The sequence below is a fragment of the Nicotiana tomentosiformis genome, chromosome 9 (assembly GCF_000390325.3).
Source record: "Nicotiana tomentosiformis chromosome 9, ASM39032v3, whole genome shotgun sequence".
In the NCBI taxonomy this organism is placed as follows: Eukaryota; Viridiplantae; Streptophyta; class Magnoliopsida; order Solanales; family Solanaceae; genus Nicotiana; species Nicotiana tomentosiformis.
Window position 1 is genome coordinate 108,320,573 of NC_090820.1, and position 72,089 is coordinate 108,392,661.

Genomic DNA, 72,089 nt, shown 5'->3' on the forward strand with positions numbered 1-72,089 from the left:
GCACGAGTTGTGGCTCTGAGTTATATTGGTGAGGCATGTCTATGGAATAGTTGTGTTAAGTAATATAAGGTCATTGGACTTAGAATGGGTACTATGAGGTTTGAATTCGGTATATTCGGGAGTATAATATTGAAAGTCGACTCAGAAAGGGATTATGGTTCTGGTTGGGGCGAGAGGGCTCCGTGAATTGTTGATCTGGTAAGTGATCATAAAATTTCACGTGTTTCTTTTATTATCAATAGTGTACAAAGGTTTTGGGATGAGGTTTGTTTCGATATGTGTTTAATACTAGTATGCGGTTGGTTTTGGAGTAGTCACTGCTATCAGGAATGGTGCTACGAGCATGCAAGTTGTGTAATATGTTGGTTGGTTATATCTGCGATTATAGTTATAGCTCGATACAACTTGTTCGGACTTATACGGTGTGTAAATGTAAGATTTGTATCTTAAAAGAAATTCTAAAGGTTGGAAATTAAACTCCAAGGTTTATGAGTTAAGGTTAAATTAATGATTTTTAGTTGTATTGTGTGGTCAAGACTATGTGGAATAGGGTGACGTGGGTTCACCCTCGGGTACGTGGGTTCACCCTCGGGTACGTGTGTGGTAAGATGGAACAGTGATTTGATGGCTTGCAAACAACTCTTGGCACGTTCGAGGATGAACATATGTTTAAGTGGGGGAGAATGTAACAACCCGGCCGGTCGTTTTGAGTATTACAACCCTGTTTCCCCATTTACTTCTCAAATTTTACTTTACAGTTGTTGTGTGAATTGTCGGGGTAATTGGTTCGGATCCAGTGAGGTTTTTGCAGGAATTGGAACACTTAGTTCCAAGGTTTAAAGCTTAAGTTAAAATAGTGACCGGATGCGGACTTATGTGTAAACGACCTCAGATTCGAATTTTAATGATTCCAATAGCTCCGTATAGTGATTTTGGACTTAGGAGCGTGTCCGAAAAATTATTTGGAGGTCCGTAGTGAAATTTGGCTTGAATTGCCGAAAGTTGAATTTTTGAAAAGTTTGGCTGGGGGGGTTGACTTTTTGATATCGGGGTCGGAATCCGATTCCGGAAACTGGAATAGGTTCGTAATGTGAAATGTGACTTGTGTACAAAATTTGAGGTCAATCGGACGTGATTTGATGTGTTTCGCCGCAAGTTATAGAATTTGAAGTTTCAAAGTTCAATAATTTCGAATTGAGGTGTAATTCGTCGTTTTGATGTTGTTAGGTGTGATTTGAGGCCTCGAGTAGGTCTGTGTTATATTATGGGACTTGTTGATACAATTGGTTGAGGTCCCGGGGGCCTCGGGTCAGTTTCGGACGGTTAACGGATCAAATCTGGACTTAAGGAAATGCTGGAACTGCTGCCTACCGGTGTGATCGCACCTGCGAAGATTTTGATCGCATGTGCAAAGCCGCATGTGCACAAGATTAGGCACAGAAGCGGCCAAGAGTAGGACTGGGCAGTGCTCGCAGGTGCGAGGAATTTACCGCATCTGCGAGGCCGCAGGTGCGAAGGTGTTATGCAGATGCAGATTGGGGCTGGCGTGAGGCGACCGCAGGTGCGAAGGGGAATGCGCAGGTGCGAGCCCAGGCACCGCAGGTTCGAAAATGCCTGGGCAGTGCTTAAAACGAGGGTTCCGAGATTTTTTCTCATTTTGGACATTTTGGAGCTCGGTTTGGGCAATTTTAGAGAGGAAATTTTCCACACAACTTGGGGTAAGTGTTCTTAACTCCCTTGTGATTATATTCCATGAATTCATCTTCATTTTTAGTATAAGGTTATTGAATCTTCAAGAGAAATAGAAGGAAATTTCTATAATGTCACAAAATAAAATTTTCAAGTTTGAATACCGATTTGGAGTCGGATTTGAGTGAAATTAGTATGGTTGAACTTATAATTGGATGGGTTATTATATTTTGTGAGTTTCATTGGATTTCGAAACATGCCCCCCACAGGTGAGTTAGGAGCGCAATTTTGAATTTTTAGAAAATATTAGTATTTTGATATGGAATTAATTCCTATAATTTTGTGGGCTGAATTAAATTACTTGTGACTAGATTCGAGCCGTTTGGAAGTTGATACGCGTAGAATGGAATTTCTGGAGCATTTCTTAGCTTGCTCGACATTGGATTTGGCATGTTCGAGGTAAATAACTCTTCTAATCTTGGAGTTGAGGGTATGAACCCTGAATATATGTATTTCGTGAATTGTTGGGAGGTGACGCACATGTTAGGTGACATGCGCGTGGGCGTGCACTATAGAAATTGTGACATAATTGTTTTTGTAGAATTTTGTAGTTAAATGATCTTGGCATTTTCCATGCGGTTTTATGAGTTAAAGAAATTGAGGTGAAAAGCATATTAAAAATCATGTTGAGGCTATGTGCCAGTATTATTGGGACCCGCAGATGTCATATTATTGTGAATTATTTATTTTAAATTAAAAATTTATACTCATTCATATTCATGTCATTACATATCATATCTCAGTCTCTGTTATTATTTATTGATATATCATATCATCAATTTGGGCTGTTCTCATGACATTGTGAGCCCATGAGAGAGAGATTGATGACTGAGGGAGGCCGATGGCCTGATTGTGAGGATATTTTGGGATTGGGTTGCACGTCGCAGTAGGCCATGTTGGCTTTATATATATATATATATATATATATATATATATATTATACTATTGCAAGTGAGTTGGCAGTGCGGATCTATATATTATACTATTGCACGTGAGTTGGCCGTGCAGATCTAGATATTATTATAGCACGTGAGTTGGCCGTGCGGATCCAGATATTATTATAGCACGTGAGTTGACCATGCGGATCCAGATATTATTATAGCACGTGAGTTGTCCCTGCAGCACGTGAGTTATCCGTGCGGATCCAAATATGATATTATAGCACGTGAGTTGTCTGTGCTTATAGCGCTTGGGCTGTAGGAGCCCCTCATGAGTCTGTACACCCCTAGTGAGCGCAGTCGATTATAAACAGGGATCGGGCTGTACGCCGCAACATATATTGTATAGCGCTGAGTGATTGAGTGTGCTGAGCACAGTGAGAGAGAATGTGAGACGATGAGATTGAGTACTCTGAGAGAGTGTGAGTACATGAGTGAAATCTCTGAGATACATTGCATTGACATGCACATATGACATATATGCATAGAGATGTGTTTTCCTCATGCTAAACAGTATCACATTATTCATGATTTCTCTCACATATTGACAGATGGGCATAGTGATGCATTTGTTTTATACTGATTATCTGGGAAAGAAAATGAGATATTTTATTTATTATTGAAAGAATTTTGGAAAAATTACTGTTTTCAAACTTATTCATATTTTTGGTAACTTAGGTATACGATTCCGGTTTTCATTGATGTACTTGAAAGGCAGAACTATTTTCAGAAATCATGATTTAGCTGAGTATTTATTCTTGAGTTACTTCTGGTATTACTTGTTTAATATTGTTATAAACTATTGTTGGTTATGGAAGTTGGACTCTGACCTTGGTAGAAGCTCGTCACTACTTTCAACCTCGGCTAGGTGTGTTACTTACTCAGTACATGGGATCGGTTATACTGATAATACACTTTTGCATATTTCGTGTACATGTTGACTGATATTGTTGTTGTGCTCGATGGTTGCGGGATCTGAAGATGTACCTGCGTTCCTGTTGTAGCTGCCTCTTGTTGAGGGTAGCTTTAGATTTATAAAAGCTCTGTTTATGTATTATTCAAACAGACTATGTATTTATTTTATTTTCGCTTTGTACACTCTATTATTAGAAACTCATGATTTGTACTACCAGTTCTTGGGGAGATGTATTGGTTTTAGATATTTTCTTTTAATTAATTTCATTGGAATTGGATTGTTAGAAATTGGCTTACCTCACGGGTTGGGTTGGGTGCCATCACGACTAGTGGGATTTTGGGTCGTGACAAAAACTATCAAGCCTTTTGAGTTAATGGATGAGAAAAAGAATTAAAGGATATTTTTCTTTGGATTTAATTTTTTTTTTTAAGATTGTAATATCCAATATATTTGAAATGAAATATACAAGTATAATTTAAAATATATTTTTCTTGTCTTTATTATTTTCGCACCTAAAATTTGACTCACATAATACTGACATAGAGTAATACGGAGTATAATAAACATTCTACAACATAGGTAATACTCGCTCTGTATCAATTTATGTGAACTTATTTGACTGAACACGGAGTTTAAAGAAAAGGAGAAATATTTTTCTAATGACCCAACCGGTCGTTTTGACTTTTAGAACCCCGTTCCCCTAAAATAAAACTTTTCGTATGTACTTTAAATGATTTATGACTCGTGGGGATGGTTGGTTCGGGATTTGGAAGTGTTTGGGTTGAAGTTGACTTTAAAAGGCCAAGTTTGACTTTGGTCAACTTTTTGAGCAAACAGACTCAGATAAGTGTTTTGACAGTTTCGGTAGGTCCGTATCGTGATTTGGGACTTGGGCGTATGCCCTGAATCAAATTCTGAGGTCCCTAGCCCGAGATATGGAATTTTGATTAAAAATAAAAAATTTAAGTTCAAATAGTGACCGGATGTCGAATTATGTGAAAACAATCCCGGAATAGAATTTTGATGATTCTAACAGCTCCGTAAGGTGATTTTGGACTTAGGAGCGTGATCGGAATTTTATTTGGAAGTCCGTAGTGAAATTAGGCTTGAAATGGCTAAAACAAGAATTTAAGTTTGGAAGTTTGATCGGGGAGTTGACTTTTTGATACCGCAGTCGGAATACAGTTTCGAAAATTTTTATAGCTCTGTTATATCATTTATAACTTGTGTGCAAAATTTGAGGTCAATCAGAGTTGATTTGATAGGTTTCGACATCGAATGTAGAAGTTAAAAATTCTTAGTTTTATTAAGCTTGAATTGGGGTATGATTCGTGGTTTTAGCGTTGTTTGATGTGATTTAGGGGTTCGACTAAGTTCGTATGATATTTTAGGACTTATTGGTATATTTGGTTGAGGTCCCGAGGACCTCGGGTGAGTTTCGGATGGTTAACAGATCACAAATTGGACTTAAACAGCTGCTGCAATTTTTCTCTTCTGCTGAACATTCTGGGCTATGATCGAGCTCCCGAGATCGAGCTCCCAAGATCGAGATCTCGAGATCGAGCTCCCGAGATCGAGCTCCCGAGATCGAACTGGGTAGATTTGTAAGTTATAAAAGCCGAGGCAATCGACCCATTTACCATTTTTGACAAACTTGAGCTTGAGCAGAAGCGACGTTTGGCAGATTTTTCAAGGAAAGACATTTAAGGTAAGTGATTCCAACTCGGATTTGGTCTATATACAAAAATATATCATTATTTTCACCATTTAATTAGTGTTTTGAGATTGAAATTTGGAAAATTTTAGAAATCTCATATAAAAGAATTTTTGAGATTTCGGTATCGACTCGGAATCGAATTTGAGTGAAACTGGTATGGTTGGACTCGTAATTGAATGGGTTGTCAGATTTCATAACTTTCGCCGGATTTCGAGATGTGGGCTCCACGGATGAATTTTAATTAATTTCTGAATTTTTATTAAAAATATAGTATTTTCTTATAGAATTGATCCCTATAATTTTTAGTGATTATATCAAATTATTTTGGCTAGATTCGAGCCAGGCAGAGTTGGATTATCGTGAAAAAGGCCTTATAGTGGATTAAATTGGAGCAAGACGAAGTAAGTCTCTTGTCTAATCTTGTGAGGGGAAAATTACCTCCTAGGTGATTAAAAATTAAATAATTATTGCTAAATGTGGGGGCTACGTACGCACGAGGTGACGAGAGTCCGTGCGTAGTTACTATTAAATGCTAAAGTCCGGGTAATTTAGGACTCAAAGCATGCCTTACTTGTGTAGATTGTATTCTTTGATTTATTTATATTAATTGATATCTATATGAATATATTGTGAATTGTTAGATAAAGATATTAAAGGATGGAAATCTCATATGCTTAATTTTTGTTTAAATCAATTAATTGTTAAAAAGAAATTATTCTCCTCCCAAATTTATCTTATAATAAACATACTGTCCTTCCGGAGGCACATAAGAAAATGTCCTCCTTTCTTGTGGAGCGGGCCGAATGCCTCGGCAGGATAGATGCATCTATGGATCGCGCCGCACGTCCCTCGGCAGTGTACACGACACTCTGGATCGGGCCGTACGTCCTCGACAGAAATCGTACTTAATAATAATAATAATTACACGATACATGGACAGTTTATTACAACTTGTAAAGTTATTTGATAAATTAAAAATTTATTGAAATTAAATTGTAGCTTGTAAAGCTATTTGATAAACTGAAATTTTTATTGAAATTGAAGGATTTACTTAATAGATTAGAAATTATTTGAATTGAAGGAATTTAATTATTATATTGAGAATTATTAGAATTGAAGGAATTTAATTACTTCTGCTGGTTCAATAAATTATTGTTAATTATGTGAATCATCGTTGGTATAAATATTTCTATTTTCATGATTATTTAATATTATTGACCCATAGTGAGTGTCATAGTCGGTCATCTCGTCTCTACCTCTTCGAGATTAGGCTTGATACTTACTGGGTATACGTTGTTTTCGTACTCATACTGCACTTGCTGCATATTTTATTGTGCAGGTGCATATATGTATAGCGGCCTTGTGGGCGCAGAGGTGTTATAAAAATTGTGGGGACATAGGTGAGCTGCATTCTATATTACGATCCGCAGCTAACAGAATCTCCTTCACAGTTATTATATTTTCCTGTCTAATTTGTATTCTGGACAGATGCTGTATTTTATTTTAATTCCCTAGTAAATGCTCATGCACTTGTGACACCGGATTTTGGGAATGGTTGTGAATTGTTTAGAAATTTAGCTGCAAAAATATTTACCATTTACTCAATGAGTTTTATCTCTACAATTTTATTAAAGAAATTTTTATTTCAAAAATACTAAAATGGCTAATTAAGTTAATTGATTATGGTTGGCTTGCCTGACAGTGGTGTCCGGCGTCATCATGACCTTTTGGATTTTAGGTCGTGATAATTTTGAACTTGTAGTGAAAAATGAGATATATATATTTTGTGTGGTTATAATAAATTATTTTTAAATATAGAAGGTGATATATTTTTGGACGGACCAAAAAAAGGAAATCTTTCTACGTTCGTATAAATTGAAAGGGAGGAGTATATAAATTGAAAGACCTAACATTTTCTTCGTAGAAGTGGATCTACCTTTTGCTACAGTATACATCAGCTAGCTTAAGGTACCTTCCACACTGCAGCCCCAAAGAAACAGTCTCTCTCTAAACAGGTGAGTCCCATTCTTCTCAACGTACTTGTCTGTTAGTATTTTTTTCCAGTTTTCCGTTTTCTGTGGGGTGGAGGGGGGGGGGGGTTTCTTTCCGTTTTTGTAAGTATGGTAATATTCTGTAATTAATTAACCTAGTTTTTGGGTATTTAGGGTTGCTTCTTAATTCTCTGTATATGGCATACTATCAATGAAAAAGACAAATCGTTTTTTTCTCCACTAGCCATGCCTCTTTAATTTAGCAGGATTTGAACTCAATTCTATAACAACTTCAATCGCTAATAGTTAGATTCTAAATTTATTACCCTCTCCGTCTCAATTTGTATGGCACCTTTTTACTTGACACGCAGTTTAAGAAAGAAAGAAAAAAAACTTTTGAAATTTTTGTGGAAAAACCTTTAACATTTATGTGGATAGAAATCATCTCATTAATGTTAAAATAGAGATTTTAATGTTAATTTGTTTCTAAAATATAAAAATGTAACATTCTTTTTGGAACAGATTAAAAAGGAAAGAGTTCCACATAAATTGGGACAAATGGAGTACATATTTATTGGATTTCATAATACCATGTATGACAATCCCACTGGTTCTATGGAATCTGTATATTGCCTTCTAGCTCTGCCGTGCTAGGCCATGGCAAAAGTCGCCCTCCTCCTCGCTATCAAAAAGCTTAGGCAGTTGATTTTGGCTGAAGAAACCGAAAGAATCGGAGCGGACAGAGAAGTCAGCGATGTAGTTCAATTTCTGGAGATTTTCTTACAAGATTTAACAGCAGATGATCAAATGCCCAGCGACAGCGCGAGGGAAATTGAAGAACTTGTTTATCGCGTGGAATATATGGTCGAAAATTTGGCATCCAGGTCTGGCAGATCTTTTGTGAAGCAATTTCCTCTGTGTAGCGGACATGGTGCCGCTGTCAAGAAGCAAGACAGGTCAGAGTTTACGAAATTGTGTACCACGATCAAGCGTCTTCTTTCAGAGAATGTCTTGCAGCTCTCCTCCAATGTTAATGTCGATAGCAGCAGCAGCAGCTGGGACAATTGTTGTAAAAAATGGAAGCAAATCTTTGTAAATGAGCTTGGTGGCGAAGCAGTTGGGATTGAGGAAGAGAAGGAGCTGATTTTACGAGCTTTGTTTGATAAATCAGAGGGCTACGAACACAGGTTCGAAGTAATTCCCATATGGGGCCCTAGTGGCACAGGAAAGAGTACTCTTGCTCATGCAATATACAATGACCCTAGGGTTGTCCAAGAGTTTCGCAAGCACCGCATCATTATTACTGTATCTGAAAGCTTCAATTTCAAACGTGAATTTTCGTCTGTCCTCACACGCTTTGTGGGTTCTACAATGGATTACGAGGATTCGACAACAGATACTCTTGCAGAAAAGATCCGCGAACAACTGGAGGAGAAGGAATCCAGGAAGGAGTTCAGGAAGGAGTCCAGGAGTTTGATTCTTCTGGAAGATGTACGCTCAATTGAGGATTGGCAGAGGCTACGTCCGGCTGTGGGAGCTAAAGGTAGCAGAATACTTGTGACAACTCGAGCAAAAGAAGCAGCGGAGGGTATGAATCAGGCGCCTTACGTACATAGAAAGAGGCCTTTAACAGATGAATACAGCTTGGAGTTGCTTAAAAGGACAGCATGGCCGAAAATGAATCCAGGTAAAATATGCTACATAACGAAAAGAGTTGAAAGCACGATAAGCAATAATGTTCCAAATTTTTTAAGTAATGCGCTTGTTCTATTAAATTTATGGTGGAGGATAACTATATAACTCAATTACAATTAGTATAAGTGGAAAAAAAGGGTATTCTATTACAGATCCAAGATTTAAACTTTATAGGTTCATCTTAAGGTTCTTAGCAATGAACTTATTGTATTTTTAAAAAATTATCAGTTTGTATCTGCTATTTGTTGTAATAATAGTAGATTTTTACACATAAATATATGCTACGTGCAGAATGTACCGGGGTCAAATGGAACCCCGTACTGCAACGCTGTATCCGCCCTTGTAACATATCCGCTTTATTTATTACAGGAGCTGAAATCGGAAAAGAGGTGGGGACAAAAGGTTTGGAAATGGTAAAAAAGTGTGAAGGTTTTCCAGGGGCAGTTATAGAACTTGCAAAATTAGTAGCTGGTAAGGATGTGAGTGAGTGGGAGATTGTGCTGAAAAATGCGAGATCAGATCTATCACAAGTTATGACTCCAAGTTATGATGAGTTGTCAGATCATTTGAAACTTTGTTTTCTCTATTTGGGCCATTTTAGGGAAGATCCAGAGGTAGAACCAGAGAAGTTATGTCATTTGTGGACAATTGAAAGCTTGATATCGTCACAAGAATGTGGAAGAACAATGACACTCTTGGACTTGACAGAGGAGAATTTGAAGGTTCTAGCGCAGAAGGGAATGATAGACGTGGAAAAGAGAATAGAGCTCAAGTCTTGCCGCGTAGTTGGATTAATGGGAGATATGTGCCTCTCAAAAGCAGAAGAGAGAGACCTTTTGAAAGTCATGGATTTACGAACTGAAGATAATCCGCCTTCATTTTACTTTAGCAGAACACGGAGTCTTGTCATTTATCTAGGGAAGTATAAATCTCAAGTCAATCCACAATACAGAAACCTTCGGAGTCTTCGAATTATTGAGACAAATGAGCATCAACGATTAGAGGAGCTTGTATGGCCGCCTGTATTATCAGATGTTAAGCAACTCCGCGCGCTCAGAATTCTTGATTTCGACAGGATAGACTTTCGAGAGAGAGGGAGGGAACTACCCGAAGGTATTTTTGCTCTACCTTTGTTAAGATATTTAAGTTTCAAAGGATGTTTCCTAGAGGTGTTGCCATCATCTATAAGCAGCTTGTCACATCTGCAAGTCCTTGATTTGAGAATTCATGATTTATGCAAGATTATCATCCCGAATGTGTTGCGGAAGATGAGAAGATTGCAACATCTCTATCTTCCGAAAACATTTCAAATGATAATTAAGGGAGAAAAACTTCGATTGGATGGATTGACAGAGCTTCAGACACTAAAGAACTTCACCTCCAAAGTATGTGAAATCGCAGATCTTTTCAAATTGACCAAACTCCGGTACCTAGATGTGAAAGTTGAAGGGAATCTTGACGACCTTAAGTCAATAACCGGTCCCATGGAAACTGCTCCAGAAAGATGGTCTCATTCCTCCATCGAGATAAAAAAGTTCGACTGTTATACAGAAAAAAGGCATAAAGTTTTTAGGCAGCTAATGGAGTCGGGGATTCCACCTAAATTTTCCTTCGAGGGTCACCTTTACCAGCTGCCACCATACAATCTGATCTCCGAAAGATTCACAGAGATGGTCCTTATTAACACTCAACTTTGCGAAGATCCAATGGCAACTTTAGAGAAGCTTCCCAATCTAAGGCTTCTAGTACTCAAAGATGATGCTTTTCTAGTTAAAGAGATTATATGTTCTGCTGAAGGTTTCCCTCAACTCGAACTTTTAGAACTCTCTGGTTTGTTCGTCTTGGAGAAATGTAGGGCGGGAGATAAGGCGATGCCCAGGCTTTCTCATCTCAATATTGAAAACTGCGAGAAAGTAGAATTGCTCCCAGATGGTTCAGAATTTCATCCTATCTTCAAAGATTTCTTGAGCAGAAATAACCCTTGAACGTTAACACAACTGTGTTAGTTCATGAATTAAATTTGAATTCTGTAAGAATTTGAATTGAACCGAGGGTCTATTGGAAACAACATCTCTATCTCCACAAGTTAGTAGTAAGGTTGCGTACACACAACCTTCCATAGACCCCACTATGTCAGGTTGTACTTTTTTTTTTTTTGTTGTTGTAAGAATTTGAATTATTGAAATTTAAAATGGTATAGTCATGATCTATCCAATGGTTGAAACATCAAGTTTTCCTAAGTTTGTGAATTCATTTATATTAAATATTCTGTTCCAGTGGCAAGATAATGTTTAGTAACTTTAGGAACAATGCATATACGAAATGGTAAATTTTTAAAGCCATCTATCTATACAAGGTTTAAATTTTCAAAAGGCATTTCTAAAAACTTCACCTCCATAGAAGTTTCCTTTGAAATGGTAAGTATTGTTGATTTCGGTGCGGAGACTTGGAGCAATGGTAAAGTCGTTTCCGTGTGACCGATAGGTCATGGGTTCCACTGAAACGGCCGAACTTTATAAAAAATTTATATGTTTAGTCACTTCAAAATAACTCTAGTCATATATGATTAAAGTTAATAAATTTTGCGTCTAAAATTATAAAATTTTATCTAAAATTTAGCATATTGTTTGTGCAAGCCAACTTAAGAGATTTATGGTTTAACTCCATATATTTATGCTTGAAATTCATATATTTAAATGAAAGATTTATGCTTTTTTTTATTTTCTAAATCCCACTAGCAGATGGTGAAATACTCGGAAGAGACTATGGAGGCAATTAAACTACAATATACGAGTATGCATTCGTTGATATTGCCTTCCTAACAATATAACTTGATTGAACTTTATATATAGTACGCATTTTACATGTAGGTCAGGATTATCTAAAGAATCTTTATGCAAACAACCGACTGGATTTAGTGTTTATTTTTTCCTAATCGGTATACATAGATTATACATTAATTATAGACGTATTATATATGCATTATACATTTATTATACATCTACCGACTATTTTTAGTTTAAGTGGTTGGGTAATAGGTTGTTTGATTTAGTTCTTCTTTATCTAAACGGAAAAGGGCCAAAAATGTCCTTGAACTATTTGAAATAGCTCAAAAATGCCATCCGTTTGTTTTTGGTACCAAATATATCCTTGCCGTCTATATTTTGGACCACAAATGCCCTTAATCCGTTAGTCTTGCTATTGAAGGTGACATGGCAGTCCAACTGGGTTAGATTTGTTTACATGGCCATCCACTTAAGCAATCCAACATGGCAAAATTATTTTTTCAGAAAAAATATTTTTTCGGATTTTAAAAAAAATACAAAATCAACACTTATTCCGAAAAAAGTAAAAAAAAAATCCGGAAAAATTATTTGTTTCGGAAATTTTTATTAAAATACAAAATCAACTCTTATTCCGAAAAAAGTAAAAAAATTCCGAAAAAGTAAATATTTATTTTTCTGGAATGTTTTTTACTTTTTTCGGAATAAGTATTGATTTTGTATTTTAATAAAAATTTCCGAATAAATAATTTTTCTGAATTTTTTTTACTTTTTTCAGAATAAGTGTTGATTTTGTATTCTAATAAAAAATTCCGAAATAAATAATTTTTTCGGAAATTTCGTTTACTTTTTTTGGAATAAGTGTTGATTTTGTATTTTAGTATAAATTTCCGAAACAAATAATTTTCCGGAATGTTTGTACTTTTTTCGGAATAAGTGTTGATTTTTTTATTTTTGCAAAGAGAAATATAAGTGTATGTTGACTATTTGTGCTTGAGGTAAGGCATTTCATTTATCTTTCATTCTTGCGAAGAGAAAATATTTGAGATTGTGAGATAAATACCTATATATTAGACTTTGTATATGATTATACTGGTATGCCATATAATTGTTTTGATTAGTAATTGGCATGGCTTAAGCTTAAAATCTTCTTTATTATTCCACACTTTTACTTTCTCGGCGCCCAATTTGCTTTTATAAAATATCATCTATTTATTTGTGTGATGTTATTTATGATTCTTGTAATCTAGTCGCTGTGAAATTGTGCTTCCCTTTTTAATCTTGTCTTTCTGATTCAGCTCCATGCAAATTGTAATTTTGAGCTCAGATAATCTTTCTTTATGTGAAAACTTAATTTTATGATTTTGGATTTCACCTTATTAGACACTACTAAATACTAACCATTATTGGTGAAAGTTCTTGGTAAGACACTACTAAATACTACCTACAACATATTTTCTTAAGTATCAATAATGAACTTTCATTCAGTTGCATATAACTTCTGTGATAAAATCTTTGTCTCGACTGTTAGCGAGTTTCCTAATCAAGCAAGTTTGTAGCCAACATATATTTACATGACAGATAAATATTTTTTTCAGAGACGAAATTAAAAAAAAAGGTGAATGAGCCTACTCCAATTTGGCTCCAATTTTAAAAGCTAAATGAATATATGCATATATCTCTTTCTGTCATTATTTTTACTTTCACTCTCATAATTATGTCTTTACTAATAAATAATTTTAGTTATTTCAATAAATAAATAGTTGTTAATTGTATTTTAATATTTTTCAAATTTTATAAAACAAAAATAATTCCTATTTGAGTTCCATACTAATAAAATCATTTTGACTTGGAGATATAAGTTTAAGCTGTTAATCAACTGTATTTGTAAAATAATTATGGAGAAGATAAAATAGCATAAATGTAAAAGAAACAGAATTTAATCCGAGCCCACTGAATTCACTGTGTTTCCTTAAGGAATTTAATCTCCTCCTAGTACCCAAGGTTGTGGATTATTTCCTCCCAGGATAGAACGAATTACACACTGGTGTAGCGATACTTCAAACACCAATGTTTCAGCGAACACAAAGATCGGTAGCAAATCACACTTACTGATGCTTTGTTTGTAAAACAATGCAGAAGAAAGGAGGAGAAGTCAGAAATTCGTATAGAAAATCTGAGAGAATTGACTGGTATTTATAGCCAATGTTGAGCTCAAACTGAAGAGGTGCAACTCTTCAAATCCGAAGAGGTGCAAACTGTTCTTCAACTCTTCAGATTTGAAGAGGTGCAAACTGTTTTGTAAATGTCTTTTACAAAAAGCGAAGGGCATATACTATTACGTTTGAATTTAATATTAATATTCCGTTTACAAAAAACCGGATATTTAATAATAATTCTGTTAATATTTACTATTAACAAATAAATTTGGTCCAAAAAATTAATCAATCAATCGTTTGACCAAAGCCGAAGCCGAGCGAGCGACGACGACGACGCGAGGCTTGCCTTCTTCTTAACTCTTTAAGAGGTAGAAGAAGTGCAATTGTATATATATACCCATCAAAATCTTTCCTCTTCCAATATGGGACAATATCCCTTTGTCAAGGAGGGAAACTCAAATATTTTTTAATTTTCCTCCATTTCCCATTCACCCTCTTTTAAGCTACATTTAAGCTTAAAAAACCCAACATAAGCTACTTGTTAAATCTGGCGATCAATGATAATTCAAGCACAACGATTAGATCACAAAATTTTATGTACCATTTTTTTTTTTTGAAATAATTGTACATAATTTTTGAGTTTTAAATTCAAGAATTTTTAAATTGAAAAAGAAAAGGGGACGCTGGACAAATACAGAAAAACAAAATGCCACTACTATGACATCATCATCACCAGCTGTACAATTTTTCAGAAGAGCAGAGGTGTCAAATAAAAAACTCACTGACCCCACCATAATCAATGAACGTGGGCCCTCAAATAAAAATAGGCGATTCCTTTTCAGCAATTAATAAGGTCCAAATATTAAGGCAGTGAGAACAACTCTCTTAAGCATGCTAAACCTATGAAATGTCAGAACTACCCTTAGATGCCAGGCAGATATGTCGTTCAAGTGCTTGCTAACTCCCTCTTATAAGAAAGTAGAATTACTTTATATCTTTATTAGCTGTATAATAAAGTCATCCTAAACCCGGGGAAAGAGGGTAAAACCGTAAAATAGGTGGTGTGAGCTCCACATCTTTCACGATGTGGTGAGCATCAAACTTTTCTCTATGTAATATTTTTCTTCCCCTCTCCAATATTAATAAAAATAATTTATTAAGAAGATAGAGTCTAACCTAAAATTATAATGGGATTTGGGGAGGGTAGCGTATACGTAGACTTTACCCTTATTCTCGAAAGATAGAAATATTGTATTTGATACACCCTCAACACAAATAATATGGGTGAACATCATTTTCACTCCATAACTTTGCTTTAAAAATCAAACTCCCCCCTCAACTTTAAACATTAGTCATTTTCCCTCCTTTATCCGGCACAATACCTTTTTTGCCCTTGAATTTCAATTCCTTCCTCAATATAATACTTTTTTAGTCTTTGATATTTTATAGTTTTATCTTTAAATTAAATTATGTTATACCTTATTATAAATGAATTTTATAATATAAATTTAGAAATTAGTTCAATAATGATAATAAAAATTCAAAAATCTATATCTATAATGTAAGGCCCCGTGAAATTATTCCTAAAAATCGGGGTTCCGTGATGTCGGGGTAGGCGTAGAGGTTAATAATAGTAGAAATTCTTCGCGGCGCGCTTGCGAGTCGCGGTTTGGACTTTTTGGATTGAACAATGCGCTGGGGAATTGAAGGAAAATATTTGGCAGAAATGGGCATTTCTGCGGCCCATTATGCGGTCGCAGAATGGCCGCAGAGTGAAACAGCTGCTTGGGCTATTTTTTATGTCAATTTCGCGGCCAGTAATGCGACCACAAAATCATTTCGCGGGCCGCACTTTTGTCGCACAATCGGCCTTGGAGTTTTTGCGGAGGGAGGTTTTGCAGCGCATTATGCGACCGTAGAACAGGTTTGCGGGCCGCATAATGACAGTAGACCCAGACAGTTTCTTTCCATTTTTGTTATCAAATTGTGCGGCCGATATGCAGACCACATATCCAATTCCGTGGCTTCATTTTTGGATTTTTATAACCCGACCCTTCTTCGATTTATATACACAAAGGACCATATTTTGAGCAAAATCTAATACTTTTAGAGTGAAAAAGAGTTCTTAGTGTGGGGGAGTAACCTTCAACCTATTGTCCATCAATTCTTGCTCAATCGTTGAGGATTAACAAAGAAAGTTTTCATCCTAAAGGTAAAAATCTATGTCCTAACTCTCAATTTTGAAAATTTATAAAAAAAAATGGGATAATTAGAAAGACAATTCTTGGGTGCGGAGAGTTGTTATCTTGCATGCATGTGTTATCAAAGAATGTGGGAAGACTGTGAGCTAAAAATGGTAGAGAATGGATTGGGGAATGATGAAATCTTTTACAAAAGGACTTTGAAACCTTAGTGCACACCTAGTGTTTAATAAAATGCTCAAATGAGCTAGAACCATGATATCTTCTTAATTTTAGTTCAACTTGTTATATTTCTAAAATAGACTGAAGTTGCTAAGAATTCTGGAACATTTTAGAGTTTACGGAAGCTCAATTGAGATATGTTGACTAAACTCTTCTTTAAGAATTGGAACCTCAATATCCTTGTAAGTTCCAAGATATTTATTACAAGTTGAGTATTTCGAATAAGTTTTGTGACAAAGATATATGTTTAATTTGTGTTTCAAATGCTCTTATGATATTGTATTATAAATTGAGGATGTGTTTAAAACTATGAATTGTGTATCTACGTGTTATGATTCCAAGTCGTGATTTATGTGAAAAACTATTATGCAAATTATGTTGAGATTGTGATTGGGATTATATCTCTACTCGCATATATTGGGGTGAGGCGGCATGGTCGCTTTGTGTATGATTTAAGTATTGTTGTTACACCACCACACACACGCGCGCATGTGTATATATGTGTATATATATATATATATATATATATATATATATATATATATATATATATATATATATATATATATATATAAGCTGGTACTGCAGATTTTGGCTACAACAGTGTGCATCGCCAGAAATTTCTGCTGCACATGGCTGACTTTGGGAGCTTATATCTCGCAATCTATAAGGAGTTAGGCGATGAGAAAAACATAAAAGTTGTAGTACTTTGTATCTAGTTTGCAGAATTTTAAACCGTTTGGCAGTTGGAGTTGAGTACAAGAAGTTATGATTGATACACTACAGGCTGTCGAGGAAGAGTTTGATGTTTTCAACATAAGCATGTAATGATCCAAAAGTCCATTTTTAGTTCTAGAGATCGATATTCAATTTTGAGACTTTCGACATTTTGATAATAAATTATAGGAGTGATCTCGAAAGTTTGGTCTAATTTCATCAAGTCGCGATTGAGTTTTAAGCGCGAAATATGAGTTAATTATTTAACAAGCGAAATTGGTATCACATTGAGCAAATGAGCTCCGAATTGAGTTTCAATTGAACGAATGGATTCGTAGTTTTATTTGTGACTTATAGGAACAAGAATCGTCGAATTCCGAGTTCGTACGATGGAGTTAGAGCCTTTTTAGTGAAATAAAACTGCTGGTATAAATAGTCCTGGTGTGCACCTTTAGCGATCAGATGTGGCACTTTTAGCGACGGGATTGGACTTTTAGCGACCGGAATAGTATTTTTGGGGCAGAAACTTAAGGACCAAAAATGGTCATTTCGTTTTGGACTTTTGGAGCACGGTTCTTGGGCGATTTTGAGGATTTTTTCAAGACTTCAACTTGGGTAAGTGTCCTATATCCAAATATGATTATATTTCATAAATCCATGGTCATATTCATCATTTATTTCGGATTTAAATGGAAGAAATCAAGATTTTTGCAAAATCTTCCAAAAACGAAAATTTAAGATTTGGAGGTCGAGTTGTTATCGGATTTTGGTAAAATTAGTATGGGTGGACTCGTAATTGAATGGGTTGTCGGATTTTATAAGTTTCACCGGATTCCGAGATGTGGGCCCCACGGGCAAATTTTGAGCTAATTTCGGATTTTAATGAAAATGTAATATTTTCTTATGAAAGTGATTACTATAATTTTTGTTGACTGTATTGAATTAATTATGACTAGATACGAGTCGATCGGAGTCAATTCGAGGAAAAAGCATAATACTTGGTTAAATTGGAGCAAGTCGAGGTAAGTGACCTGTCTAACCTTGTGTGGGAAAAATTTTTCCTAGGATTTGTATTGATGTGATTATTGAAATGTGTTGAAAGTCGTGTGCACGAGGTGACGAGTGTGTACACGGGCTAAATTGCGAAAGATTATATTTTAAAATTGTGTAGATCACTGTTGCGCATTTATTAAATTATTTTATCTTGTTATATTCTTCATCATTGATCTGAGATATATACTTCAAATTTGTTTGATCTTTTCTTACTAATTGTTTTACCTGTTTAGTTGAAACTTGGTTTCTTTTATTATGTGCATTATTTGAAGGTTGATTTTCTTTAAATTAAATATTATTAATATGAAGTATTTGATATTTTTAAACTTGATATTGAAACAACGTAGTAAATATTTTGAAATATTATTTTCCTAAATTATTTACTCATGAATATTTTTATACTCATTTTGAGGGAGCCGTGCGCTCTTTATTGTGGAAAACTATTATTGATGATTTATTTTGGCATGAGCCCTGAGCTCTTTATTTTGGAAAAATATTGTTGTTGAATTATTTTAGCAAGTTAAATTATTTGAGCACTTGAGGTGCAAATTGTGATATATTGTGATATTGATACGCATGCGGTGGTATAAGGTCTGGGTGTTGAAACGCATGCGGTGAGATAAGGATGGCTTGATACGCGTGGCTAGTAGGGGAACTACTAGAAGTCATGCGGTGTGATAAGGGTGGCTAAAACGCGAGATGCTATTTCGGGAAAAAATATTTTCTTTAAATAAATTGTGAAGGCTCCCGCGGTGATATAAGAAAATGAGATATTGTGAATTTATTTATGATTTGGGACTACGAGGCGGTACCTCGGGAGTACCCTTTGGGACTACTCTACCGAAGTTAGACTTGGCACTTACTGGGTACTGCTGTGGTGTACTCATATTACGCTTCTGCACTTCTTTTTGTGCAGATCCAGGTATATTTTACCAGCCTAGACGTCAGTGAGTTACTTGCGCACGGAGACTTCGAGGTATATCTGCCAGCGTCCGCAGACTCCGGAGTCCCCTTCTATCAGTTTATGTTGCTTCCTTATATTTTATTTAGACCTTGACATATAGAGACATTGAGAATAAATTCTTAGAAGCTTGTGACTTATTTCTACCGGGTTTTGGGAGTTTGAAATTGTTTGAATTGTAGTTTATTTATTTAAGATATTTATTATTATTCCGCATTGATAGGCTTACCTAGTCTTAGAGACTAGGTGCCATCACGACATCCTACGGAGGAATTTGGGGTCGTGACAAGTTGGTATCAGAGCACTAGGTTCATAGGTGTTATGAGTCACAAGCAGGTTTAGTAGAGTCTTGTGGATCGGTACGGAGACGTCTGTACTTATCTTCGGGAGGCTATGGAACTGTTAGGAAAATATTCACTTCTTTGATTCCTTATCGTGCGGCATTGATTTCGCTTGAAACATATATCTCATATTCCTTTGTATCCACTCGTGTATGACATTGCGCACTCAATATCAGTTGTGCATCGATGGTTCGTGATGCCGCAGATGGACTACGAGGGAGCCAGAGATGCTCAAACATTGCCTTAACGTGTGGTTCCGACTGAAGATGTAGGCGTATTGAGAGATCACCAAGTGAATCATGTGCGGGGTGCAACAGACATTGGCGTCTGGTTGATTTATACAAGCTGTGAAGATTATTATTGTGGATCATCGGACGTTTTGACCTATGACTTCGCGCCGAGTAGGGGGAGTCCACTACCAATAGGTGGATTGCGGGGTCATGTATTATATCAGTTTTGGCCTGAAATGTATATATGTGGTACTGAAATGTTCCCTAAAATTTACACATGTTTAAAACCTGAGATTTTGTAGAGGATAAGGTTGGGACTTGCGGTATGTCCGCCTCCTTAATAATCATGTTTCAGTACCAAAGGAGTTATAGAAACAACTCTAAATTTTCAGAAGGTCTACTCAGTGTGGACGTCACGGTTGCGGATTTTGGGGTGCTTCGGAGGAAGTACACTTGTTGACTAGAGTCTGGACTATGTGGTTTGTGACAAGATTTGTCTGTATGGAGCTCTACTTTTGTAATCGTTGTGTATAAATATGGGTAAGGGTTACCCCAAAGAAGAATCTAAGAGTATGTAAGGAAATTGGCCCGCTCAACAGTGTTGAGTCAGCATAACAAAAGAAGAAATTTGCCTTGGGAGATATAATTCTCCACCGGTGTTCTTGGAAAGCCTATGAAGAGGGCAGACAAGCCAATGCAACACCGCCCACTTGGCTCAGTTCTCAGAAACGCTTTTGAAAGAGTTTGTTTTCTGGACTCTCTGTAATGCGTGACGCATAGGGTTTGAACGGTTGCGTCATGTCACCATTGACGATGTCAGAATATGCCATCAAGTTTAATAATTTAGCCCGTCATACTCCTACTTTGCTTCCTACAGCCAGAGGGCGAGTCCATAGACTCATTAAAGGACTCAATTATGATCGTAAAATTTTGTACGACTCAGGAGCTACAAGCTGATACTTCATTTCTGCTAGTAGTACAAATTGCCAAGATATTAGAATGTGTTCGGGGTGAGGAAAAAAAAGGAAACTAAGGAGAGCAAGACGTCTCAAGGTTCTGGGGGATTCAGTGGATTCTACTCTGCAAGTATAAATCATTATGGCGGGGGCTCAGGCAGTCGGCCAGCACAGTCCGCACATCGGATTACTCGGGGTGCTATAGAAAGTTCTTTTAATGCACCACCGACATGAGTTCCTACAATGTTATTCCAGTTATCTGGCACAAACTCAATATGAGCAGCCAAACCCGCAAAGGAGTTGTTATGAATACGGTGATACTAGGCATATCATGAGAAAAATTATCAAAAACTTGGGAGAGACTTATTTCATCAAAGCACTCAGGCTACGTGCCCCATTGCAGTTACTACACCACCCACACGACCAGTTAGGGGTGAAGGACAGACGGGTAAAAAACGTCCTAGAGGTGGAGACCCAGCCGTTGATATATTTGTTTTACGGTATGGCGAAGGTCGCTACATCAGATGGTGTCGTTACAGGTACGACCTCGATTTAATATAAAGGAATAATTTTCTTAAGTTGATTCGGTTCTCAATATCGAAACGAGTCCTCCTATTGTGCTCCACTTATGAGTGAGCTTCATAATTCTATAATCTACTTATGTGTTTACCCCTGTTGGGAGATTTTATGGAGATAACTACGCCTATCATTTCGTGTTGGTCACTAATAAGAGCTGCGAGGCTAAATGTGGCTTTCTGTTACTCATTTCGGTAAATTTTGATGTAAATTTTGAATAATTAATTGCAAATTATGAATTATATGCTCTACCAGTGTGAGGTTTATTATGTGTTGTGATTTGGTGTAACCAAAATTATTTAAAAGGAGAAAATAGAAATTTGCAATTGGCACGATGTGCATATTACTTGTGATTCAGAACTGAGGACGAGATCCTCACATTTTTATATAAATTGATATGTTTAAACCGGGATACGAGCTGCGGTGGAAGTTATATAAGGACGAGATCCTTGTGAGAAAAATTCTTGTGTTTAAGTTCTCCCTTGTGAAATTAAATTTGTACTTTAGTACTAATAGAGAGGCATGCCTGTTAGGCTTATTTAAAAATTCTTATATGAAATTCTCTGTGCATAGTTGTCAAATTCGTGTTGTAATTATTAATTTTTAACCTACGAGGTAGGTGCCCGCCTAGGTGACGTTAAATGTGACTCGTTAATTCGGATAACTAATTATGAGGTCTTCATGCCTCGCATCTAGTTATCAGTATTGAGAAGGTTTGCAACGAGATTTTTGTTAACATGAAGTTAATTGACGATTTTGTAATTGATTATGAACAACTATTAAGACCAGATTGACCCAGAAGGGTGCTCCGTTCAGATGGATCGAGGAATGTGAGGAGAGCTTCCAAAAGCTCAAGACAGCTTTGACTACAACCCCAATGTTGGTATTACCTATAGGTTCAGGGTCTTATACTATGTATTGTGATGTGTCGCGTATTGGTCTCGGCACAATGTTGATGTAAGACAGTAGGGTGATTGCCTACGTGTCCCGACAGTTAAAGGTACATAAGAAGAATTATCCGGTCCATGACCTTGAGTTAGCAGCTATTGTTCATGCCTTGAAGATTTGGCAGCATTATTAGTACGGTGTCCATTGTGAGGTCTACACCGATCACCGAAGTCTATAGCATCTATTTAAACATAATGATCTTAATTTGCGGCAGCAGAGGTGGTTGGAGTTGCTTAAGGATTATGATATCACCATTCTCTATCATCTTGGGAAGGCCAATGTGGTGGCCGATGCCTTGAGTCGTAAGGCGAAGAGTTTAGGCAGCTTAGCATATTTACCGGTAGCAGAGAGGCCTTTGGCCTTAGATGTTCAGGCCTTGGCCAACCAGTTTGTCAGTTTGGATGTTTCCGAGCCGAGTCGAGTTTTGGCTTGTGTGATTTCTCAGTCTTCTCTTTATGATCATATCAGGGAATGTCAGTATGATGACCCCCATCTACTTGTCCTTAAGGACACAGTTCAGCACGGCGATACCAAGGAAGTCACTATTGGAGATAAAGATGTATTACGGATATAGGGCAGACTATGTGTGCCAAATATAAATGGTTTTCGTGAATTGATTCTCCAGGAGGCTCACAGTTTGCGGTACTCCATACATTCGGGTGCTGCGAAGATGTAGCAAGACTTGAGACAGCACTATTGGTGGAGGCAGATGAAGAAAGACATAATGAACTATGTAGCTCGGTGCCTATATTGTCAGCAGATGAAATATGAGCATCAACGACCGGGTGGATTGCTTCAGAAGTTGGAAATTCCAGAATGGAAATGGGAGCAAATCACTATGGATTTCATTGTTGGGCTCCCACGGACTCGGAGGAAGTTCAATGTAGTTGGGTGATTGTGGATAGATTGACCAAGTCAGCTCATTTCATTCCTGTGATTACTACTTACTCTTCAGAGCAACTGGCTCAGGTATATATTCACGAGATTGTCAGACTTCACGGTGAACCAGTATCTATCATCTCTGACTAGGGTACACAGTTTACCTCATGGTTTTGGAGGGCTGTACATCAAGAGTTGGGTACTCGTGTGGATAAGAGTACAACATTTCACCCTCAGACGGATGGGCAATCCGAACACACTATTCAGATATTAGAGGATATATTTCGTGCGTGTGTGATAGATTTTGGGGGTGCTTGGGATCAGTTCTCACTACTTGCGGAGTTTGCTTACAACAATAGTTGCCAGTCAAGCATTCATATGGCTCCGTACGAGGACTTATATGGTAGGCGGTGTCGGTCCCCAGTGGGTTGGTTCGAACCGGGCGAAGCTAGGCTATTGGGTGCAGACTTGGTTCAGGATGCCTTGGAAAAGATTAAGTTGATTCAGGATTGACTTCTTACAGCACAATCTAGACAGAAGAGTTATGCAAATCGGAAGGTTCGTGATGTTGCATTCATGGTTGGTGAGCGGGTATTGCTCTGGGTTTCGCCTATGAAGGGTGTGATGAGGTTCGGGAAGAAGGGCAATTTGAACCTTAGGTATATTGAGCCTTTTGAGATTCTTGAGAGAGTTGGAGGGGTGGCTTAAAAACTTGCACTACCACCTAGTTTCTTTGCCGGTCATCCGGTATTCCATGTTTCCATGCTTCAAAAATATCACGGCGATCCGTCTCATGTGTTAGACTTCAGTTCGGTTCAGTTGGACAAGAATCTATCTTATGTTGAGGAACCAATGGCTATTTTAGATAGACATGTTCGAAAGCTGAGGTCAAAGAACATTGCTTCCGTGAAGGTTCAGTGGAGGGGTCATTCGGTCGAGGAGGCGACTTGGGAGACCGAACATGATATGCGCAGCTGTTATCCACACTTATTCACCAGCTTAGGTACTTTTTCTAACTCCGTTCGAGGACGAACGTTTGTTTTAGAGGTAGAGAATGTGATGACCCAAAATGTCATCTTTAAATTAAATGATTAATTATATGATCTAAGCACTATTTACCATTACTCGACTTGAGCGTGCAGTCCGTAAAAATATTTCAGAAAGTTTTCAGGTGAAAAATGAATTAAAATGTGAATTAGAGCTTTAAAACTCAACTGAGTTGACTTTGGTCAACAGTTTGAGCAAATAGACTCGGATCAGTGTTTTGACAATTTTGGTAGGTCTGTATCGTGATTTGGGACTTAGGCGTATGCCCGGAATCAAATTCCGAGGTCCCTAGACAGAGATATGGAATTTTGATGAAAAATTAAAAGTTTAAGTTCAAATACTGACCGAAAGTCAAATTATGTTCAAACGACCTCGGAATAGAATTTTGATGATTCCAACAGCTCCGTATGGTGATTTTGGACTTAAGAGCATGATCAGAATTTTATTTGGAAGTCCGTAGTAGAATTAGGCTTGAAATGCCGAAAGTTAAATTTTTGGGAAGTTTGACCGAGGGGTTGACTTTTTGATATTGGGGTCGAAATCCGATTCTGAAAATTTTTATAAATCCATTACGTTATTTATGACTTGTGTGTAAAATTTGAGGTCAATCGGAATTGATTTGATATGTTTCGGCGCAAAATATAGAAGTTGGAAGATTTAAAAACTCATAATTCGATTCGATGCGCGATTCATAATTTCGGCGTTGTTTGGCATGGTTTGAAGCCTCAACTAAGTTCATATTGTATTTTGGGAAATGTTGGTATATTTGTTTAAGGTCCCGAGGGCCTCGGGTGGATTTCAGAAGGTTAACAGAATAGATTTCGGACAAAAAGGAACTGCTGGAATATTTCTGCTGCAGAAGCTATTTTTGGACAGCAACCGATGCAATCGCAAAGCTGAATTTGGAAGCTTATATCTCAAAATCTATAAGGAATCTGAATATTTTCAAAACATGAAAGTTGTAGCCCTTTGATTCTAGTTTCCAGAATGATAAACCATTTATCATTCAGACATTTCTACAAAATGTTATGATCGATTGACTGAAGCTGGTACTGCAGATTTTGGCTACAACAGTGTGCATCGCCAGAAATTTCTGCTGCACAGGGCTGACTTTGGGAGCTTATATCTCGCAATCTATAAGGAGTTGGGCGATGAGAAAAACATGAAAGTTATAGTACTTTGTATCTAATTTGCAGAACTTTAAACCGTTTGGCAGTTGGAGTTGAGTACAAGAAGTTATGATTGATACACTACAGGCTGTCGAGGAAGAGTTTAATGTTTTCAACATAAGCATGTAATAATCCAAAAGTCTATTTTTAGTTCTAGAGATCGAAATTCGATTTCGAGACTTTTGACATTTTGATAATGAATTATATGAGTGATCTCGAAAGTTTGGTCTAATTTCATCAAGTCGCGATTGAGTTTTAAGCGCGAAATATGAGTTAATTGTTTAACGAACGAAATTGGTATCACATTGAGCAAATGAGCTCCGAATTGAGTTTCGATTGAATGAATGGGTTTGTAGTTTTATTTGTGACTCATAGGAATAAGAATCGTCGAATTCTGAGTTCGTACGATGGAGTTAGAGCCTTTTTAGTGAAATAAAATTGCTGGTGTAAATAGTCCTTGTGTGCACCTTTAGCGACCAGATATGACACTTTTAGCGACGGGATTGGACTTTTAGCGACCGGAATAGTGTTTTTGGGGTAGAAACTTAAGGACCAAAAATGGTCATTTCGTTTTGGAGTTTTGGAGCACGGTTCTTGGGCGATTTTGAGGATTTCTTCAAGACTTCAACTTGGGTAAGTGTCCTATATCCAAATGTGATTATATTTCATAAATCCATTGTCATATTCATCATTTATTTCGGATTTAAATGGAAGAAATCAAGATTTTTACAAAATCTTCCAAAAATGAAAATTTAAGATTTGGAGGTCGAGTTGTTATCGGATTTTGATAAAATTGGTATGAGTGGACTCGTAATTGAATGGGTTGTCGGATTTTATAAGTTTCACCGGACACCGAGATGTTTGAGCTAATTTCGGATTTTAATAAAAATATAATATTTTCTTATGAAAGTGATTACTATAATTTTTGTTGACTGTATCGAATTAATTATGACTAGATACGAGTCGATCGGAGTCGAAAATTCGAGGAAAAAGCAAAATACTTGGTTAAATTGGAGCAAGTCGAGGTAAGTGACCTGTCTAACCTTGTGTGGGAAAAATTTCCCCTAGGATTGGCATTGATATGATTATTGAAATGTGTTGAAAGTCATGTGCACGAGGTGACGAGTGTGTACACGGGCTAAATTGCGAAAGATTATATTTTAAAATTATGTAGATCACTGTTGCGCATTTATTAAATTATTTTATCTTGTTATATTCTTCATCATTGATCTGAGATATATACTTCAAATTTGTTTGATCTTTTCTTACTAATTGTTTTACCTGTTTAGTTGAAATTTGATTTCTTTTATTATGTGCTTTATTTGAAGGTTGATTTTCTTTAAATTAAATATTATTAATATGAAGTATTTGACATTTTTAAACTTGATGTTGAAGCAACGTAGTAAAGATTTTGAAATATTATTTTCCTAAATTATTTACTCATGAATATTTTTATACTCATTGTGAGGGAGCCGTGCGCTCTTTATTGTGGAAAACTATTATTGATGATTTATTTTGGCATGAGCCGTGAGCTCTTTATTGTGAAAAAATATTGTTGTTGAATTATTTTGGCAAGTTAAATAATTTGAGCACTTGAGGTGCAAATTATGATATATTGTGATATTGATATGCATGCGGTGGTATAAGGTCTGGGTGTTGAAACGCATGCGGTGAGATAAGGGTGGCTTGATACGCGTGGCTAGTAGGGGAACTACTAGAAGTCATGCGGTGTGATAAGGGTGGCTAAAACGCAGGATGCTATTTCGGAAAAAAATGTTTTCTTTAAATAAATTGTGAAGGCTCCCGCGGTGATATAAGAAAATGAGATATTGTGAATTTATTTATGATTTGGGACTACGAGGTGGTACCTCGGGAGTGCCCTTGTTGATATTGATTTATGGCCATAGTTGCTTTCGATTAATTGTTATGATTTTTATAAAGTTGAAGGAAATTCTGTTTTGATTCCACGAGATATTATTTGTAATTATTTGATGTCATTAAATGTGACATACTATTTGATTCATTTCCAATGTTATTTTATTTTACTACATTGATAAATATTTTACCATGCCATTATTATATTCCAGTAGGGCCTCACCTGACCTCGTCACTACTCTATCGAGGTTAGGCTTGGCACTTACTGGGTACCGTTGTGGTGTACTCATACTACGCTTCTGCACATCTTTTTGTGCAGATCCAGGTACATTTTACCAGCCTAGATGTCAGTGAGTTACTTGCGCACAGAGACTTCAAGGTATATCTGCCAGCGTCCGCAGACTCCGGAGTCCCCTTCTATCATTTTATGTTGCTTCCTTATATTTTATTTAGACCTTGACATATAGAGACATTGAGAATAAATTCTTAGAAGCTTGTGACTTATTTCTACCGGATTTTGGGAGTTGAAATTGTTTGAATTGTAGTTTATTTATTTCAGATATTTATTATTATTCCGCATTGATAGGCTTACCTAGTCTTAGAGACTAGGTGCCATCACGACATCCTACGGAGGAAATTTGGGGTCGTGACAAGTTGGTATCAGAGCACTAGGTTCCTTAAGTTGGCCTTAAAAGGCCAAGTTTGACTCCAGTCAACATTTTGAGAAAACGGTCCCGGAATCAGGATTTGACGGTTCCAATAGGTCCGTATGATGATTTCGGATTTGGGCGTATGTTCGAATCGGGTTTTGGATAACCTGGGAGCGTTTTGGCGCTTAATAGTAAAAATCAACTATTTGAAGGTTTAAAGTTCTTTAAATTTGGTTTGGAGTAAGTTTTGGAGTAATTGAAGTTCGTTTGGAATTTCGAATTTGGGAATAGTTATGTATGGTGATTTAAGACTTGCACTTAAAATTTGGTGTCATTCCGAGTAGTATAAGTATATTTCGGCGCGTTCGGAGTAAGTTTGAAGAATTTAAAAATTCTAAGTTGAATCAATTTGGTTTGAAGTATGATTCTTAGTTTTGATATTGTTTTATATGTTCCGAGGGTTCGAGCAAGTTCGTTTCATGATTTCAAACTTGTTGGTATGTTCGGGTGGGCCCCCTGGGGCCTCGTGTGTTAACTGGACGAGGCTCAGATCATTTTTGGACCTTGGAACCACAACTGAAGCTTTCAACTTCTACTGTAAACTGCACATGCGCTTGGGCAGCCGCAGGTGCGTGAATGGAACCACAGAAGCGAAAAGTGCGCAGATGCACAGGTACGACCGCAGAAGCGCATCGCAGATGCGATGTATAAAGATAACGGTAAATTTATAATATTTATTAAAGGATTATTCTACTTATACTTTTAACGAACTTCAATTATAATTTATAATAGGTATTACATAATTTAAATTATAGCTAAAACCATTAAAAAAATTATATAATAAAAAGGTATTAAAAAGAGGCGAAAATTGAAAATTCAAGGGCAAAAAAGGTAATGCGTAGGATATATGGGGGAGAATGACTATTGTTTATAGTTGAGGGGGAGTTTGATTTTTGACGCAAAGTTTAGGAGTGTAAATGATTTTCACTCCAAAAACTATCCACAAATAGACTAGAAAGATAGTAACAATACTTTCAAAGCTAGGAAAATATATGGAAAGAAGCCATAGCTAGGGGTGTTCGTCGGTCGGTACGATACGGTATTTAGACATTTCGGTTCAGTATTTTTGGTATTCGATTTCTTAAAATGCTATACCAATACCGTGTCTAATTAAATTCGGTATGGTTCGATTTTTTGGTTTATTTGGTTCAGTAACTTCGGTTTATTCAGTTTGAATACTAACTAGTGCATAGAGTCATAGACGTTAATATTCTTAATTAAAGTACTCGAAAGTACAAAACTAAAAACTTTTGTTGACAAAAATTTTGTCCAAAACCAGCAAATGCCAATCCAGAGAGAGAAAACTGTACATAAAAAAATAAATTTGATCATTAGAAATGTCTTGTTACTTGCTTAGAGTTAATTGATAAACTTAGAGAATAAAGTAAAGTATAATATTAGTTTTCTTATATTTATGTTATAACCAACAATGTGTGTATTGTGTAATATAATATATATTTTGGTACTATATCGGCATTTCAATATTTTATTTTAAAGTCAAAATTTTTAAAACTTACCGAATACCATACATAATACCAAAATATCAAATACCAAATATCAAAATTTTCGATTTCGGTATGGTAATTCGGTATTTACCAAATCATGCACAACCTAGCCGCAGCAACATCAAGTAGTAACAAGGTACTAAGGGCTTATTTGGTACGAAAAATACGAGATAATTAATTTCGGGATTATATTTAAGATGAGTTGATCCCATATTTATTTGAGATAAAATTACGATATAACTAACCTCAGATGGTATAATAATTCTAAGATAATTAATTCCGAAATTATTAATGGGGTATTTGAGATAATAATTCCGTGATAATTTATTCCGAAATTATTAATTCTCTTGTTTCTAACGAAAGAATCACTAAATCGGAATAAAAAAACCAATGAATGTCCAAGTACACGTCAATGTTCACCATCCCCACTCAACATTTGCACATCTTCCCCGAAACCTCAAAGTCTCTTTCTCTCTCTATGCTAATTGCTAAAGCTGAACTGAATTAGGTCAAATACAGTATTGGATAAGAAGGAAAAAACATGGCGGATTTAGGTTTGAGTTTTCTGATAGAGAACTTGATGCAGTTGCTACGGGACAACGAGGAACTGATTATTGGGATTAAGGATGCGGCTGAGAATCTACTTGAAGATCTCAAGGAATTCGATGTCTTCCTCAAAAAAGCAGCCGCATACAATAGCGAGAATAAAATTCTAAAAGAATTGGTCAAGAAGATTAGGTCGGTAGTCAACGCAGCTGAAGACGCCATTGATAAGTTTGTTATTGAGTCTAAGCTTCACAAGGACAAAGGGGTAAGTAGGTTGCTGGACCTTACTCATTATAAAAGAGTGAGGGATGTGGCTAGTGAAATAAAATCTATTAGAGAGAAAGTGAAGGAAATCCGTCGGACTGAAGTTTATGCCCTTCAAAATGAAGATCTATCCGGTAGAGGTGGACAAGAGAGAAAGGTATGACTTCAATGATCAATCTCAATTTCATTTTTCAATGATAAGTCTCAATTTAGTTTTTTTTTTTGGGAGTTTCTTTAAATTTTGTTTTTGAAGTGGAGCTTTGGCGTAACCCATAAAGTGACTTTCACATGACTAGGAAATCGCGGGTTCGAGCTGTAGAAACAGGTTCGAGTTTTGGAAATAACCTCTTGCAGAAATGCAGGGTAAGACTGCATGATATAGACCCTTGTGGTCTGGCCCTTTCCCGAACCCCGCGCATAGCGAGAGTTTAGTGCATCAGGCTGCCCTTCTCTAATTTTGTTACAGAAATTTTGATTATATAAATAAATAGTCCAAAATGTTAGAAAGATGGACAAATCATATTTCTAAAAGTGTGCTCTTTCTTGTTTGTTGATATGATTATACTAAATGGGAATTGTATTTTGGTGTTAGAAATAACATGAAAATAGTTAAACAAAAGACGTGGACCGGTAGCTACCTGGGCTATGGTCTAGTGGTATGAGCACAGTTTGTGATGTGGATTAGGCACACTTCACGGGTTCAAACCCTGCAGAGAACGAAAGGATGATATTTAAGTGGAAACGGATAGAGGGGCGTCCCATTATCCACCGAGTTTCAAATCGTGCTGACTGTAGGGGATTTCTTGGTTATGTGGTGCAACTCTACCCACTTAAGACTTAGGAAAATAAGAAGAAATACCCTAGTTGTTTTGCGTGTGATGGGATTCGAACACTGATCATCCATTGTCTTCATTCCAACTTTATGGACGGTTAGGTAACACCACCACCACCACCACCACCACCACCACCAACCCAGTAAAATCTCACTAATGGGGTCTGGGGAGGGTAGTGTGTACGCAGACCTTACCCCTACCCCGAAGGAGTAGAGAGACTGTTTCCGAAAGACCCTCGGCTCAAGAAAACAAAAAGACAAAAGGACAAAAGGAGACAATATTAGTATCACTACAGCAATCATAGAAAAATAAGAACACCATAAAATCCAGAAGAAAGATGCAAAGCAAAAACGATAGCTAGTAAATAGGTACTTCACTGAAAAGTGAAATAGTAAGACACAACATTGTCACTAGCTATCTTAGACAAAACCCCTACCTGGCTAGTCCCACGATGGTACGAAGTAAGGCAAGACCGAACTACCTCCTAACCTACAACCCTAATACTCGACCTCCACATCTTTCTATCAAGTGTTATGTCCTCAGAAATCTGGAGCCTCACCATATCCTGCCCGATCACCTCTCCCCAATATTTCTTAGGCCGCCCTCTACCTCTTTTCGTTCCCTCCACAACCAGCCGCTCACACCTCCGTACCGGAACATCTGGGCTTCTCCTCTGAACATGTTCGAACCATCTAAGCCTTGCTTCCCGCATCTTGTCATCAATGGGAGCCACGTGCACCTTCTCCCGAATATCATCATTCCTAATCTTATCTATCCTAGTGTGCCCGCACATCCAGCTCAACATCCTCATTTATGCTACTTTCATCTTCTGGATATGTGAGTTCTTAACGGGCCAACACTCAGCCCCATACATCATAGCCGGTGTAACCACCGCTTTATAGAACTTACCTTTGAGTATCGGTGGCACTCTCTTGTCACACAGGACTCCATATGCTAACCTCCACTTCATCCATCCTACCCCAATACGGTGTGTGACATCCTCGTCGATCTCCCCTCCCCCTGGATAACTGAACCAAGGTACTTGGAGCTGCCTCTAATCGGGATGACCTGTGATTCAAGCCTCACATCCACGCCCACTTCCACCGACTCAGCGCTGAACTTACACTCCAGGTATTCCGTCTTCGTCCTGCTCAGCTTGAAACCCTTAGACTCAAGAGCCTGTCTCCAAACCTCCAGCCTCTCGTTAGCACTGGCTCGCGACTCATCAATCAGAACTATGTCATCGGTGAATAACATGCACCATGGCACCTCCCCTTGAATATGGTGTGTCAACGCGTCCATCACCAAGGCGAATAAGAACGGACTGAGCGCAGAACCTTGGTGTAACCCCATTACAACCGGAAAATGCTCAGAGTCGCCTCCTACTGTTCTAACTCGAGTCTTAGCCCCATCATACATGTCCTTAATCGCCATAATGTAGGGGACCGACACACCTTTTGCTTCCAGGCATCTCCAGAGAACTTCTCTAGGTACCTTGTCATCTTCAGAGAACTTCTCTAGGTACCTTGTCATATGCTTTCTCTAGGTCAATAAACACCATGTGCAGATCCTTCTTCTTCTCTCTGTACAGTTCCACCAACCTCCTAACAAGGTGTATAGCTTCTGTAGTCGAACGACCCGGCATGAACCCGAACTGGTTGTCGGATACAGACACTGTCATCCTCATCCTCGCTTCAACCACCCGCTCCCACATTTTCATGGTATGACTCAGTAATTTGATACCTCTATAATTGCTACAACTCTGGATATCACCTTTGATCTTATACAATGGAACCACCGTACTCCACCTCCACTCATCCGGCATCCTCTTCGCCTTAAAAATAACATTAAACAACCTAGTCAACCACTCCAAACCTGCTCTCCCCACACACTTCCAAAATTCCACCGGAATCTCGTCTGGCTCGATCGCTCTGCCCCTGCTCATCTTACGCATAGCTCCCACTATCTCCTCAATCTCGATACGCCTGCAATACCCAAAGTCACAGTGACTCTCGGAATGCTTCAATTCGCCTAGCACAATATCCCGATTCCCTTCTTCATTCAGAAGGTTATGAAAGTAAGTCTGCCATCTCCTCTTAATCTGGGCATCTTCCATCAATACTCTACCATCTTCTTCCTTGATGTATCTCACTTGGTCCAAATCCCGAGCCTTTCTCTCTCTCAACTTGGCCAGCTGGAATAACTTCTTCTCCCCGCCTTTTTTCCCAGTTCTTCGTACATACGACCATAAGCCGCAGTCTTAGCCTCCGTGACCGTCGGCTTAGCCTCCTTCCTAGCTACCTTATACCTCTCCATGCACGCTCGCCTCTCCTCCTCTCCTATGCTCCCCACTAACTTCAGGTACGCTGCCTTCTTCGCTTCCACTTTACCTAGGACCACTTCATTCCACCACCGGTCTCCTTTGTGCCCACCAGAGACGCCCGTCGAGACCCCTAACACCTCTCTCGCAGCCTCCCTAATACAGTCTTCTGTCGTTGACCACATAGTGCTCGCGTCACCACTGCTCCTCCACGCTCCCATAGCCGACAACCGCCCCTCCAACTCTTGGGCTTTATCCTTAGTTAAGGATCCCCACCTGATTCTCGGTCTTCCTCGAGCAGACCTTTTCCTCCCCTTTAACATAATACCAACGTCCATCACCAAGAGCCTATGCTGCGTCGCGAGTATCTCACCCGGAATCACCTTGCAATCCTTGCACAACCCTCTGTCACACCTCCTGAGGAGGAGATAGTCAATCTGAGTCTTCGCCACCGCATTTTGAAAAGTAACCAAATGCCCCTCCCTCTTTGGAAAGCTAGAGTTCGCAATCACCAACCCAAAAGCCTTAGCGAAGTCCAACATCGATGTACCTCCTCCGTTCCTCTCCCCAAATCCGAAGCCTCCATGCACCTTGCCATAACCACCTGCGGTCGACCCAATATGCCCATTGAAGTCCCCTCCTATGAATAGCTTCTCAGCAAGCGGAACCTGACGCACAATCTCATCTAACTCCTCCCAGAAGCGCCGTTTAACCTCCTTATCTAGGCCCGCGTGCGGCGCATAGGCGCTAACGACGTTTAGGGTGCACTCTCCAACCATTAACTTAATAATCATCAATCTATCATTCACTCGTCTAACCTCAACCACAGACTCTCTAAGTTCCCTATCCACCAAGATGCCCACTCCATTCTTACCTTTCTGAACTCCTGAGTACCAAAGTTTATATCCGTCTGCGTCCTTCGCCCGGACTGTTAGACAACACCCTTGGGTGCAAAAGATTAATCAATTAAATAAAACATTTTAGCCTAAATAATTGGATTACAGAACATATATATATTTGAATATCATAAACTGATTATATGTCATTGTCATTTCTTACAAGTACTTTGTCATTTATGCAAAACACATAAGATATCACTCTATTTATCATACTTATTTGTTTTTTTTTTTCTTACTCAAGAATGTCCAGAATTTGACACACTTGTAGTTAAAAATGATTGTACTAACTTTTATTAGCTTTAAAAACATTTAGATTTATCAATTATTGAAATTTTGAACTTTACTAGTGATGTTTTCCATCAAATTAACTTTTCAATTATTTTTATGTTTTCCCACTATTACTAAAGTAATATAGAAATCAAACTTATGACCGTAGTGCATAGGCAAGCTGTATAAAGGTACGACAGGGATTACCTATTTAAAATAAGGTACCACAGGAATTCTTGGTTATGAATATACAACAACAACAACCCAGTATAATCCCACTAGTAGGGTCTGGGGAGGGTAGTGTGTACGCAGACCTTGCCCCTACCCTGGGGTAGAGTGGCTGTTTCCGATAGACCCTCGGCTCCCTCCCTCCAAGAACTCTCCATCTTGCTCTTGGGGTGACTTGAACTCACAACCTCTTGGTTGGAAGTGGAGGGTGCTCACCACTAGAGCAACCCACTCTTGTCTGAATATAACGATGTAACAATGTAAAATATTGAGGATTAAGCAAAACTCATTCAGGCTAAAGAAATAGTAACTAAATCTAGAAAAAGAACACATGGATTATCGGAAAAGTTTTCTGTTATTCTAAGAGGACTAGGAAAATGATTGCTCTTGAAAATTTTCAGTTGCTATTACCATTTAAGATAACGTTCCAGTAAAAATAATTCGAAATCACATCAAGCTACTTAGACCCCGAAAGTGGCACAAATTCTTTTGTTTATGTCTGTTATTATATATTGCCCTATTTTCCTTGTCATGCTGTATCCGAGGGGTGAGGACATGTATATAGCAATTGTAATTTCCGTCCTACTAATAACTAACCCAAACAGTGTTGTCAAAGGCGCGCTTAATCCCTGAAGCGAGGCTCAAACACGTTGAGTGCTTCTCCTCGCTTTGTGGGTGCTTTAGTGTCGCATCAAAGCTCTAAGGCATACTTTTCCTTGCCAATGATTGTAATCTTAAAAAGGCGACCTTAAACAATTGATATTTTACTTTATCGTGAATTCTTTTCCAATTTCTTTGTCCATATATTTGTTATCCATGCTTATAATAATTAGTCTTGGACTACATGCATATTTTTACTTTTTCTCCCGTTGCGCCTTTTTTCATTAAAACCCACGCCTTATTTGTGCTTTGCGCTTAAAGCCTCAACGGACCTTAGAGCTTTTTTGCGCTTTTCACCTTTGATAACACTGAACCCAACATACGGACTCAGTACATGGTTAGCTATTTCATTACTAGTCTGGTAGACCACACAGCGTTACCATCCAAGCAGGCTGTTTAAGATGAGGCTGTCTTATCAAAGCCGTCTGCCACTCCTAAATATTAGTGTCCTTCTGTGATTAACTTGATTGAATGGTTCAATCAACTCCTATAAGTTATGTTGCCTAACTAAATACTATTTTTTTGGAAAGAGACACCGTGTTAAGTAAAGATTTTTTTTATCATTTTAAATCAAATGTTCATAAATCTTTAATATATTCCTTAAATGCATGACAGAACATGCGGTACATTTTATTTTAAGAATTAAAGCTATTCATTGGTCTTTTTGTTTGTCAAATTATAACTTTGGGAAGTACATGTATTACTTTTAGTGATTAGACATAATACATACAATGCAATTTAGTTCACATTCACAGCAAAATAATCTTGTAGTCTCACTGTTCTTATGTGGCCGAAAAGCCCATTTTTCCTGCAATTAGTTGAACTTACTATTATGTTTCCAAAGAAAGAAGAACTTGTTCTTTTAAAATAATACAATATTTGGGCCGCGAGTATCATTACATATATCTAACCTATTTCTCTATTATGTTAAAAGTCTCCTGTGGTAGAGGAAGATGATGTTGTGGGCTTTGACGAGGAGGTGAGAAAGATAATCAACCGTCTTTTTGAAGGATCAGATAGTCTAGAGGTTGTTCCAATTGTTGGTATGCCCGGGCTTGGTAAAACGACATTAGCAAATCAGGTTTACAAGCATCCTGAAGTTGTATATGAATTCTATACTCGCATTTGGGTTTACGTTTCTCAGACATATAGAAGAAGAGAATTATTTCTCAACATCATCAGTAAGTTCACCCGAAACACCAAACAATATCATGATAGTCCTGAGGAAGATTTAGCGGACGAAATACGAGAGTTTTTGGGGAAGAGTGGAAAATATCTGATTGTCTTGGATGATGTATGGTCTGGCGAAGCTTGGGACCGTATCAGGATTGCTTTTCCGGCAACCAATAAAGGTAACAGAGTATTGTTGACGACTCGAGATAGCAAAGTTGCTAAATACTGCAGTCATATCCCTCATGATCTAAAATTTTTGACTGTGGATGAAAGTTGGATTTTGCTACAGAAAAAGGTTTTTTACAAGGATAAATGTCCTGTTAAATTGGAACAACCTGGAAAGAGCATAGCTGAAAAGTGTAGGGGACTACCCATTGCAATAGTGGTGATTGCAGGAGCTCTAATCGGAAAAGATAAGACAACAAGGGAGTGGGAACAAGTCGATAAGAATTTGAGTGAGCACGTCATAAATGTAGACTCAATGAGCTGTAAGAAATTGGTGCAAATGAGTTATGACAACTTGCCTTATGACTTGAAAGCATGTTTTTTATATTGTGCAGTATTTCCAGGAGGCTTAGAGATACCTTCTTGGAAGTTAATCCGTCTGTGGATCGCGGAAGGATTCATACAGTATAAAAGCGACTTATCTCTTGAACGTAAAGCAGAGGAAAACTTGAATGATCTCGTCAATAGGAATCTAGTGATGGTAATGCAAATAACGTCTGATGGCCACATCAAAACATGCCGTGTTCATGACATGTTGCATGAGTTCTGTAGACAAGAGGCTGTGAAGGAGGAAAATCTTTTCCAAGAAATAAAACTAGGTGCTGAGCAATATTTTCCTGGAAAGCGGGAATTATCCACCTACCGTCGCTTATGCATTCATTCCTCAGTTTTGGATTTTATCAGTACAAAACCCGCAGGTGAACATGTTAGGTCATTCTTATCCTTTTCTTCAAAACAAATTGAGTTGCCATCTGTCAACATCCCAACCATACCAAAAGGCTTTCCGTTGCTAAGGGTTTTGGATGTTGAATCCATCAACTTTAGTCGCTTTTCCAGGGAGTTTTTCCAGTTATATCATTTGAGGTATATTGCTATCTCATCTGACACGATCAAGGTCCTTCCTAAACTTATTGGAGAACTTTGGAACATCCAAACCCTCATAATTAACACGCAACAACGCTGTCTTGATATTCAAGCAAACATATGGAATATGGCACGACTAAGGCATCTGCACACTAACTCTTCTGCTAAGTTGCCTGTGCCTATTGCCCGAAAAAGTAGTAAAGTTACTTTGGTAAATCAAAGCCTGCAAACTCTCTCCACAATTGCTCCTGAAAGCTGCACAGAAGAAGTGTTTGCAAGGGCTCCAAACCTGAAAAAGCTGGGCATTCGTGGGAAAATAGCTGTGCTTCTTGAGCCAAATACATCTACATCGTTAAAAAATGTGAAGAAGCTAGAATACCTTGAAAGCTTGAAGCTGATAAATGATAGTATTCAAACAGGAAAAGAGTTGCACCTTCCACCTGCATATATATTTCCAACAAAGTTGAGGAAGCTGACTTTATTGGACACCTGGTTGGGGTGGAATGATATGTCTGTATTGGGGCAGTTGGAACACCTTGAAGTCCTGAAGCTCAAAGAAAATGGGTTTATAGGAGAGTGCTGGGAGCCAAAAGTTGGAGGTTTTTCTTCGCTACTGGTGTTGTGGATTGAAAGGACAAACTTAGTTTCTTGGAACGCATCAGCTGATCAATTTCCAAGACTTAAGCGTCTTGTTCTCATCTCCTGTGATAGGCTTAAGGAAATTCCCATTGGTCTGGCTGATATACGCAGCCTCCAAACGGTAGAGTTGTACAATTCCACCAAAACAGCAGCAATATCTGCCCGGGAACTACAATACAAAAAGGACAAGCAACCTCAAGGGACCGAGAAGACTGGGTTCAAACTTTCTATATTCCCTCCTGATCTGTGATTGCAACTGGATGTACAGCTTTCTTGAGAGGTGAGTTAAATCATTACTTGACCTTTAATTAAATTGTTCAATTTCAATTTCCTGTTTGTAGAGATTTCCACGACCCTTTTATCTGCTACCCCCCTTTTCACATCCATACAGGAATTTGTGTCCCTGCGTTGCAATTCAAGTCCAAAATAAGAAGAAAATAGGGAGCAGATAAGAATATCCACTAAATATCAAACAACTCAATCACGCAGTTTCTGCTCTCAATTTGCAGTCTGATAACATTTAACTAACCTTGAACAAGAGTTCTTGATGTTTTGCGTAGCTATTTGCCTTGGCATTTTATTTTGGTAATTGGAACTCCTGGAATTTATTTTCAATTCAGTCTATTTGGAAAAGAGAAATTGACTTTCTGACTGGTACAGGTCTTCTTTGATGTATACCACATTGCATCGACTTTGGACAAAATACAACTCTCTCAGGAGGGACTTCGTTGGTTTTTACTCTGAACCCTGCTGCATCTTGTATATTCTAATTTGATAAGTTTCATAATAAAACCAGATTATTTCTCGTTATCCTTCATACGTGGAAAGAGTAAACCGAAAGCAGAGTGTTTCTGTAATTCTTGAGCTACTTTTGTCTTTCTCATGCCGTTCGTGTATAGTCTTGTCGATTGTGACCCCATGTTCGAATTTGAAATTGGATGTCTATTGTCGTATGTTAATCCATTAGGGCTTACATTGGTTTTCTTAGATAAGAAATTTAATTGTGTAGCCCTTGGCTTCACAATGAAATTTACGAGGTAGCCTGCAATGTGGTTAAGTTATTTGGTAATGGGCTGTATCTCACAATATTATCCTTTGTAATACAAGTATTATCTTATTTTAGTGCTTGCTTATGCTTTGTTTGGAAGCTCAAGATTGAAGGTAAAAGATAACTCCTTTGGTTTCGTTTCATATAAAACACGAAATTTAATATGTTAACTTTCTATTTGCAATATATTAGCGATAGTGCAATTCATATTTAAAAGAAGGCTGGAAATTTAGTTTCGTGAGAATATATTATATCACATTTTAAATACTGAACACTTAAATGAATTTTAAATTCTTTAAAGTTATGAAAGTTGTATAAAATAATACTGGGTTTTTACCTTGATGGTGTCTCAAATTTGAAGATTAGTATATTATACGAGCCACTCGTATTTGCAGGGTATCGTACTTGCAGGGTATCTTTCCCGATGCTCCAACTCCACGGATTTTTATCTAGACATATGAACATGTTCAAAATTACTACAACAAACACCACCACCTAGTGCGTTTTTACGGGTAGGGTCTGAGCAGAGTAGAGTGTATGTAAAATTTACCCCTACCCCGGAGAGTAGAGAGAGAAAACATGTTCAAAATATTCCAATGCGTTTTCACGGGTAGGGCCTGAGGAGAGTAGAGTGTACGTAAAATTTGCCCCTACCCCGGAGAGTAGAGAGAGAGAACATGTTCAAAATTATCCAATGCGTTTTCACGGGTTCACGGGTAGGGCCTGAGGAGAGTAGAGTGTACGAAAAATTTGCCCCTACCCCGGAGAGTAGAGAGAGAAAACATGTTTAAAATTACAACAATAACAAATTCAGTATATTTTCATAAGAAAGGGTAATGTACACGCAAGTCTTACTAAAAGTTGTCTCGTCTTCATCTTCACTTAGTCCATGCCTTGATTCATATTATCATCTTGACTTGAGTCCATGCCTTGATTCATATTAACCCCCTCCCCCCCCCCCCACACAACCCCCAACCCCATCCTTATAAAGAAAATGTCCTTATACTTGGGTTACTTGTACATCAAAACGAGATAAATAACTAACGACATTTCTCCAATATTTCCAAGCACTTAGTAGGTTCTGTCTTCATATTACTTCGCAAATCGCTAAAACCATAGGAAAAATATGGTGGAATATTACGTCCACCATAATATTTGATGCCAAAGTAGATTATTATGTCGCACTAATTTACAATTTTTACAAAGTGGAATATTTGGTCCAACAAAAAAACAAAAAGACTTTGGGTGTGCACAAATAGATAATTCAACTTTTCTTATTTTTTCAGATGAATACACCAACTTATAAAATGATCATTTTGACACATTCAAAATTTATGCAGCATTTGTGTTTACGTGTTCAACTTTATACAAGGTACCTATTTGTGCCCACCCAAAATTTGAGGGCATAACTGAGGCCAAGTTTGAGGGCCTGGTTATGTATTATGCTCCTTTATTAAAAGTGACTTTCTATCTTGGAAAAAAGCAGACGAAAAAATACCAGGCATTGACTACTACTATGTCGGAGCTATTGCTCTGGTTAGCCCGGGAAAGGCTGCGTGGTTTAGTTTTGGCAGAAGAATCAGCTCCATCGATTTTATCAGTAAGCGAACATTTAGATGCTTTACCAGGAGAGCTAAATCGGTTGCAGCTTTTGTTAAAAGGCAGCAATAAGATTCAACAACACACAAATGGTGCAAGGGAAATTGAGATACGAGTTAGGCGAATTGAATATCTCGTTTATCGAATGGAAGATGTTGTAGAAAAATCAAGAGGAAGCTCGTCTAAAATGGGGTTAGTTAAAGGTATAAAAACGATGTTTATCAGAGATGCTGCACTTACTCTCCAGCAGATTAGATCCGAGATTGAGCTCAACTGCGAGCAAATCAGAATTGCTCATAATGCAGTTAATAAAAAGGAAGATCAAGGTCAACCGAGAAGTTCTCCTATTTTGCCCCAACAACTATTTGGTATTGAGGAGGACAAGAAGAAAGTGCTTGGAGTTACGTTATCTGGAGTCGGGTCCGGCATCCCCGAGTCGTCTTCCCACTCGGGGTCCGGCCTCCCTGAGTCGTCTTTCCACTCGGGGTCCGGCATACCCGAGTCGTTCTCCCACTTGGGGTCTGGTATCCCCGAGTCGTCTTCCCACAGTGGGTCCGGTATCCCCAAGTCAACTTCCCGCTCGGTGTCCGGTATCCCCAAGTCATCCTCCCACTCCGTGTTTGGTATCCTCGAGTCGTCCTCTCACTCGGTGCCCGGTACCCCCAAGTCGGCCCTCCACTCAGTGTCCGACATCCCCCGGTCGGCCTCCCACTCGGGGTCCAGCATCCCCGAGTCGTCGTCCCACTCGGTGTCCTACATCCCTGAGTCGTCGTCTCACTCGGTGTCCTACATCCCTGAGTCGTCGTCCCACTCTGTGTCAGACATCGTGGAGTCGTCCTCCCACTCGGCCTCCTGCATCCCCGAGTCGTCATCCCACTCCGTGTCCAGCATCCCCGAGTCGTCCTCCCACTCAGTGTCCTGCATCCGCGCGTCGTCCTTCCACTCGGTGCCCCACATTCCCGAGTCGTCCTCCCACTCGGTGCCCAACATTCCCAAGTCGTCCTCCCACTCGGAGTCTTGCATCCCCGAGTCGTCCTCTCACTCGGTGTCCTACATCCCCGAGTCGTCCTCCCACTTGGTGTCCTACATCCCCAAGTCGTCCTTCCACTCGGTGTCTGGCATCCCCAAGTCGTCCTCTCACTTGGTGCCCAACATCTCCGAGTCATCCTCTCACTCGTTGTCCAACATACCCGAGTCGTCCTCCCACTTGGGGGTCTTGGTCATCCCAATATTTGGAGTTGTTGGCTCGGGGAAGACAACTCTGGCTAATGTTATTCTCAATGACCAACTTGTTACTGGTAACTTTATGTATCGCATCTGGATTTATGTACCCGACAATTGTAAAAGCAAGGATATACTTCGTCAAATACATGAACAGATCGATGGAAAGAACGGAAACATGTTGTACTCGGAAGAACAATTGCTTGAGGAGATTAGCAAAAGCCTTAAATCTCAGAGGAGCTTAATTGTCCTAGATGACATACGGTCCATTGAAGCTTGGAAAACGCTGCATATAACATTGCCACGGCTTAATAAAGGTAGCAAAATACTAGTGACAACCCGGGAAGTATCTGTAGCTGAATACATATCCGAAAAGCATGCCTTCCATAACATGAGGACCTTGAACGAGAATGAAGGCTGGGATTTGTTTACTCAAGTGTTCTCTCCCCAGTATCCAGGTTGGTGAATTTTCCCAACCAAAACTTATCTTAAATTATCTCTATATTCTTATTGTTCACTTATAATGTAGTCTGTAAAGTAAAGAGAACCAAGTATAAGTGATAAATGCTCAGTATTTACCAAGAAATTAATCCGAATAATATTTAAGAATTTCAAGATAATACTAAGAATATGCTCCAACTCCTCTCGCCACAGTACAATTCTTGGTAATTGCAAAAGAGTGAAGATGTGGATAGATAAATGGATAGGTGATAGCCCTTTAATAAAGATAATCCCAGATCTTTATTCTATCAGTTCAAACAAGAAATGTACTGCAGCAGACTGTTACTCCAATGGGAAATGGAACTTACTTTTTGAGGAGAAAACCATGATGATGCAACAACAACATACCCAATATACTCCCACATGTGGGGTCTGGGGAGCGTAGTGTGTACGCAGACCTTACCCCTACCTAGTGAAGGTAGAGAGGCTGTTTCCAATAGACCCTCGGCTTAGAAAGAAAAAACCATGATGATGGAATGTGTTAAATGGGGATGCCGTAGACATAAAATCACATTGCGTGAGTTGTTTCAAAAGACCTTAGTTTTTCTAAGTCAGTGTGACATAAAGCAAAAAAATGAACATTAACACAATGGAAGCAAAAATCCACACGGGCGCTACCAACTAGTTACTAAGGCTTAGTCATGGCGATATGCTTATAGGTTCAGTGTTTGGTAGGAGTCAGTTTAATCTGTTTAGAGATGTAAATGTTAATATAAGTTGTAGAGAATCTTTAGGGTTAGAGAACCACAACTCAGTGAATATCAGAAATGAAATAGGTCCAAATGGATAGTGAGATTTATATAACCTACCGCAGCTAAAATTGGAATTAAGCAGTATTAATAGTTGTAAGAGAAAATACCAATCGTTTTACATTATTTCTGCAAGAAAATCAATATATAATTTTAGAAATTAAATATTTTGTTTTGGCACACTACCTGGCGTTTCTTCACATCCAAGCTTAAAGCGTCGAGTTGTCACCACCAACACAAGCTTAACTTCAAGATCTTATTATGTTTATCACTTTTCCGCACTTATTTCTGTCTATGACATGACGTCTCAAGAAAGAACAGGAGACTATTTAGTAAGTTCTGTTGTCTAAAATATTCAGTAATGGTCCACGAAACCTTAAACTCATTCTGTTGTGAGAAAATGTGAACATTGATATTTTAAGTGGAAAGTTTACATGTTAATTATCATGTAATTTAGCAGCTTTTTGTTTTCTACTTCACTCCTATCTGACATCTGATAAAGTTAACTTTTGTACAATGTTTAGCGGAAGAAAAGATGGTAATGGTGAGGAAAATGGTAGGATCTTGTAAAGGCGTGCCACAGCTTATCAAGGAACTTGCATTTTACTTGGCACCTAAACCAGCGGAGGAGTGGGAGATAGTGTATAAAAATATCCAAACATATGTATCCGCATTCTTTTCTACGATTTATAGTGAGTTATCAGATCACTTAAAACCGTGCTTTCTTCACTTGGGTCAGTTCTCAGAAGATGCAGAAATAGAAACCGAAAAGTTGTTTCATCTGTGGAAGATTGAAGGCTTTTTATCCACAAAAGAACGTGCTAGTGGGGAGAGAATGATGGACCTGATGGAACGATATCTGAAAGAACTGGCACATATTAACATCATAGGGTTGCAACAAGAGGAAGTTCCTACTGAAAAGAAATTCAAGGCTTGCCGTTTTATTGGAGGAATAAAAAACTTATGTGTCTCATGGGGTGAACAAAAATGTTTTCTCAAAATTGTAAATTTAAGAGAAAATGATTGTTCGCTCTCATCTGAAACATTACCACCTCGACTTGTCATATATCAGGGTGACCATGAACTTGCTGTTGCTTATGAAGTTGCTAATAATGTTCGGAGTCTTCGAGTTGTTGGTGGAAACAGGAAGCAATTTGAAATGCTTAATATTAAGGATTTCAGAGTGCTCAGAATTCTTGATGTTGATGGGATTAATTTTCAAGGACAGAAACTACCGGGGGGTATATCTAATCTGGTGCTCTTGAGGTATCTGAGTGTCAAAGGGTGTGTCCTCGAGGAATTGCCATCGTCTATTGGCAAGTTGGTGCACTTGCAAGTACTTGATCTGAGAGTGAAAGAATCAACCGAAATGATAGTTATAGACGTGCTATGGAAGATGAGGAAATTAAAACATTTATATCTTCCATCAAAGTTTCGGACTCAAAAAGGAGAAAAGTTGCGATTAGATGGCTTGAAGGAGCTTGAAACTATCGAGAATTTCAATACAAGGGTGTGCAAGGTTAGCGATGTAACCAAATTTCCCAAGATCCGGTACTTGGCAGCAAAGATAGAAGGGAATTTTGAGGATTTCAAGTCAATCAACAGCTACATGAAAACTTCAAACAACTGGTTTTGTGCTTCCATTGATATCGTTGATTTGGATTGCTACTCGGAGGAAAGGCATTCAGTTTTACAAGAATTTTTATGGTGTGAAGTACTTCAAATATTGCACTTCAAAGGACATATTGGTCACTTACCACCATATGATGAAATCTCTCAGAAATTCACTCAGTTAGTACTTAATAATTCTCATCTTAAAGAAGATCCTATGGCAACCTTGGAAAAGCTTCCTAATTTAGGGCGTCTGATCCTCACTGATGATGCTTATATGGGGAAGAAAATGGTCTGCTCTGCTTCAGGTTTTCGTCAACTCAAACATTTAGAACTCGTGAATTTGCAGTTACTGGAGAAATTTGAGGTGAATTGTACAGCTATGCCTATAGTTTCCGTCCTAAAAATCACAAACTGCGAGAGATATGATCGTGTCATCCCTGATTGTCTCAACGACCGTTCGTCCCTGCACCACCTTAAAATTTTCCTCAGCTAGTTTCACTATACCCCACTTATGGGTATATACTGGGTATGTTATTGTTGGAGAAAATGACGTTGTATAGCCGCTCTCAAAATAATAGCAGAAAAAGTGTATATTATTTATATATTTTTGGTATATATATACATTCTGTATGTTATATACAAAAAATATATAAATTTTATACACTTTTGGCAACCAAATGTAAATAGTTTCTGATGTGGGTTAAAAGTTAAAAAAGCCCGTTGTTGTTATGGTTGTTGTTGTTTAGTTTCACTATAAGCATGGCTGAAACAGCCATCTCCTTCAGCTTTTCCAGTAAAACTTGTTCTAATGGTGCTCCTTTCAACTACATTGGTTATCGTCCATATGGTGGTTGCTCAAGACAATAAGATTTTAGGGGATATTTGTCAAGTTATAACATTTGAGTTGTTATCTTTTAATTTTTGGATCCAAGCAAATCCTTCTTCTATTGTTTCTCATTTTTTTTAATAACCGTGGTGTTCGGGCAGCTTGCGCGTCCCTCAACTAGTTTCATGGGATACCTGTCACTTTTCACCAGTAACAGGTACCACGTAACTCTGTCCACCAATACTTGGACATATGAGAAGAAATAACCTAGTGAAACAGAATACTGTTTCTCATTTTATTTCTATGTTTTCAATCCCCCTATGATATGTACGTGCCATTTAACTATGACTACGTAGGTAGGCGTGTTGTCCGTGTATCTCATATAACACAATTTTAAAAATTACATAACTATAACTTCCCTTCATTTCATTTTATGTGATAGCGTTTGATTTAACATGGAGCTTCATAAAGAAATAAATCTTTTAAATTTTGTGATATAAAACATGCTACAGATATTTGTGTGGTGACATCAAACGTAAAATTACAAAGTTAAATTATTTTTAAATATAGCAAATTATCGTTATTTTTGGGACATACTAAAAATAAATGTTTATCACGTAAAATGGGACATAGGGGGTATTAAACGATTTGTTTGAGTTATTAAATACTAAGAAATTTTAAAGATAAATGTGTTAGTTTTTGAAAATGAAAAATGTTGACTCCATTAGCCAACTCAAGAGAGGATGAAATCCAGCTCCATAGAGAAATCCTCAAATATCTTATTGTGATTTTTAAGAATTTTTATGAGAATATTTTATGACAATTATAGTTATTTCTGTAACCTAATACTAAAAACTTACACAAGTAACTCAAAGATATATCTACTAAATAATTTCGTCATTATTTTAATTTTCGTATTATAATTCTGTCACTATAATTCTGGGCCAAGATGACTTGTTTCCTCCGTTTGATCCTGATTGGACACAAAGTTACCCAAAAAAATAAATAAAATTAAAACTTATAATCTTAAATACGCCAAATATTTTGTGCGACTAATCTTAAATTATTATTTACCCTAAAAATTGAGTAACAATTACACTTATATTGTGGTTTTAAGGATATGTGATTTAAACCAGTACCAATTGATAAACAACGAATTAAATAGATAAATTGGACAATAAAATAAATCAAACCGGTCTCCAAACAACGCCTCGACCTCGATTCGAGATAGTCTCGAGGTTAGTTAATAAGAACAGTAGGGGATGGAACAAACATCGATGAATAGTAAGTAAAATAAAGAAGATATCGTGTGTGTATATTCGTATCAATGAATAATTATTCTCTCCCTACAAGTGAATGAGATCCCTCTTTATATAATAGAAGAATCCTAAATAAGGTATAACACTAATAATGGAAGTAGATTCCATGATTGGCACTAATAACCTCTTTGATTTGATTTGTTCCGAAATTTCCGCCGTAATCTTTGATCGGTTAATGATATCTCGCCATTCCGTTATTACACCTTACTCGAAGTCAGTCATGCTTGATCTCGATTATTGTTGGCCTCGATCTCAATGAACACTTCGATCTCCAGGCTTGATGTTCTATCTTCGAGCTCGAGCCCGATCTATTATGAGGTTACCCTCAAGGCAACTCCCCTGCCAACGAAATCGGGCATACCCGATTTCGACCGTATACAGATAATCCTCTCATTTTTTGGAGTGTAACGAGAAGAAACGAATTCGAGACTTTGATTTAATATCTCGATCAATTATGATGTCAACATCGTGACGTAAGCGACATAAGCGATTGAAGCGTCACTTCTGCACAGTTCCCAAGGTCATTAATTAACGCCAGTTGATCGTCGGCCACCATAGCTTTCAAATCATCAAAGTGGCTATTATAAATAGACCCCCTTCATAATCTTTTCAAACTTTACTTTCAAACTTCTTCGAATCTTCAAAAGCTCTTCTATTCTCTTCAAGTTCATCAACTTTGCCGGTTTCCGTTTGCCAATCTCTTATTAAAACACAAATTCCGCCTTCTTCTTCCTTAAACCTCATATAGCAATGGCAAAAACATCAAAAATCGTTCCTCAGGAAGAAAAGGCCTCCTCATCGCCGTCGGCCGGTGACAAAACACCGGTGGAGCCACGTATCGAAAAGTGCATCCCCGGGCCATGTGAACTTACTTCCGACTTTAAAGTCGAAAAACCCTCTTCGGTTCCTGGCTGATGCGAGCTCATGTCTAGATATACCTGTTCGATATCCGAAGGCGATCTCGAGCAGGTGAAAAAAGACTGCCACTGGGAGAATAAAGAAGTGGTGATTCCTACCCACGAGGAGGACATCACCACTCATGTGAAAGGGCTCTTAAGTGTGTATACTTACCCTTTCACACTGGGTTCTGTCGATCCTGTCATAATCGACTTCTGCCGCCAATACCGGGTAACCCTAGGCCAGATCTACCCCTCTTTTTGGCGCATTGTCATTTTGCTCAGATTCTTCTCGAGCAAGGTCGAGGGGATGTCTTTCACCCTCGATCATCTCATTAGGCTATACAACCCCCGTCTTTATCGGTGAGGTTCTACTTATGCTTCATGTTCCATTCTTCGGGGAATGGCATTTTCTCGTTGGGGATTAAGTCGGAGGTCCTGACTCGGACAAACCGACCCATCCATCATTTGTTTTTATAAGTTGCCCGTCTAGTTCAGTTGGTAGAGCGCAAGGCTCTTAACCTTGTGGTCGTGGGTTCGAGCCCCACGGTGGGCGCCAAACTGTTTACCCTAAAAATTAAGTAACAATTAAACTTATATTGTGGTTATAAGGATATGTGATTTAAAACAGTACCAATTGATAAATAATGAATTAAATAGATAAATTAGACAATAAAATAAATCAAATCGGTCTGCAAATAACGCCTCGACCTCGATTCGAGATAGTCTCGAGTTTAGTTAATAAGAACATTAGGGGATGGAACAAACAACGATGAATGGTAAGTAAAACAAAAAAGGTAGCGTGTGCGTATATTCTTATCAATGAATAATTATTCTCTCCCTACAAGTGAATGAGATCCCTATTTATATAATAGAGGAATCCTAAATAAGGTACAACTCTAATAACGGAAGTAGATCCCATGATTGGCACTAATAACTGCTTTGATTTGATTTATTCCGGGATTTCCGTTGTGATCTTCGATCGATTACTGATATCTCGCCATTCCGTTATTAAGTCTTACTCGAAGTCAGTCATGCTTGATTTCGATTGTTGCTGGCCTCGATCTCAATGAACACTTTGATCTCCAGGCTTGATGTTCTATCTTCGAGCTCGAGCCCGATCTATTATGAGGTTACCCTCGAGGCAACTCCCCTTCCAACGAAATCGGGACCGTATACAACTATAACATTTATTTGGTATAAAAACTTATAATTAGACGTAAAAGGGTAAAAATCATTTACATCCCCCAAGTTTACTGTAAAAATCAAACTCATCCTCCAACTTTGAATAATTGTCATTTTCACCCTTTCATCCTATGCAATATCTATTTTATCGTTGACATTTTCAACTCTCCATATATGTAATACCTTTTTTATATTATTTAGATATTTTTAATGCAGGTATTTATTCATAAGTTAAAAAAAAATATATTTTATTATATAATTTAGTCTAAGTTCACTAACATTATAAATAAAATAATTATATTATGAATTTATTAGAAAATGTATTGCTACTGTATTACTATTATTTATTTTAATATTATATTTATTAAAATGCATATAATGTATGTCGATGTGTGTGTGATTTGGAGTTCCACTATTTTTATTATTCTCTATGTGTATATAAATTTTTGAGTTTTAATTGTTGTTACTAGATTTTTTCTAAATTATAATTAAAGTTCATGTAAGTGTAAATAGATGATTTTTGCAAATTTATTATATAATTTACCTCTATTTTACGCACATTATTTTTTATTACATGGATTGCATAATTTATAAAAATTTTACTCTCTTTTATTCTTAATTTTATAAACAGATTGAGTTTTGATTGCTATTAATAAAATTACTGATACAAGTAAATTATTTATTGTAATTTTTTATTTTTCTCATTTTATTTCACTATTGAACATCATAACTTATATGTTTGACTAGTGTGGTTTCAATTTTTTTTTTTTTTAAATTTGTCTATAGGTAAGTCGATAACATAACTTATAATATTAAAATATCATAAATTTAAAGATTAAAAATAAGAGATAAAAAATATAGAGAGTAAAATAGGCATTTTAAGAAGTCACCTTTGATACGAGAAGTAGAATGATAATTGTTCAAAGTTGGAGGATGAGTTTGATTTTTAAAATAAACTTGGGGTGATGTAAATGATTTTAACCCGACGTAAAATATTAACTGTAAGTTAAATTTTTTTCAAATTTAATTTTATTTAAGGTAAATTTTTTTTCCCTAAACATTTGACATGGAGAGAATAGTTATTTTTATAAAGGAAATACAACCAAATAGAATAAATAATACAGGATGAACCGAAAAATACGTATTTGGCGCCACTTAGCAACGACTCTCTCTTTCAACCACCTTTGCTTCTCGTTTTCTTCGCAAAAACAAACAGAATTTTCCTTAACCATCTATTCTTTCCACCTCTCTTTCTCTTTGTCTCAAATCAAAAACTCTCTCTTTCTTCTCTCTTTTTTCTTCCTTTTTCTGCTAAAAAAACAGCTTCATATATAATGCTCATTTGCTTCCCTCTGCCGCCTGATATTTAACAACAAAATTCCTTCATGCCGCCTGCCACCACTATGGTTCACCCTCCCCACCATATAAAAACTCAGCCCTCTCAAAAACCCGACCCGAATCCATCCCAGTCGGAGGATCCTATCATCGTCGTCGACCTCGTATGGCCATTCGGGGAACTCGAAGGGCTCGATCGAGACGATTTTCGAGAGGCAGCTTACGAGATATTCTTCACAGCATGCCGGTCATCGCCGGGGTTCGGTGGAAGAACGGCGGCGATTTCTAATTCTCTCAATTCATCTGAGGGATCAGGAGATGGAAACGGATCGGGGTCCGGTTCGGGTTTGTCGGGCCCTGGATCGCCGAAGCCCCCCGGGGTGGGGATGGCAATAACTAGTAGGGTGAAAACGGCATTAGGGTTAAAGATGTTGAAGAAGTTGCCGTCCCGTAGGACTAGTACTTCTAATGCTCCGTCTTCGCCTAATGCCGGGACGCCGAGCCCTAAGACGGGCTCGACGGTGGTGCCGCAGGCGAAGATACGAAGGCCGTTGACGTCGGCTGAGATTATGAGGCTGCAGATGAAAGTGTCGGAGCAGAGTGATAATAGGCTAAGGAAAACTCTTATGAGAACTCTTGTTGGCCAAGTACGTAAATAATGTCTATATATTTATTGGTTTAGCAAAAATAATATTTTATTTTGAAAGAATGAAACACCCTTTTCTAAATAATCATAAAATTTTAAAGAAAAATGAACTTAAATAGCCGCTAATCCAACCGCTTAAACTAAAGTCAGTGGACATATAATATATAAATAATCGATATTTATAACCAATGTATAATCTATATATACCCGCTAGGAAAAAAAAACATTAAATCCGACAGCTATTTGTGTAAAGATTCCATTATTAAATATGATCACTTTTACCCTCTTTTTTGTATGTAACTTATTTGTTATTATAATTATTACCTGATTTTCTCTCTATATTTGGTTCAAGTTTTATCTATTATTATCCTTTCATTTTATTCTTTTTTTTCTTCTTACAAAATTAGATTTACTAATGAATTATGAAAGCTTCTTTTGAAGTAAATTGCATCATGCAGGTGGAATGTGATAATGCAGAGGTTTGCTAGATAATTATCCAATGTATAAAGGGCTGCCAATTCTAGGTTTATATTCTTAGATAAGAAAATTAGAGCTTTACATTTTAGAAAATATCAAATCTAAACACAAGTGATTTATGTAATTATAGTTTTAAAATAACAATCTTCCAAACACAAATTGTTCTATGGAAACTTAAAAAAGCTATATGATCCCTATTTTTCATTTCTAGTATTGTTTAATCCTTTTTAGAAATGCCCTTTGTTTTGTGGTTTTCATTCTTATTCGAGCCGTGAAAACATCATCTTACAGAAATGTAGGGTAAGACTGCGTATAATAGACCCTTGTGGTTCAGCCCTTCCCGGACCTCCCCGCATAGCAGGAGCTTAGGGCACCGGTCTGCCCTTGTAAACACAAATACTCAAGAATTAGTAACTCTAACAAATGTGAGTGAACTTTGTGCAGATGGGAAGGCGAGCAGAGACAATAATCCTACCATTGGAGCTTATACGCCACCTGAAACCATCCGAATTCAACGATCCTCAAGAATACCATTTATGGCAAAAACGCCAACTTCGCATCCTTGAAATAGGCCTTCTCCTTCACCCCTCTATTCCAGTAGAAAAAGACAATGCATCCGCAGCGCGGTTAAGAGAGATCATTCAAGCTTGTGAGTACAAACCTATTGACACTAGCAAAAATTCAGAAACAATGAGATCACTTTGCAATGCTGTAGTTTCCTTAGCTTGGAGAAGTGCTGATGGTGCCCCTAACGATACTTGTCGTTGGGCGGATGGATTCCCTCTCAATATCCACATTTACACGGCTCTTTTAGGCTCGATCTTTGATCTCAAAGACGATACGTTAGTCCTCAATGAGGTCGATGAGCTTCTTGAATTGATGAAAAAGACATGGTCTACATTGGGTATTAATAGATCAATTCATAACTTGTGTTTTACATGGGTACTTTTCGAGCAATATGTTGTGACGAACCAAATTGAGCCTGATCTTCTCGGTGCAACATTGACTATGTTAACTGAAGTTGCAAGTGATGCTAAGAAGGTGGACAAAGAGCGTATTTATCTTAAGATGCTAAAGAGTGTTTTAACGTCGATGAAACGATGGTGTGAGAAGAGATTGTTGAATTATCATGCAAGTTTTCACGCGGAAAATATTGGACTAATGGAAAATATTATTCCTCTCATGTTTTCTGCGTCGAAAATATTAGAGGAAGATGTTCCGGGATATGTATCTTCCCCTGCTGAAAAAGGGGATGTGAAAGATGATACAACGGGGAATAGAGTGAATCACTTTATCCGTTCCTCTTTAAGGACTGCATTCAGTAAGGTTTGTATTTTAGCACTTCTTTTTTAACCTTTGTCGATTGAGCCGAGGGTCTTCCGGAAACACACTCTCTACCTTCTTCAGGTAGGGGTAAGGTCTGCGCACACTCTACCCCTATGTTGCTCGGACTCTCTAAAAATGTTGCCTAGTGTGTGTCGAATCCTCCAAATTAGTGCATTTTTTGGAAGATCCGACACGGGTGCGACAACATTTTGGAGTGTCCGCGCAATATATATAGCTCTACCCTCCCTAGACCCCACTAGTGAGATTACACTACCTTTTTTTTAATTTTTTTATTTTTTTTAATTTTGTTGTTGTTGTTTTTAACCCTTGTCGATACATGTTCAGTTCAAATAATAAGATCATTTTTCATTTTCTTAGATGTTGGAAGAACGGAATATAAACGTTACGAGTTTTGAAAGTGAAGACGTGATCGAGACACTCATTAAATTAGCTAATGAAACAGAAGAATTTGCAACTAAGGAGAAGGAAATATTTACTCCTGTCCTTAAGAAATGGCATCCGATTGCAGCCGGAGTTGCAGCAGTGACATTACATACATGTTATGGAACTTTGTTGAGGCAATACCTAGCAGGTACAACCTTTCTCACAAGCGAAACAGCGTTAGTATTGCAAAGGGCTGGAAAACTTGAAAAGGTTTTAGTCCAAATGGTGGTAGAGGACTCGGTCGATTGTGAAGATGGAGGCAAAACAATGGTGAGGGAAATGATTCCTTATGAAGTTGATTCAATCAAAATTAACCTATTGAGGAAATGGATCCAAGATAGTTTGAAGAAAGGGAAAGACGTTCTTGTGAGATCAAAAGACTCTGAAGTAAGTTATTTCGTTACTTTTTCAATTTAAAAATAGGGACATCTATAATTCAGGGGCGGAGCTAGAAGCCCGTATGCGGGCTCGACAGAACCTAGTAACTTATGCTCAACCAGTATATTTGTGTTAACAACCACTTGAAGCCGTGATTCTAAAATTTAGAACCCATAAAGTTAGAATTTTGGTTCTGCCTCGGTTCATACTCATACTAGAAGGAGTTAATTAATGTAAAATATTTTTTATGCAGACATGGAATCCAAAATCCAAAAGTGAGCCATATGCACAATCAGCAATTGATCTAGTGAAACATGCCAAGGAAGCAGTGGACAATTTCTTCGAAATTCCAATAATCATCACTGAGAATTTGGTCAATGATCTTGCTGATGGCATAGAAAACCTATTCAAAGATTATGTTACCTTTGTTGCATCATGTGGTAAGAACTCTTCCCTCAAATTCATAGCCCAAAGTCATTTTTTGATGCTCAAATAGTTTTTGTTCTTAAAATAGTTTGGTTTTATGCGTTGAATTAACCTAAATAGTCGTTCACCCAACCGCTTAAACTAAAAATAGCCAGCGGATGTAGAATATACGTATAATTCATGTATAACATATGTAAACCATATATAATCTTTTTATACCGGCTAGGAAAAGTAAATAGTGAATCCGACCAGCTATTTGTATAAAGATCCGTTTTTTCTGCAGGGTCAAAACAGAGTTACATGCCTACACTTCCTCCTTTAACAAGATGTGGCCAAGACTCGAGATTTGTGAAACTGTGGAAGAAAGCTGCTTGTAGTGTTGGATCAAACGATCCGAACCAGCATTTGACAGACGAAGATAACAATCCGCGCCCTTCAACAAGCCGAGGGACTCAACGCCTTTATATAAGGCTTAACACCTTACATTACCTTCTTCAGCAACTCAATTCCCTCGACAAAACACTATCGCTCTCCTCAAGAGTTATCGCTACTCCAGGAAGTCGTTACAACAAGAACAGACAGCTCGCATGTTGTTCCTTCTTCGATCCAACACGTTCATCCATCCAAGCAGCCGTTCAACACGTATCAGAAGTTGCTGCTTATCGTCTGATCTTCTTCGATTCCAACAATGTATTCTACGCAAGCCTATACGTAGGTGATGTTGAAAATGCACGTATTCGACCAGCTTTAAGGATACTTAAGCAGAACCTGACTCTTTTATGTGCAATTCTCATCGACCGAGCTCAACCATTAGCACTCAAAGAAGTGATGAAGGCTTCTTTTGAGGCCTATCTTATGGTTTTATTAGCCGGTGGAAGCCGACGAAACTTCTCCAGAATGGATCATCAGATGATTGAGGAAGATTTTGAAAGTTTAAAGAGAGTATTTTGTACTTGTGGAGAAGGTTTAATACTAGAAGATGTGGTGGAAAAAGAAGCTAAAATAGCAGAAGGGGTTGTGGCTTTAATGGGACAGACAACTGAACAATTGGTAGAAGATTTTAGCAGTGTAGCTTGTGAAGCTAGTGGAATGGGAGTTGTGGGAACAGGACAGAAACTACCTATGCCACCAACTACAGGAAAATGGAATAGATCAGATGCTAATACAATCTTGAGGGTAATTTGTTATAGGAATGATAAATTTGCTAATCATTTCTTAAAGAAAACATTTCACTTGGCAAAGAGAAGGGGTTAAGAAAATTGGCCTAAAAGACCAAGAAAAGGATTTTAATTGTACAGAAAAATCAAGAAGAATTAAAATTTTCAAGTATATATGCTATTAAAGTTGATTTATTTGAAGGATTTCATGGAAGGATGTAAAGTAAAAGCTTATGGAATATAAAAAGGATTTTACTTGTACAGAAAAATCAAGAATTGAAATTTTCAGGTATATATGCTACTGTTAAAGTTGATTTATCTACTAGAGAGCATTAATGTACTATTTATCTTCCTTTATGTTATGGAATTAGGCATAACCCAATGGTAAAGCAAGTCAAGGAATTGCTTGAGGCTCCAAATCTTTGGGGCCCCCAAAAATTTTAATATTAAATAGTTGTATGTGATAATTTTTCTTTTAAAAATATTTAGTATATCAAAGAAAAAGCATATTTTTTCATGAAAAAAATTAATTTGGGACCGCTAGAGATACTGGGGTAAAAATAGTACGGGCTAGCCAATTTTCGAATTGGTAATTAAAAAATAGCCAACGTTTGTAAAGTTATTGAAAAATAACCACTATTTTGCTGCAACACAAAAAGTTCCAGCATAATATACTGGAGATTGGTGCATTTGTGTATGAACTTCCAGCATATTATGCCGGAACTCCAATACACGGAAAGTTCTAGCATAATATACTAGAGATTGGAGCACATGTGTATGAACTTCCACTATATTATGCTGGATCAGTATATTATACTGGAACTCCAGTATATTATGCTGGAATATTTTTCGGATTTTGAACAGTGTTTTCGTTCAGATTTATCTTTACATGAAAAGTGACTAAATTTCGATTACTTTTGAAACTGTGGCAATTTTTCAATTACCACTTGTAAATCTAACTATTTTTGAATTTCTCCCGATATTGGGAATATGAATAGTTACTTTTGAGATTCACCGTGAGGTCTAAAAGCTCTAAACTTTACTTATGTATTCTTACTTCATTTATACACCATCATCATTATCTATAGCCTACATAAATTTTATCACTTTATTACTCTCTTTTCGAACCATATTTTGCTTCAATCTTTTATATTCCTTTTGGCCTCTCTACACTCACAAGTTCATTGTCTCGTAAATCATTCTCTCAAATAAGATAGCAGAAATCAGTTGCCAACACTCTTTTTTTCAAGCTTTCCCCACGTTATATCTTTTGTTCTTAATTATATATTGTTTTTTTGTTTATATATATATATATATATATATATATATATATGGCCTACATAAATTTTTGAATTTCTCCCGATATTGGGAATATGAATAGTTACTTTTGAGATTCACCGTGAGGTCTAAAAGCTCTAAACTTTACTTATGTATTCTTACTTCATTTATACACCATCATCATTATCTATGGCCTACATAAATTTTATCACTTTATTACTCTCTTTTCGAACCATATTTTGCTTCAATCTTTTATATTCCTTTTGGCCTCTCTACACTCACAAGTTCATTGTCTCGTAAATCATTCTCTCAAATAAGATAGCAGAAATCAGTTGCCAACACTCTTTTTTTCAAGCTTTCTCCACGTTATATCTTTTGTTCTTAATTATATATTGTCTTTTTGTTTATATATATATATATATATATATATATATATATATATATCAATAAAAAAATATGAATTCGCATATTTAAAACACCAAAAAAAAAGAAAGAGTTAAAACTTCAATACTTTCCCAAAAAGGAGTTATTGATAAATTTTTAGCGAACTATAAAAATTTTGAATTAGAAAATATGAAAGAATTTATGGTAGATGAACAAATCACTAACAAAATTGAGCTAGACGATAATGAAATCTAAGAAGAAGAAGAAGTTGGTAGAGAAATCTATCATAAATCTTTCAGAAAATCAGGAAATTCTAAGAGAATGAAATAATATCCTAGAACATATATGATCCTAGTAAAAAGATCGATTATAAGTAAAATATTAATAATTTTGTATCTCAAAAAGCTAGAAAAATAAATTTTAAATAAATTTTTACTAAATTATTTTTTGTAATACCGAAAATTTAAGACCCTCTCGTTGAAGTATGGCTTTAGGCCCCAAATATTATTGGGCCGCCCCGGCTGAAATCAACTTATTTGTCATACTTGTTAATGTTTTTCTTAATCACTTGTGAGATCATTACTTTGATAATATATTATTGTATAAGCATTTAACTGTTAATAAGACTGTCAAATGGGCTATTCTTGGGCGGGTTAAACAGGTAGAATATATATATCGGGTTGGGCCATTAGCTGCAAATAATGTGAAAATAGCACGGGTTAGCTAGTTTTCGGACTAGTAATTGAAAAATAGCCAGCATTTGCAAAGTCATTGAAAAATAGCCACTATTTTGCTGTAACACGGAAAGTTCTAGCATAATATACTAGAGATTGGTGCACCTGTGTATGAACTTCCAGCATATTATGCTGGAACTCCAGTACACGGGAAATTCCAGCATAATATACTGGAGATTGGAGTACCTGTATATGAACTTCTAGCATATTATGCTGGACCGATATATTATGCTGGAACTCTAGTATATTATGCTGGAAGTTCACTTGTAAAAATTCGAACTCCAGTATATTATGTTAGAATATTTTTCGGATTTTGAATAGTATTTTCGTTCAGATTTATCTTTACATGAAAAGTGGCTAAATTTTAATTACTTTTGAAATTGTGACTATTTTTCAATTACCACTTGTAAATCTAGCTATTTTTGAATTTCACCTGCGAAATGTTAGCTTGGATCAAGACAAACATGTTAATACATACGTAAAACTTTCATGAGATAGCCTATTTGGAAGCTCCCATTTAACTTTATATTCACTTTTTTCTAAAGATTTAACTAGTAGCCAGTGCAGACAAACTTCATGCAAAAACTGCTCTTCCGCCTACAATAGTGTGTTTCGAATCTATTGTACAACAATTGTAGTATAATGTTTGAAGAAATGAGTCTTGAATTTCGAATATGAAACGTGCGATTAAATCAAGTGGTGTTGTTGAACAAGCTGGAACTAGTATACAAACGTGCGAATATGAAACTTCGAGTGCATATGCTCAATTGCAAACCTCAGAAAATGGAAAATATTGTAACACCCATCTAACATGTATCTTTCAAAGTTAATACAGGACATCTGAAACAATTCTCTAGTAGAAAGACACAAATACATCGTCAAATTCTCTGTTGTGCGATAGATTATTCAATAGGAATAAGATCATTGTTTTTCTTTTCGGAGATGACATATTGAATTTATGCGATAGATTATTAAATATTTGACCATGCAAGATAATATTGTAGGTAGCAGTATCAATGATTTTTGTTTCTACTATACAATGTGTAAACGATCCCAACAGAACTGCTAGAACTTTTTTATCAGACGAAAGAATACAAAGACGACAACAACAACACATTTAGCTTTTGGTCTGATTCATATATATAATTATAAAGGAGGGGTTTTGAAATGTGACGTGGCATATGTCATTGCACAGGAATTACATTTATCTAATTTATCAAAATTTTAGGCTTTTATTTCTATTTTAGGGTTCAATTAACCTAAAATGGGCAATTAATCATCTTCAATGGACTGTACATAAATTCCATTCTTATATGGTTTTATGCATATCCCTTAAATTTGTGGGAACTAAACATTTATTGATTACTTGTAACTTTTGAAATTTTTTTTTTTTTTTTTTTACAGATATTCACTTTTGGGATTTTGTTACAAAGTACAGGTTATGCATTGCATTTTCTGTTAGTTGGTAATCAGAGTTTTTTTTATGGATCACTTCTCTATCTTTATCCTGGAATGCAACTTACAAAGCTTGCCATACGAGCAATTCAAATCTAGAGACATCCTTTACACTCTACAATTCTTTTTGAGAGAACAACCAAGTACAAGATTGATGTGAATCTCCGTGTTTGCAATAACTATGACTCAATAGTATGGGTTTTCTTAATTGAATGTTCCAATCAAATTTTTTATGAATGTGTAGTGAGGTCAAGATGATATTTTTTACAAGAATGCACTAGAATTTTCATCTACAGCAACAAAAAAAAAAGAAACTTGGAGGTTTCTCTTTGTTAACTGTTTTTCTCTCGAGTTTGTTATTGTTGGATTTCTGGTAATCTTAATGGATTTCGCTTTGTAGATACACTTAAAATTGATGGAAGGCTCTTAAGATACAATTTTATGAGAGAGTTTGAAAATGAGGAGCAATAGACATTAACAGTGTTTCATTTTTTAGTGATGCTCCTAGACAACTTTCAACCCAGGTTTGCACCTATTATTAAAAAAAAAGTTCCATGTCTATCCGATAGTTAGACTAAAATCAATGGTAGAGATATGTTTGTTGATTAATTATGCATGATTCTAATGATTCGGTTTAGTGGTTAGGCAACTTAAAACTTAATTAATTGGTTAATGTGAATTTCTTCGTCTCTTTATTTTTCATGTACTATTTATAAAACTATGAGTTGTTAAAGTAATGAATTGGCCTCAACCTTTCGGAGTTAATCTTTTTTGCTTCCCAGGAGTTGATTAACGTATACTCCAAGGCATTCAAGGTCACTAATGAAATTATATCCCCTTCAATTAAATAGTGAAGGATGAAATTTACAAAATAAATAACAATATTTTTAAAAATTTCAATACATAACAACCCATAATCATCCCAAAATCCGGTGTCACAAGTGCATGAGCATTTACTAGGAATATAAAATAAAATACAGCAGCTGTTCGGAATACAAATTGTACAGGAAAAATGTAAGTACTCTGAAGGAGACTCCGCCGGCTGCAGATCGTAGTATAGAATGCAGCTCACCTAAGTCCCCGTCATAACCGTGACTCAGCGCCCACAAGGCCACTAGATATATATGCACCTGCACAAAAATATATAGCAAGTGTAGCATGAGTACGTAAATCAACGCGTACCCAGTAAGTATCCCGCCTAACCCCGAAGAAGTAGTGACGAGGGGTCGACTTCGACACTTACTAAGGGCTAACAATATGATAATTTGAAATTATAATTAAGCATGATATAAATAACAATAAAATTCAGAACAAGAAATAACTGAACAATTTATCACCATATTTAAGAATCCAAATCACTTCCTTCATTTCAAACAAATAATCTTTCAAATAATAAATTTATACCAATTATAAAAGGGAATTCCACCGAGGACGTTCGACCCGATCCAATATAAATGTAAACTGTGTACTGCCGAGGGTCGAACGACACGAACCATAGATGCACCTATTACCCCGCTCGCGGATCATACATGCGACGCAGTCAAATATAAATTATCAATAAATCATAATTCTTTCTTGATTCTTTTCAAAATAAAGACAATTCAACTTGAACCTTTTAAATCCTTAAAATCCTCGACTCAGTTTCATTTGATAATCCCGCTCGCGGATCATACTTGCGACACAGTCAAATATAAATTGTCAATAAATCATAACTCTCTCTTGATTCTTTTCAAAATAAAGACAATTTAACTTGAAGCGTTTAAATTCTTATAATCCTCGACTTAGTTTCATTTGATAAAATTAACAAATATAATCAAATAACGGTGTACACAGAGCATGGTGTAAACCTAAAACTACCCGAACATAAATAGGGATAGTAGCTACGTACGGACTCTCGTCACTTCGTGCGTACGTAGCCCCCACAAATAACAACCCACATTAATTAAGTTCACCTATGGGGTAAATTCCCTCTTACAAGGTTAGAAAGGAGACTTACCTCGCTCCGAAGTTCCATAATCGGCTCCAAAGCTTTCTAACACCTCAAACAGATGCTCGTCACTCCAAACTAGTCAATTAAGATGCAACCCAATCAAAATATACTTTAATACTCATAATTAATCAATTTATAACAATTTCCAACTCCGCTCGAAAAGTCGATAAAATCACCCTCGGGCCCACATATCCGGATTCAGAAATTTTTTGAAGTTAAACCTTACCCATATCACGAAAACTTAAATATATAATTTATTCCAAGTTTCACATCCAATTTCGTGGTCAAAATTCAAAAATATCCATTTCTAGGTTTCCTAACAAAATCCCAAATTTCTACAAATTTTCAAGCTTAAATCCTTATACAAATCATGTATTTAACTTGCAATGAATAGGAATAACTTACCTTGGCATAGATGATGAAAATTCCCCTTCCAAAAGCTCCAAAAATCGCCTATCCAAAAGAAAAATGGAGGAAAATGGCCAAATCTCGTCTTAAAATGACACTGCCCAGCCCGACTTCTCGCTTCTGCGGTCCAACAGCCGCTCCTGTGGCTCCGCACCTGTAGAAATTCCATCGCAGGTGCGGTTCAAGCTCGGCCCAATAGCCCCTCGCATCTGCGCCCTTTACGCACTTCTGCGCCTTCGCTTCTGCGACTCCACGTGCGCAGGTGCGGTCCCGCTTCTACGGAACTCGACCGCATCTACGGTCCCAGCCTATCTCAGCCAGAACCGCTTCTGCGACCCTTTTGGCTGCTTCTGCGGCTCCGCACCTGCGGCCAAAACCTCGCAGGTGCGGTTACACCAGAAGACAGATGCTTCAGTTTTCCTTCCAAGTCCAAACTCGATCCGTTAACTATCCGGAATCCACCCGAGGCCCTTGGGATCTCAACCAAATATACCAACACATTCCAAAACACACTACGAACTTAGTCGAGGCCTCAAATCATACCAAACAATATCAAAACTACGAATCACCCTCCAATCCAAACTTAATGAACTTTGAAATTCCAAACTTCTCCAATCGATGCCGAAACCTATCAAATCACGTCCGATTGACCTCAAATTTTGCACACAAGTCATAATTGACATTACGGACCTACTCCAACTTCCGGAATCGAAATCCAATCCCGATATAAAAAAGTCCACTTCCGGTCAAACTTCTCAAAAACCTTCAAATTTCTAACTTTCGCCAAATGACCCTAAAATGACCTACGGACCTCCGAATCCACTTCCGGACGCGCTCCCAATACCAGAATCGCCATATGGAGCTATTCCCAGTCTCAGAATCCCAAACGGACATCGATAACATTGAAATTCACTTCAACCCAAATTTATGAAATTCTTTCAAAATGTCAACTTTCACAATAGGCGCTGAAACGTTCCCGGGTCATCCAAAACCCGATCCGGACACACGTCCAAGTCCAAGATCATCATACAAACCTGTTGGAACCTTCAAATCCCGATTCCGAGGTCGTCTACTCCAAAAATCACACTTTAGTCAATTTTTTCCAACTTAAGGCTCCCGAAATTAGAATTTTCTTTTTCTTTCCAAATCAACTCCGAACTTCCCAAAATTAAATTCCGACCACGCGTACAAGTCATAATACCTGAAGTGAAGCTGCTCAGGGTCTCAAACCACTGAATGACGCGCTAGAGCTCAAAACGACCGGTTGGGTCGTTACATTCTCTCCCACTTAAACATACGTTCATCCACGAACATGCTAAGAACTGCTCTGGAGTTGTCTGAAATCGCTGTTAACACCTCGCGCACCTACCCGTGCTACCACAACCCGGTTGAGCACATTTGTTTGAGCAAACCTGAAAATCCTCCCTTTTAGCTAGTCAAATAAGCCTTAGAGCCAAATTCCAACATCTGAAATTCTCTACCAGGTCTGTTCCAACATACGAACACCGTATCTATCATTACATGATGTACCAACACATGATTGTATACCCTTACTGAATTCCTACCATGCACCGCATAATTTACATGACCATAATAACATCCCCCGATAATAACAGCCGAAAACCCACGAATTTGATGCTCACAACATACCTCATGACTCATATAAATCCTGTTCCAACTATTGAAATATTGCACGACAGAGAAGATGTGTAGAACTCATAACCACCTGCCGAATCACAATTTATGGAGTCTCTCCTCCCGAGAAGAACCATTACCTCATTCTGGACTGAATAGCAATATTTACTCTTTAATATGCTTCATATAAATCCGATCGCACTGATCCCAGGTCCAATAATCTCGTCTCACCCAGTACAAGCTGCTCAGGCAATAAGCCACCTCTGACACTGCCAAAAGTCTCATAGTATACCACAATGTGCCAACAATCCACAAACTCGAATATGGTACATAAAGAAAAATGAACTCCGAAAAGAGTTACTCAACCCACGTAGCTAATTAAACAACCGAAAGGATGTTATGAACCTTCCTCAGGAAATGAGAGTCAAAACACGCAATAATAAATACGGGAAACTGTACTCAATAACACACTGTTGCGGCGTGCAACCCAATCCACACATGATACCGTTGCGGCATGCAACCCTATCCAAACATGATACCTGTGGCGGCGTGCCACCCGATCCAACTATAATAATCTAAAGAAGACATGCATCGAGTCGTAACGCTCATACACACGAAATGCCCTAATATCAACCATAAGCACGCCAAGTGCATAATACAAATCCCGGGGAGACGGGTAGCGTCATGCGCTACAAAACTCAAGTACCACTAAGGTGTGATATATGACCTGCATCTCGAGAGCCATCCTGCTCACATAATACCACAAACCATACGGGATCTCAATACGAGTGTGAATAATCAAACCACCTCACAACCCACTTGGTATAATATAGATTACATGGGATAGCTGACGACAGGAATAACATCCAAGGCCTGAAGACCCTTCCGAAAACAATGCCATGCTGAGATGAGCACATCCGGCCTGATATAGAGCCCACATTCACATTTAGATCCATCCACAGACCTCAAACTGATTCTAATCATACCATGCTTGGCTAAATAGCCTCTCAAGGACCCACAATAGCCCTTTATCCCATGTCACACAAGAACAACCGTCGGATCCGGAACAAACTTCCACAACTCAGAATCAAATGAACCAAGCGCCCTTCAGGCATAATTTCTCACATTAGCGATAGTACCTCAATCTCCATACTTGGTTTTAAATCTTTAATCAATCAAGTGACTGCATGTCACACTTATACAATCTTCCGTGGGATACACTCCCACGACCCTCTGCACCAGGTAACAAGTCTGCACATCCATACCACCGGTACCACTAATGCTGTAAAGCAAATCAAGAAGCTGCAAGTCAGTACACAAAGCCTCTTACATAGGACACTGATCTCAGGTGACGCTAAGGACAATACCAGCTTATTCTAAACATCTGAATTCTTCCCTGCTTATCCGAGCTCGTGACATTCTGGTCGACATCAACTGCAACCTTGATCCTCAACTTCCAATTCCCATGCATCTCACTGCACCTAATATACCAATACACAAGAGTACCAAAATTTCATCATAAATCCCGAACCATCAATAGGGTACACACTTCATCATATAGAAACTTTTCACTTAACTCATTTCAGGAGAACCATTGCCACACGTGACTGAATTCCCGTAACCGCAGAAAATGCAAACCTCGAGTGGTGGTCTAAACCACCATAATTCTTCCGGGATCCATCTACACATAATATGCCATAATACTCGAATGCCTCCAAATAAAATCAATTACGGCGGCCGTTAAAACTCGCACGTACTGCCACAAATCACATGTATAACTCAGCACGCTGAAGGAACTAATCATTGCCACTATCATGCCAATTTAACCATAGCTAACCGAATCCGACTTCTTCTAATTTACTCTGGACTTGCCTTAGGAACAATAATAGCCCCATTCAAAACATCATAAACCCAAATCTGCACTCATCCTGAGTGACCTTATTTCATGAGACCACGTTGCCTCCAAAACCCACGAACCATCTCATACCCTCCTTATGTGCATATTCGCATCTTCAACTGGTACACCCATTCTGAAAACCTCTCTTGAAACCCGAAGTTATCTTCTCCCATTACTCAAATGCCACACCGTAGACCGACGATAACATAGAACATTCCAAGTCCCCTTTTCCATAATCCGCTGCCAAAACTCGAAACTTAACCATACCACAGACTCGAAATCCTTAGGCACTGCACCTTAAATTGTGAACCTACTAGGACCATTGTTGAGGGTCACCCACTTTGATTTGTCCCCGAACATAATCAAACTCCAAGGCACTGCTAGCATATGAACACCCTCTCAAAGAAGCAACCGGCTGAATTCCTCTCCTTGTACATCACATCCACACGAAGCATAAACTCCGGGTCTTTCCAAAACCTAAACATGAATTGATAAGATCAAAGATAGCATACATTCCTCAAATACTTTGCTTAAATTACTGTTGATGTTCTCTTTCCTTAGTCGTAATAACCCACCAATATGCCGATAACCAGAAATCTCACAAGTAGACAACCATGCAATCCAATCGTTGGCGGTGGGGGCTCTCCCACTTAGCTTGAAGCTACCATTGCATGACCCTAGAACCTACCCAGCTTCCTTCTTCCTTACTGACATGACCTTGTGCAATCGACCTGCCAAATTCCTCAAAATCTTCCTGTTAACCATTTCATGAACGCCTTGAATGACTAGCCACATTTACATATTGGACCTCTTACCGGATAGCCAGTAAAATTCTTCATAGAAGTTTCATCAACACCACGCAACAGTTAACCTGCTCACCAGAAATAACCCACTTGAGGAAATTCCATGCTGACATCTTCCAACAATGCTGCACCGAGTACAATTACCACGAAACCAATAAACCATCCTGAGCCCATGCTCATTCGCCAGCTGTACAAGCCCGTTCACTCCCTATTGGCATCAACTAAATGTGCAATAATACATCCCAATCCAAAGTCATGCTGTATCCTTCTTCATATCATGCAACGCTTTTCCGTCGTATCCAACCCTTCTCCGTATAGCAGCCAGTATTCCAAATTAAGTTTGTAGACTTAGTCACTGTCCACCATGAGTTCCAAATCACTCTAAACTTTTCCCAGGGCATATAGTCATCCTACCACAGAACCCATATGCTACTCTGCCACTCTTACACTTTGGTCAAACCCTCTCCTTTAAGAAACTACCCGACTTCAGTTTCTCACACTTGGCCTTCTAGAAGTTTAACCACCGCAAGACACCTCCCACATGTTCTTCCTCATCCTTCGCTGCCTAGTTGTTTCCTTAAATCAAAATCCATCTCTGTAGCACCTGAACCAACAGATCGCTACCAACTTTAAACCTTTTCGAAGATTATCTTCCTTGAGCCCTCAACACCCGGACCACCGATTAAGTCCTGAACCACCGCACACTGTGATTTCTGACAGCCACTTCCCTGGCACTATTTCACACCACCCTGGCCGAAGGAAAATTGATGAAGACCATAACACCGGCGAACTTAACACATTCAATCAAGGGCGACGACACCACATCACAGATGAAAATTCCACCATGCTCGAAATACCAAGTCTCGTTACTCCGTCAACCCAAACCTGAACATTCATAGTCCGATTGCCTTTCCTTCGACGGAAATAAAATACTGGATCTCTGAATCATGCACCGAGTAAACGTCCTTTCCAAGTCATTCACTGCTTCGACGCATAGACAAGCATCCTACCATTACACAAACATGGTGCGATAGCAACACACGAATTGTCATAACAATCAATTCCAAACCTCAAAACCTTAGGTAATATTGATACCGAGCTGCAATGACAGAACGACCTTCCGCAAGGCGATGACAATAGCCCAATAAAATATGCAGGGAGAAATATCCTGCACCACATCTGTAGTACCATTAAAATTCCTCGATTCTCAATTTATAACAAGCGCTTCACGTCGCATAAGACTGAATAGGAAGGGAATAAAGGCATAAGCCTCAAGGAATCGGATCACACGATGAGGAATCAAGAAGGAAAGTGCTCATAATAGTCCTGTAGCCTCTCGAAGATAAGTACAAACGTCTCCGTACCGATCTGCAAGACTCTACTAGACTCGCTCATGACTCGTGAGACTAAAGTGAACCTAGTGCTCTGATACCATGTTGTCACGACCCAAAATCCATTAAAGGTCGTGATGGCGCCGGACTCCGCTGTCAGGCAAGCCAAAAATAAATACTAACTTGGTTCTCATTTTAATATTTTTGAAATCATATTCCCTTCAATTAAATGGTGAAAGATGAAATTGACAAAATAAATAATAATATTTTTATCAATTCCAATACATAACAACCCATAATCATCCCAAAACCCAGTGTCACAAGTGCATGAGCATTTACTAGGAATATAAAATAAAATACAACAGCTGTCCGGAATACAAATTGGACAGGAAAAATGTAAGTACTATGAAGGAGACTCTGCCGGCTGCAGATCATAGTATAGAATGCTGCTTACCTTAGTCCCCGCCATAACCTGAGCCGGTATCAAAATCTGCACAGAAAGTGCAGAGTGCAACATCAGTACAACCGACCCCATGTACAGGTAAGTGTCGATCCTAATCTCGGCGAAGTAGTGACGAGGCTAGGACAAGACACCCACAAATAATCGGAACAGTATAATCATGCTAGTGGCAATGATAGTAAATAAAGCAATAACGCAGAAATAATGGGGAGGAAACATACCGTGGGGGAGTACAACATAAAAAGTGAGAATAATAAAAAGACAGAATTAAACAGAAAATCCTTAAACGAATTGAGCAAATTAAACAGCAAGGAAAACTGCACGGCATCACCATTCGTGCTTTACACTCTTCCTCACAATATAATTAAATTATGCACGACATCACTCTTCGTGCTTTACACTCTTCCTCATAATATAATTAAATTATACACGGCATCACCCTTCGTGCTTTACACTCTTCCTCACAATATAATTAAATTATGCACGGCATCACCCTTCGTGCTTTACACTCTTCCTCACAATTCACAGAATCAATAACAACGAATAGAGAGAAGTTTCACAAGAAATTAATATTTCATCAATGATTACTTTCACAATTTAACATCTCGACTTCGAATCAATATTCACAATTTTATCGACCATGGTGGAACCGGATACAAGTCTCCCAACATTTCAACAACAACAATAAGCATGGATAATAAGATTTAAGACTACAAATTTGCAAGAAATGGAATTTCACTCGCATGCTATGACTCGACACAACGTATAGATGCTCGTCACCTCAACTATACGTCGTATTAAACAACAAAACACGTAGCAAATACTCACACAATACCTATTCCCTCAAGCCAAAGTTAGACACAACACTTACCTCGCTCCGAAAGCCACTTAATTCTCAATCACAGTTTTTCCTTTGGAATTCACCTCCAAATCACTCATATCTATTCAAAAATGACTCAATAATATCAAACATTGCTAAAAAGAATCAAGTTTAATGAATAATTACAGATTTTCCCAAATTTTTCTCCAAAAAGTCGAAAAAATCGACCTCGGGCCCGCTTGGTCAAAACTCGAGGTTCGGACCAAAATTCTTTTACCCATTCATCCCCGAGTCCGAATATATAATTGGTTTTGGAATTCGACCCCAAATTGAGGTCTAAATCCCCAAATTCTCGAAATCCCTAGTTTCTACCCTAACCCCTAATTCTACCATAAAAACTCTAGATTTTTGGTTGAAAATTTAAGAAATGTAATGGTCAATTGAAAAAAAATGATTTATAATCACTTACCAATAATTTGGGGAAGAAATGACTCTTGAAAATTCGCCTCTCACCATTTAATTTTTGAGAAAAATGAGTTTTGGCTAAAATCTCGTTTTTGGATTCTGTTAAGTGCTGGGCGACAATGTTCATCATGTTCGCGAGAGCATTATCGCGTTCGCGAAGGGTACTGGCTGCCAAGCCTTCACGTTCGCGAGACCCAGCTCGCGTTCGCGATGATCACTCCTCCCTGGCCTTCGCGTTCACGAGACATGGCTCACGTTCGCGATGAAGCAACGACCAACCACCCCCCAGGTCCCCACATGCTTCGCGTTCACGTTGAGCTAGTCGCGTTCGTGAAGGGTAAGTCCCCCATCACTTTGCGTTCGCGACCAGGCTTTCGCGTTCGCGAAAAAGAAAACTTCAGCTGCCCAGTTTACTCTTCGCATTCGCGAGAGTACTTTCGCGAACGCGAAGAAGGACATGCCAGAACAGAGACTCTGCATAAAAACCAGATTTCCAAAGTCCAAAACATCCCGTGGCCTATCCGAAACTCACCCGAGCCCTCGGGCCTCCAAACCAAACATGTACACTGGTATAAAAACATCATACGAACTTTGCTCGTGCGATCAAATCGCCAAAATAACACCTAGAACTATGAACTTAGCACCAAATCGAATGAAATCTTCAAGAACACTTAAAAATTACTATTTTCTCAACCGAAGGTCCGAATCACGTCAAATCAACTCCGTTTCTCACCAAATTCCTCAAACAGGTCTTAAATATTATAATGAACATGTACCGGGCTCCAGAACCAAAATACAGACCCGGTACTAACAATGCCCACAAAGCCACTAGACATATATGCACATGCACAAAAACGTGCAGCAAGTGTAGCATGAGTACGTAAATCAACGCGTACCCAGTAAGTATACCGCCTAACCCCGAAGAAGTAGTGACAAGGGTCGATTTCGACACTTACTAAGGGCCAACAATATGATAATATGAAATTCTAATTAAGCATGATATAAATAACAATAAAACTCAGAACAAGAAATAACTGAACAATTCATCATCAAATTTAAGAATCCAAATCACTTCCTTCATTTAAAATAAATAATCTTTCAAATAATGAATTTATACCAAATATAAAAGGAAATTCCACCGAGGACGTTCGACCCGATCCAACATAAATGTAAACTGTGCACTGCCAAGGGTCGAACGGCACGAACCATAGATTCATCTATTACCCCGCTCGCGGATCATACATGCGACACGGTCAAATATAAGTTATCAATAAATCATAACTCTTTCTTTATTCTTTTCAAAATAAAGACAATTCAACTTGAAGCTTTTAAATCCTTAAAATCTTCGACTCAGTTTCATTTGATAACCCCGCTCGCGGATCATACTTGCGACGCGGTCAAATATAAATTATCAATAAATCATAACTCTTTCTTGATTCTTTTCAAAATAAAGACAATTCAACGTGAAGCTTTTAAATCCTTAAAATCCTCGACTTAGTTTCATTTGATACAATTAACAAATATAATCAAATAACGGTGTCCACAAAGCAAGGTGTAAACCTAAAACTACCCGGACATAAACAGGGATAGTAGCTACGTACGGACTCTCGTCACTTTGTGCATACGTAAATCCCACAAATAACAACACACATATTAATTAAGTTCACCTATGGGGTAAATTTCCTTTTACAAGGTTAGAAAGGAGACTTAACTCGCTCCGAAGTTCCATAATCGGCTCCAAAGCCCTCTAACACCTCAAACCGATGCCCGTCGCTACAAACTAGTCAATTAAGATGCAACCTTATCAAAATGTATTCTAATACTCATAATTAATCAATTTATAACAATTTTCAACTCCGCTCGAAAAGTCGATAAAATCACCCTCGTGCCCACGTGCCCGGATTTCAAAAACTTTCAAAGATAGACCTTACCCATATTACCACTAACTCAAATATATAATTTATTCCAAGTTCCACGTCCAATTTTGTGGTCAAAATCCAAAAATATCCATTTCTAGGTTTCCTACCAAAATCCCAAGTTTCTACAAATTTTCAAGCTTAAATCCTTATACAAACCATGTATTTAACTTGCAATGGATGGGAATAACTTACCTTGGCATAGATGATGAAAATTCCCCTTCTAAAAGCTCCAAAAATCGCCCGTCCAAAAGAAAAATAGAGGAAAATGGCCAAATCTCGTCTTAAAATGACACTGCCCAGCCCGACTTCTCGCTTCTGTGGTCCAACAGCTGCTCCTGCGGCTCCACACCTATAGAAATTCCATCGCAGGTGCGGTTCAAGCTCGGCCCAACAGCCCCCCTCATCTGCGCCCCTTACGCGCTTCTGCGCCTTCGCTTCTGTGAATCCACGTGCGCAGGTGCAGTTCTGCTTCTACGGAACTCGACCGCATCTGCGGTCCTAGCCTATCTTAGCCAGAACCACTTCTGGGACCCTCTTGGCCGCTTCTGCGGTTCCGCACCTGCGGCCAAAACCTCGCAGGTGCGGTTACACTAGAAGATAGATGCTTCAGTTTTCTTTCCAAGTCCAAACTCGATCCGTTAACCATTCGGAATCCACCCGAGGCTCTCGGGACCTCAACCAAATATACCAACACGTTCCAAAATACATACGAACTTAGTCGAGGCCTCAAATCATGCCAAACAACATCGAAACTACGAATCACCCTCCAATCCAAACTTAATGTACTTTGAAATTCCAAACTTCTTCAATCGATGCCGAAACCTATCAAATCAAGTCTGATTGACCTAAAATTTTGCACACAAGTCATAATTGACATTACAGACGTACTCCAACTTCCGGAATTGGAATCCGACCCTGATATCAAAAAGTCCACTTCCGGTCAAACTTCTAAAAAACGTTCAAATTTCTAACTTTCGCCAAATGACCCTAAAATGACCTACGGACCTCCGAATCCACTTCCGAACGCGCTCCCAATACCAGAATCACCATACGGATCTATTCCCAGTCTCAATATCCCAAATGGACATCGATAACATTAAAATACAC

At 37.8% G+C, this 72,089-nt stretch overlaps 3 protein-coding genes and 1 non-coding gene across 4 annotated transcripts; all 4 read left to right on the forward strand.

Moving 5' to 3' along the window:
• The first annotated feature begins 7,217 nt into the window (after nt 1–7,217).
• LOC104102396 (putative inactive disease susceptibility protein LOV1) lies at nt 7,218–11,246 on the forward strand. The gene is made up of 3 exons (XM_009610097.4): nt 7,218–7,335; nt 7,834–8,998; nt 9,376–11,246. Exons 2-3 carry the CDS (start codon nt 7,969–7,971, stop codon nt 10,989–10,991), a joined length of 2,646 nt encoding a protein of 881 aa, XP_009608392.1. The 5' UTR covers nt 7,218–7,335; nt 7,834–7,968; the 3' UTR covers nt 10,992–11,246.
• An 18,466-nt stretch (nt 11,247–29,712) lies between these two features.
• Nucleotides 29,713–45,933, forward strand: LOC104119574 (uncharacterized). The gene is made up of 5 exons (XM_070185509.1): nt 29,713–30,305; nt 36,290–38,503; nt 39,053–39,143; nt 40,645–42,582; nt 43,899–45,933. Exons 1-5 carry the CDS (start codon nt 29,880–29,882, stop codon nt 45,479–45,481), a joined length of 6,252 nt encoding a protein of 2,083 aa, XP_070041610.1. The 5' UTR covers nt 29,713–29,879; the 3' UTR covers nt 45,482–45,933.
• Nucleotides 45,934–48,512: 2,579 nt separating this feature from the next.
• On the forward strand, nt 48,513–48,585 carry TRNAK-CUU (transfer RNA lysine (anticodon CUU)). Its single transcript has one exon. It is a non-coding gene; the product is annotated as a tRNA-Lys (tRNA).
• Nucleotides 48,586–50,480: 1,895 nt separating this feature from the next.
• Nucleotides 50,481–55,679, forward strand: LOC104119575 (protein unc-13 homolog). Its single transcript, XM_009631113.4, has 5 exons — nt 50,481–51,196; nt 52,117–52,998; nt 53,377–53,829; nt 54,074–54,260; nt 54,530–55,679. Exons 1-5 carry the CDS (start codon nt 50,600–50,602, stop codon nt 55,498–55,500), a joined length of 3,090 nt encoding a protein of 1,029 aa, XP_009629408.1. The 5' UTR covers nt 50,481–50,599; the 3' UTR covers nt 55,501–55,679.
• The last annotated feature ends 16,410 nt before the right edge of the window (nt 55,680–72,089 follow it).

Excerpts from the sequence above, each read along its gene's own strand:
- LOC104119574 (XM_070185509.1), top strand. The coding sequence starts at position 29,880 with ATGGCGGATTTAGGTTTGAGTTTTCTGATAGAGAACTTGATGCAGTTG. Across the intron at positions 38,504-39,052 it reads CTATATTCCCTCCTGATCTG|ATTATTTCTCGTTATCCTTC; the intron begins TGATTGCAACTG and ends TAATAAAACCAG. Across the intron at positions 42,583-43,898 it reads GTTCTCTCCCCAGTATCCAG|CGGAAGAAAAGATGGTAATG; the intron begins GTTGGTGAATTT and ends TACAATGTTTAG.
- LOC104119575 (XM_009631113.4), top strand. The coding sequence starts at position 50,600 with ATGCCGCCTGCCACCACTATGGTTCACCCTCCCCACCATATAAAAACT. Across the intron at positions 53,830-54,073 it reads TGAGATCAAAAGACTCTGAA|ACATGGAATCCAAAATCCAA; the intron begins GTAAGTTATTTC and ends TTTTTTATGCAG. Across the intron at positions 54,261-54,529 it reads TACCTTTGTTGCATCATGTG|GGTCAAAACAGAGTTACATG; the intron begins GTAAGAACTCTT and ends TTTTTTCTGCAG.
- LOC104102396 (XM_009610097.4), top strand. The coding sequence starts at position 7,969 with ATGGCAAAAGTCGCCCTCCTCCTCGCTATCAAAAAGCTTAGGCAGTTG. Across the intron at positions 8,999-9,375 it reads ATGGCCGAAAATGAATCCAG|GAGCTGAAATCGGAAAAGAG; the intron begins GTAAAATATGCT and ends TATTTATTACAG.